The sequence below is a fragment of the Anopheles marshallii genome, chromosome 2 (assembly GCF_943734725.1).
Source record: "Anopheles marshallii chromosome 2, idAnoMarsDA_429_01, whole genome shotgun sequence".
NCBI classification, from domain to species: Eukaryota; Metazoa; Arthropoda; class Insecta; order Diptera; family Culicidae; genus Anopheles; species Anopheles marshallii.
Window position 1 is genome coordinate 28919245 of NC_071326.1, and position 70553 is coordinate 28989797.

Below are 70553 nucleotides of genomic sequence, written 5' to 3' on the forward strand. Positions count from 1 at the left end.
AACCGGTTTGGGAGACGCTTTATCAACTATCTTCCGCTTTGGAAATGGAAATAGAATCACTCTCACTACTACGCTCACTACCCGTTGAATAGGCTGAAGCGCAATAAAAAACATGAAAAACTACATCGTCCGTCCGTGTCGGTTTACAACCTTGCCAAACAACGCCCGTGGTGGGTTGTGTGTGAGGCAAGCCGATGCGAAATAAAAACATTACTTCCACTAACGTTTCTGACGATTGGCAAAATGAAAAAAAAAACAGCTGATTTATTTCAGGCATGCCGGCAAAGTGGTACGGAAGCCTCCCGGTCGTTCGGCAAGCACATTATGTACTTGCTGATGAATGTATCAAATGCAATAAAATGTCCCTTTCGCTGCGAAACATTTCAATAGCAGCTAAAGAAGCGCTGATTTTGTACTACTCCTTTACACCATCCGGCCCGTGCGAATGAGCATCCAGGAACAGAGTGTGTAGCCGATAGTTGGTTAACCCCTTTTGCTTCGGTACAATTTTTTGTTCAGCTGCTACACCATTCATCCTTTTTCTTGTCTGCCTCTTTCCCTGCCTCTGGGTGCTTTCTGCCAACCAAATGCGTTACAAGGAGACCTTTTTGATGTGTTTGTATCCTTCTATTTTTTACCTCTCGAATCTAACGATATTGCACCAAACTGTTTTCACTGCGGAATTGGAAGGGTATAGCGAGCTGAGTCGTTCGCTACCGTTAACGAAGCAACAGCGAAAGGTGTTAAAATACCAACTCTACCCACCATGTATGCAACACTCCCAAACACAGGTGAAGGTTTTGCAAAAAAGCTTGTTAAAAGCAAAATATTATTTGCACGATTCGAGCACGCTAACATTCGCAGAAGAACGGCAGGCACTTGAAGCTGCTAAGGGAACTGATTGAAGATCACACTTAAGCACACTCAAAAATACAATATGGATCTCCAGGAGAAAAACTATCGATATAACTCCTTCGCACCAATATTCAACATGGCGTCGTCAATTGAAAATGCAATAAGAAAGTTTTAAATTTCGTCACTCATAGGAACTGCATAAAGAAAGCGCAGAAATCAGGGCAAGCGATGCTGTCATGGTCGAAAATAATTTATAAGTCGGCAAAGCAGCATGTGACAGATAGACGACTCTTTATTGAGTGTAGACAATAAACACCATATGATGCTCAGCCTCTGTTTTTAGGCCAGAAGTAACTATTAGCAAATATTTATGGCCTACTTATTGGGAGCAACGTCTATCCCGTCTTACTACTATATACATACGCTCACAGAATGACCGTAGTGGTAACCGTAACCATGGATCTAAGGACCCGCTATTTGCGGTTTTCAATGAAACTTGTCACCTTTTTGCCAACTGTGTTTTGTAGCAATTTTTTAAATCCCGCCTTCAAGCTCGACAATTGTTAGATTTAATATCCATAGAAAGCAATTTATAAATTAAATAAAAAAATAAATAAATGAACCCAAAAATACAACTAAGTAAGCTCCCCTTCAAACCATCAACAAAATAAAGCAACCTTCAAATATTCCCCATCCAACAAATACTTACTCATAAATCATGTTTTGTTCATGATCATGTTTGAATCATGTTTGCTTTACAACCTAATTAAAATGAAGAAGATATTTTAGCAACTCATTCCATTAAACATTAAAGCTCGATGAAACCATTTTCCCATCACGGAACAAGCCCAGTCAGGTGCGCTTCCTTGTACGGTACGGAAATCTATTATTATTACTTGACAACGCCACCACGACAGGGCTCCCGCGCTACGGCTGTCCCGTTGAAAAAAAAAACGTCCACCCATCATAAATCATCATCTACACTGACTGGTCCACACAAAAAGCATAACCACATAATAACAATCACCACGCGGCAATGCAACGCACGCTGTCCTTCGCCCCGGTTGCGGCGAAACCCGCGACCATTCGCGTGGATAGTCAGCCAGGATTAGGAATAATTATTAATTAGCTGTCATCGATTCATTTCCTGTCAGCGGGAGATGATCACTCACACGGCGACGGAGCGAGCGCACGCTACCCGGAAGATCTCACGCTCAGCGAAATCCGGGTTCCCTAAATCGTTGGGCGCATCCGGGGACACGCAAAACCCCTGGAAGCTACCAGCTGGACCCATAATAATGATGGTAGTAATAATAAGCCTCTTCCTGTCGCCGGTGGTTTCACTCCTCTCCACGCCACAATGGTTTGCGTGCGTGTGCGTACGCGTGTAAGATTCGCGCTTGCAAGACTATTAATTATCCTTCGGACAGCCGCTAGGCGTTGCGAAGTACGAGCTGACGAGTCGTCATCGGTACCGTTCGGTTTAAAATATCAATTAGCAGCGATGGATGGAAAATTAATTATGAAAATTGTACCAGCACACACCTTCATTCCCTTTTGCCGCAACAGTGCCCGGTTATAAACTCGAGTGGCTCAGCTGGGCTGTGACAATTTATCATCCGCGAAGGCTCAAGCGGCAGGTGAGGTACCATTTGGTGGGTGGAAAAAAATATTCCACAAAAAACCTCCCCAAAACAATCACCTCACCTTCCCACGTGTAGGTGTATGGGTACAAACAAATGGTTCAGCATATTTACTAACGGCTTGTATACGCATTCTACCGGGCCTATCGTTTTACAGCAACCGATGGGTGAAGGTACCTTCAAAATCGCTTTGCTAACGATATTTAAATCTTTCTCACACGCCACCACGAAACACACGTACACCCACTGAACAGCAGACAATATTCCTGGCTCTTCATCTTATCAGCCCGTGTGCAGACTCGATGGCACATTGCTTCCGCGAAGGTTCTCTTACACCCACCGTAATCGTCACGTTCCTTCACACGATACGTGCGCCTGTAATGCTGTCGGGCGATGCGAGCGGTGCTTGAAATTCGATTACATTTTAATTAATATGAAAGTTAAATATTTAATTATCAGTTAATTAAGGTGAAATTATACTGCGCTTCCTGTGCCAGCCAGACCATCTCCGAGTGCGCACACACACGCGCACTCTGTGACGGATTCCTTACCAAATCTAAGCTCGTACCCAACCGCGAGTACCGCAATTATGTAAAATAATCCATCGGTTTCACTTGCATCGTGTCGTGTGTGTTGCTACCATCGGCACTGCACCTGAAGGTATGCCACGCAATGCATCGAACGCTTAAGAGAGCAACATGACAGCTTTCCTTCAGCATCCATTTTCACGCATAAACAGCTATCGTAAATCCAACGGTATGGTAAATCCGCATGGTTATTCCGTATAAAGTTTTGCCAAAGTGTGGAGGTGTTTCGTTGTACCGGTAATCAAACTTTCGCAATAACACTTGTTGGTGAGTAAACAGCAATTTCAGTTGTGATTTTCCAGTGATTTCCAGTACAAATACCGTTGTAACTTTAAGTGGCACTTTTCCTGCAAAGAAAGGCATACCTCAAAGGTGGTTATTTTTTCTGAATGGAGAGTTACTAATGAACCAAACGTTATGAAATTTGCAAATGAATTATTACCAGTGTTTATTTCTCTATTTACCAAACAACAAATGGCAAATAAATAACCACAAAATACGTTTGTTTGTACAAATTATGCAATTTTCATATTTTCTACCTTTTTAAAGCGTATCTAAAACGTATCCAAACGAGATAATGTGAAGCCTATAATTATGCAATTTGCATAACATAAGAAGATATCAATTGATTTGCTGACAGTTTTTAGTCTCTTGTGACAAAACGTCAAACATTCTATTGTTAATGTAATGCCATTAGTTTTCTTACAATAATTGTGTAGTTTTCACAGTATTAAAGTGTTTAATTCCGCTAAAAAAACCCGAAACATTTTGACTGAAACGCTTAATTGTATTCACAACAATGGTTAGGATTAAACAGCCGTCTGCCGTAGATAATACGTTACACCTTCAAACCTCTTCAAAAGTAAAGACTCATCATAAAAGTATTTAATTAAAATCCAACTATTCGACGTTGTTTATATAATAATAAACCCGCTTACCAACCTTCAAAACGATAATTCTAGTATTGAGCCTGAAGGTATGCAAACTGCATAGCAACCAAAATAAGGACTGGCATTATTACAGGTTTTTAATAAGCAGTTAAGGAATATTGACTGTTCTAGTATTAATAATACACTCCAGCAAGTATCAACAGCCAAAGCTATTGTAAAACGAATTCTTTAACAAAAATAGTGTAGCTTTCACAATAACAAACCTTTTTAATCCCTGTTTAAAGGGTAATTTTCAACCCGTTCAAAACAATGGGAAAACAATGATCATCCAGTGATTCGCCTCTGAACTTACCGAGAATCTTGCAATTCACACGCCATCGGAACCAGTCTTCACACCCTCACTCGCTCGTACACAACAGCAAGAAACAAGTTCTTCCGGCCACCAGCGCTGCAGCGAACGATCGCGAATGGTTCACGCCAATGTTGGAGAAAAAATGCAATTAAAATTGTACTGCAAAACCACCGGCCCCAAAACCAATGATCTCCATTACCTTCGCCGTTCTTATTCTAATGAAGTAAAATCCCTCCACATTTTCGCTCCGCAGGCCACAAATGTTTTCCCACCGAACGGGGCATCCTTTTTCACACGGGTGTCGGGCGCGTACGAGCGACGTTACGAGCACCACAAAATTCTTTCCACTGCCAGTATCGTTCGCAGTCATGAATGTGATTATGATATCAGCATTGAATATTTAAATTAATTAAATGAATTTCTTCCATTGCAGCATGGATTTCTACTTCGGTACGGTGCGGGTTCTGCTTTTGCCAGAGGCAACTGGATTTTTTTTTTCCTTTTCTTTGTTCTGGATATTTTTTTTCTTCTCTCTTTTAAGTTCTGCATATTTTCGTCTCATCCATTTGTTTCTTACTTTGGCCATTCGTTTGATCCGGCATTCTTTCTTTCCCATCCGAAACACTTCTTCCTTTCAGGCGAATGTCTTCATCATCGTCTCGCTGCCACTTACTTCAGTTCGGGGAATCGCACGAGGATGACATTTTTGTGCCAAGTGCTTTCGCTTCCAAAACCGACCCACCCATTCCTTCCCCATCTCCTCACTCTCTCTCTCTCTCACTCACTCACTCATCATTTCACATTACCACCCCTTTTGCCAATGGCTTGCTCATGAATATTGCAACTCGCTAAGCAGATCATCCGTTTCCCATCGTACCTTTGATTCCACAAGGCTCTCTTTTACCCGGGGTCACATTCCAAAACTTTGCCACCTTTCCCTCCGACACCGACTGTATTTGGTGCACTTTCTGCAACTTTGCATGGGAAATTTGGTTGCTCGCGCAATTTTTTTCACTGCGAACCAGGCACAAGTAGTTGTAAACTACATCGTATCGCTATTTCGATGCAGATCAACGGCCACGACGTTCATGCCGAGTAGTAATTAAATTCTAGGCTAGAAGTAGGACCCCCACAAACACAGCAACAATCGGGGAACATTCATTTGAATATCAATGGCAGTGGAATGCTGTGCAAAATTCGATCTGATTCAATCAAATCCGGTACCAACGGGGGGTTGTGCTTTTTAAGATTGCTTTTCCACAGAACATGCCACAAAACCGATCAAAAATGCAGCTGCTGTAAACAGATTGCTTCATTTTGGGGTGTGTTTCTCCTAACACATTATCCTAACACGCTGAAGGTTCTGGTTTTTTCGTTAGCACTTTACTGGATTACTCATGTCTTGCAACACTTAAATGCCGTACAGCAGCAAACATAGAAAAATAAAATACTATTTGGTTCAAGGATACTACCTGAGACGATGAAGTTCAAAGAGGGACATGATTAGAGTTCCCTAAAAGTATGCGATTTCCATTTATTAGAACTCATATCAATATTCAGCACGTCTTAGAAACGAATATTTCCAGCAGATTTCTTAGAAGTGGCAATCTAGCAACATGAGTTTACTTACTTTGTTATCCGACGCTACAACTACACAATCTTGCTCTGTTACAGTTGTCTTCTAAACCGCCCGCGGTCGAACAACGTCCTCAACCAATCCATTATACTGGTCGTTCATTTTAGCCTTCTGAAACTCCTTACTCCTGTAGAGTTCCAGCCCACCAGAACCTGACAAGTTACTAGTGAGTTTTCATAGTGAGTTCAACACACAACACGTAGAGCGGTTAAGATCATTTCGTCAGTTTTAGACAGCTTTTGGGAAGTATTTTTACTAGGTGGGTTCTACATAAACTTAGCATTGCTTCGTGACAGATGTTTTGAGTAGGGAGGTCTCCTCATTCTGTAGAATGATCAGTTGGTGGCCAACTCCATTAAGCGTAACACAACATTAATGTTGTTATCGGTGTAGATCTAATATAGGTATTATTTCTCAAGCCATCAGAATTGCCTTCAACTATCCACCCATAACCCTTGCGTTGATCGTAGGAAAAACTGCTGTTTACTAGGAAAAACTGTAAGGATGTTATCGGGCAGCCCGATAACGATGTTATCGGGCAGCCCGATAAGGATGTTATCGGGCAGCCCGATAAGGATGTGGGCGACCAGGACCTTCAATGCACCACTGTCTGGAGGGCATACATCATAAACGTAACAAAACAGATTCCCCAACCACTACTCATTTCTACACCTTAAACTCTAATTAAACTAAAAACAGACGGATGTCCTTCGGATCACAGTCTCCGAAGAGCAAGGAACAACAGAAAAGAATACCACTGAACACAGGCGAATCGGTCTTGCATGCATGCAAGTTCTGAAAATATCATCAATCAATAAAAAAGATTAATAACCCGGATGATGTCACCGAAATGCAAATGCTCCACTTGTCCACGTGGACATCTAATTGAACAGAAGTACCACATCTAACAACACCATCAAACGCTTTCTACCGTCCGCTTCCATCACCCAATTCTAATTATCTTACGGAATTTGATAAGTAACACTGGAACTACTTCATCTCCGCAATGCACTACCGCTAGTCCACGGCCAGCCAGCTCTATCAATTGTGTATTTACTAACTTTTCGCCCCGCAATCGAAACAACTTTCCAAATCGTGACACCACCACTAGCCAGCAAGGACAAGACAAATGGCTTTGCAGGCGAAAAGTTTGTCTGACTTCCGTTCCGCGTTCCGCACGACATTACGGCACCAGACGACGAAGATGAGGCGCGGATGGCGGTAAGTGGTGCTGCGCCCAGCAATGAGACAAACGCGTAAGCTTCGTTTGCCATAACCGAAAAGTGGTTCAGTGAATTTGATGTAGTGCTCAAGTTGTGTGTCACCATCCGGGGAGGAAAACAAATGCTCGCAGCGAGCGCAACAGCGCATCGGTCGCACCGATTCGCGCAAAAGCAAACCCTGGCACCCGAACTCCACTGGGACTCGGGTGGCGGGATTACCCACCTCCTCCCTCCCCACTCTCTCCTCCTTGCTCTCCCGCACTCAATCCTACTGCATATTTTATTCATAAATCATCCGAGTGATGAGAATTTTATTTGTTGAAAAAATTTATCCTCCAAACGTGATTCAATTTGCATAGCACGTGAGCGCGTATGCGACTCGGGCGGAACTCGGGCAGGAAATCTTCTACCTCCATACAATGGGGGGAAGAGGACGGTGGGGGGAAGATTTCTAGTACGAAAGTCACATCCCGTCTGTGTCGTCCGGTCCGGTCGACAGCCGTTGAAGGTCCCATGGTATGGCGTGTGGCACGTAAAAGATTTTCCCAGCACGCCCTATTACTCGTCCCGCTGTACTGTACAGTTGTTGGGCGACATGCTCAAGAAAGGTTCGCGAACCGCGCGAAGGTAAACGGATAAATAACCTCGGAACGGAAGCCATCCAGCATCAACCGAAAACCCGTTGCCATCGCGTAACCTCTTACCGTGCGAGGTGTGTGACTGCCACCTGCCCTTCGCTCGCAGTGACATTGACGGACTGGCTCCTATGGGGAGGAGTCACCGTCTGACGGTAGCCATCCGCACCGTCCTGGCTGTCGTTCGAAGTAAGCCCGAAAGACGAGAGACGAGACACCGCCCGGGCGGAAATGGGAAATGATAAACTTTTTCGATTTGCCAGTCATTTCTAGCGCTCGTTTCCGGCTTTAGACTGCTGCCTGATGTATGCTGCCGGAAGTGGGTGCTTCACCTGGTCCGCACTCCGTTCAGATGTTTAAAGTGGATTGGATTATTTTTTTTCTCAAACCCTTACTACTCCAATCAACTTCAATTGCTCAGGACAGTTTAGATAGGGATGCCGTCGATGTGCTTTGCCCAACATTGACCGGTTGCTCATGACGAATGAATTAGCTCACAACGACAATCTTAACCTGTTTGATTTAACCACATGCTCGAAACCTCATCACCGAAAGTCACGTAAAGCGTTACCAAACCTCAAACTGCATCCGAACACCCGATCGAAGCTTATTTCTTTGACACGGCAATACAAACCGGCGATGCTTTATCCGACCGAATGAACCAGAACCAAGCGTCAGAGCACCGGTACGGGGAACCCAACAGGTCCGGGAGCATTAGGGTAATGTTTGCCAGAGGATTCGAACAAATCAAAAGAAGCATGTGCACTAGACCGAACGTACCATTGATATCCACATTGTAAATAAACTAAAAGCTTCCTTCTGCTGCTGTTTTATTTCTCTGATCCCTGTTTGCATTACCAGACCCTCGCTAAAGTTTACTGAGTGAGCACAGAGAGTTCAGCTAGTTTGCTGCTGCTTTCCGTACGGAAGGGTTGATTGCCAATCGCACCTTCCGCACCCCGACGGAACTAACCGGCGTACCGGGTGGGGGGGTTGCAATGGGAAAACAAAAACCGACAAACAAATCTCCATATCAAATCTAAAGCAGAAAGTGCTCCATCCTGTAGCAACGGTACCTGCAAAAACCTTTCTCGATTGTAAGTTCAATGTGCCACAAATCCCATACCCTTCGGGGGAGAATCGGTCACACGGTACCGAACCGTACCGACAATGTTTTAATGATTACCCATGAGTAGTTTTCCCTCGTGCTCGTGCTGCCGTTGTTACTTGTTACCCCTACCGAGTGGCCCGAAATGGGACGTGCGAAGAATACGGGCCCAGGGATGGTCTGTTCCCAAGACACGCAAACACACACCGATGCCTGGACTCCCATAGGTTCCCCGCCACATGCGACATTCGCATCCATCACTAAGGCATAGCCGTGTTGGGGACAACAAGCGAAACCATGCATGGACGCTGGCGCGGGAACAGCTCAATCTGTCGAAGGAGTAACTCAATTGCCCAGACCGTACTGTGACGATGAGGGAATAACATATTCTATATTAAATCAAATATTTAGCAACAAACTCCCTAGCTCTGGCTATCTCCCCATCATGCGAAGTGCCTCTTGTACCCGGTCATCAACGCATGGCGATTTGGACGGAATCGGTGTCCTTTGGAAGAACGAAAGACCAGCCCATTTTTGCACTCGCTCAGCTTTCTACCGATTCAAACGACACCATTCACTTAACACCTGTAGAAGGGCTTTTCGAAGGCGCTTTACTACCCGTTCATATCCTTTCACTAGGACACATAGAGAGATACATCAATGCCTATCTGTCCAGCAAGGCTATCGGAAGGATCTCCACCATTAGTATGACAAATTGATAACACAACTTCATACAAGATGGATCCCACTTCTTTCCAGTCGGTTGTAAACAGCCGTCACAACATTCAGTGATGGGGAGGTCTGTTCCTGGTGTTAATTTCCATCAATAGCAATAACACTCCATTCCTGCTTTTCCACGCACTCAACCGCTCGGAGAGATTGTGTAATAAATTAGTAAGCAATTATGTTTTATTCCACACGAAAGACTGCAACAGATGGTTCTTTGCGCTGTTCTCGGGGGGCCACACAGGTCAAGCGAGGTTGACGAATACTTTAAGTAGTAGTACTGCAGACATAAATGCTACATTAAAATTCCACTCACACACAGACGCGCCCGAGTTCCAATCGTTGGTGTGAGAACGCACACAAACTTTACCAAATCGAACCCGCAAACTTATTAGCATTGCATGCAATGTCTGAATGACCGAAACCCAACGCCCAGTGAGCAAAATTTCAAGCAAACTCAAAGTTTGTGGATCTTGGGGAGGAATGCAACGAGTAGCAACGGTGGCTATGCATACAATTTTGCCAACTGAGATCCAAACGTTCACAGTTTCCATCGAGCAATGCTCAAAAGCTGAGCTTCAAAATATAGAAATAAATAATGGAATCCCTTGAGAGGATGATTATAGATCCGTGCTTCATACTGCACGTTATTCATCCAATGGCGTATCTAATGGTAGGAGACCGCCATGCCATGCGGGGACCTCAAAGCGAAAGTTGTTACCGATCGTCTACATGAGGCGCCTTTTGCAGCTCACACTTTTATTTTGACAGCTTATCGCACAATGGGAATGGTTCGTGATGGTTACTGGTTATAATTTATTTCGATATGAATGCCACAATATTGATAAAACCCTACGACAGAAAGCAATTAATTTCTAATAAGGGTTGAAAAAATCCGTATAAAGATTTGCCGCGGATACGGATAAAGATACGCAGATTCGGAGATACGCGGTTTCTGGAAATTTGACAGCTGAGTTAGTTTATAGCTCAAAATATAAGCAAAAAAGTAAAATTGGTCTAAAATAGCTTCCTTTGCCTTACAAAATATATGTTGTTAGTTTATTACACTGAAGAGAAGGATGTCAACTATCTAACTTTGAAGCATAAACGGTTTTACTCCCAGATTCGACATACGCGGGTCCGCTATAATAGCGTATCTCGGGGACTGCCTGTACCCCGTCGTGTAGACAATCGTTTAGAACACTGCAGAAGAGCTGCAAAAGCGTTGTAATACGAACTTATTTGGCATTTACTCAGTCCTTCTCAGGATAGTAATGGATCTTACCAACTCTATCATTACGTTTTGACATTCCTTTGGCGCCCTTTCCACTTAATAATCTCTCTATGCAAGCCCGTGTTAAAATTCTCCGATTTGCACGGGAACGCATTCAATTTTTCCCAAACTGGGTGATTCCTTCTTATTCGTCCTACGGCATGCGTGCTTTAAAAATACACACAAACACAGCTGCAGCTGATAACGAGCGGACCGGGTAAACGTTCGTTCCCTTCCCTGTTTTCTCTACTGCAAACCCACAAAACTCCGTTTCGATTTCGGCAGTACGAAATAAAGTATTCGCAGCCTGTTGCGAAAAGTTCTCATCAAGCAGAAAACGGGCGCGTAATCGTCATAAAAAACACAACAACATTGCGGTTCGACCGTGCCAAACGAGCTTGTGTTTTTATTGTTTAAACCCACCGCAAATGGAATTTTTTACTGGATTTTCGAAACGTTTTCCAACAAAGGAGTTTTATTTTTTTGTGTGTTCTTGTTTCCAAAACCATCGCTAGGTTAGCGAACCTTGCGCCATGTTTACAACACGCGTCCTTATGGCATTTCTGCGTTACCATGGGAACGCCATTCAAGATGGACACTGGCGGTGTGTGCTGGCAATGTAGCAAGCCTTCTTTTTCTTTGTTTGGTTGCGCTGTCAGCATCTGTTGAGTAGGGAGTGGTGTACGCGTAAAAACGAATCAAGCGTAAATCGTCTGCCACGTCTGAACCCAGAATGAATGTTTTAAGCGCTTGCTGTGTACTGCGGATTGCATACCTCGCTGCATGAGATATACAAGGGGAAAAAGGGAACTACGAGATAAAACCAGTCGTAAAACAAAAACTCCCCCGTAGGTTATATAAATACACAACACATCCAAATGCTCACATACACACAGAGACACCAACGTATTCATAGAGCCGAGCGTACCTGTGTGCAGTGTACCAACACTACTAACACGGTACATTTTTGTCGTTCCTTTGCCTCTGTAACGTTACTGCGTGTGGTTCGTCCTGCCGAGGAAAGATCGTGCCAGATCAGATTATTTGCCCTGGGCACTACAACTCACCACACTACACATCCCCGTACAGTGCACTACCAGCTACCCAATGCTACCGTTCCCTTACCCTTTCGTCCAACGGTGAACGTGACTGCTCCGACATCGATTAAACTGATCTTCCACCGGTTACAAAACCCCGGAAACATACGTTACCTCGAAGGCAAAGGAGCATATGAAAAACCCTAAAAAGAAGGAAACGACCAACCAACCGTACCTCCGTCGTACTTCATTAGTTTCTTTCGCTTGGTGGTCACACTATTTTTCCCCAGTGGCCATCCCATTTTGTACGTCCGTGAAACACGGCCGCAAATATGCCGTCAACAAACGGGAGTCAAAGTGCTCATAAAAGCATTAGCGTAATGGTGAAAATTATGCACGCTTTCTTTATCGCCGGTTTGGTCTGAAGGACGTTCCCATGAACATGGTGTGATGTGTGACGATATTTAATACCTCACAGCCTTTTTGGATCTCTGCCCGATGGTGGCACACTAGGACTTGTGAGGACACAGTTTTTTTCGCCCCCACTAGCGTACTTAAATGTTTCAGCTTCCTGAGCCTTCCAAGTACAAGTTACACCGGGCCAAAGGTGGATGTGAAACTGAAGGTTGCAACATACGCCGTCAATCCGTTCCGGTGAGCCTGTTTAATCTGACTAAAGCCAACCGAAACTGCTGACGGGAACAGGGACCGGTTTACGGTCTGGTGCAGAGTGCAAGACCATCGACACCGCACCCGTGTCGTATGTGTAATGAAGCGCAAACGGCCACGTCTCATGCCTGCTCACGTCCACGCAGGCCTTTTCGGTGAAGTAGGATCTTAACCTCCGCAGAAAGTACCGCAGTCAAAAGCCAAGCCCAAAGGTAAATAATGCAACGCTTTTTCCCCACTTCTCGCAGTGATGGTTGGGTGGTTTACGACCGTGAAGTTTAACACTGTTGATAGCACAATTTATCCGAAGTCTGATGAAGTCAGCGCACTTCGCGGAACAAGTAGTTTCCATGGGATGAAGAACCGCTCTAAGAAGTGAACTGTGGCTTCTAAATATAAATACTAAGAAATGCTAACATAATATCGATTAACCGGGTGTCTGATTATCCGTGCTACTCGGAAATGACAGTTGATGAATAATAATTACTTAATAATTGCAGCACGTAATCTGATAATTGTGCAAAAATTTTAAGAAAAACCACAATTTTGTGTTTGTTATGATAAACAACACAGTAAATATTATGCACTAACAAAAAAGCCCTGTAAGACATTATCCGTGTAATTAGATTATCAGGAAGCTGTTGATCTGCACAAAACTACTGAAGTTACAGATTTAAAAAAATTGACACACCGCGTATGTTGTATGTAGAATTCAATTTCATATTAGCAAAGTTCAAACACAGTGGAACGCCGATTATCCGGATGCCTTTTAACCGAGTGCTTGTTTATCCATTTATCCGCTAAAAAATGACAGTTCCCAAGCCAAATTTTACATATTCTCTACAACATCATTGACGGAAGAAGTAAAAGAACCAATTTTATAAGCTATTTCCAATGTGACTGGTTGTGTAGTGAACAGTGGTGCATTAAGCCCCTTGGCCATTAAGATCATTAAGGCATTAGGCGCCCACATCCTTATCGGGCTGCCCGATAACATCCTTAACGGGCAGCCCGATAGCATCCTAAACGGGCTACCCGAGAACATCCTTAACGGGCTGCCCGATAACATCCTTATCGGGCTGCCCGATAACATCCTTAACGGGCTGCCCGATAACATCCTTAACGGGCTGCCCGATAACATCCTTAACGGGCTGCCCGATAACATCCTTAACGGGCTGCCCGATAACATCCTTAACGGGCTGCCCGATAACATCCTTAACGGGCTGCCCGATAACATCCTTAACGGGCTACCCGATAACATCCTTAACGGGCAGCCCGATAGCATCCTTATCGGGCTGCCCGATAACATCCTTATCGGGCTGCCCGATAACATCATTATTAACATCCTTATTATTATGGTTTCGGAATGATTCTCGATCAGAAACTTACCTTAAATGATCGTACTGCTTTTGTGGCTGGATTTCAAAGATCAATCCGACCGTGATCATTGCTGGAATATGCCAGTAACATCTGGAGTCCGGAGGGTCGCTAGAGGATCTGCGTGACACGACCCAAGCCTTGTTTACCGGTAGATGTGGGTCTGTGGGTCCTAATCTCTCAGCGGAACTTTAATGTTTCCAAGTTTTAATTTGAAACAGTTGTTAAAGTGAAATATTAATAATAGAAATAAGGTACAACGTTTTCTTAAATACATTTGTCGAAAGAACCATAGCTAAGCAATTGCTCGTCGGATTGTAAACAATGCGTAACACGAAGCATCCTGTACCTATCCTATTTCCATTTACAATGATTGGCATAATAACCCAATCTCACCCTGTCTGCAAACTTCAACCTGCTTGGCACATTAAATTTGTCGACATATGCGTAGACAAAACTCGTTGATGCAAAGGTGTCCCAGGAAAAAAACCCCTCTAGCAGCGCGCTAATCAGTGGCGTAAATCCGTTGTCCTACAAACCTTCCACCAGGGGGTCCACTCAACAAACTTCACATGCCACACACGCGCGCGCTCGTTCACAATCATGACCCTTTCTGGCTCTGTTCTCTCAGAGCAGAATATTGCCAAAACCGCGAACCACAATGACGAGCCTTTTACTCCTAGTTTGCTTTTTTTTGTCGCTCCCACACGTAACACGTCCGCGATGTGGAGTCAATTAAAATGCAAATGAGAAACCGAATAAAATTCCTCGCAATCAGCGCAAAACTTCGCCGGACGGGTGAAGCAGCAGCAGCCACCGTGTGGAAAAATCCCTCCAGGGGACCAATCCTAATTCATTAAAGAACGCCAAACGCCGGCACGGAGTGTGCTTATATCCACCGGCGTACCTGCGAATGACCATTCATTAGCGAACGAAAGCTAGAATGGTTGGAATTGCTGCTTGTTGCGCACGGGATGATCAACATTCTTGCACGTGGTTTGGTAGCTTCAGTGATTTGAGCGCTGTTTTGATAACGTATAGTCTGCAGTTTATAATAAAATTGATGATTTGTCTTAGAATTTTGTTGCTATTAAGCTTATTTTTCGATTCAAATACGAGTTAGCCATAACAAACAGTTGAAAAATGGCGATTTCTTTCTGCTGAATGGCATCTGCTTGAGCTACTGCATACTTTTAGGCGCTTAAGCAATAGCGTTACTATGTGTGTTACACAAAACAAAGCGCTTGAAGTTATGCAATTCACATTACAATTTCACACAACGTGAATCTTTAGCGATTTTAAATCGACGCATCAAAGCACAAAGAAATTCAATCGAACCGCTGTAAAGGAAACATGTTTTAACGGATACCCACAGCTTCTTAAGCAATCCCACATAGTCTTCCATTCGCAACGTGCCTGGAGCTGCACGCAGAGTAGTGCACCAGAAGCAATTAACTAACAGTGCACTCCTAATGATGGCGCAGGAAAGAAATTCATTTTCCTTATGGACACGGCTATAAAACAATCACGAACACTCAATTAATTAGCATCAATTGCAAGAATGTTCCAGGCGCTACCCACCGAGCACTGCGATGCACTCCATTCCCACGGTAGCAAACCCGGACCGTAGATTGGCAATTCACTTTACCTTTCCGCGTTAGTACACAATGGTACTATGCAAACGATAAAATGGTTTTTGTTTTAATTAGCAAACGCTTAATGGAAATATCTTTCCGGTGCGGATTGTCATTTACCCTCCGTCATTTTGAACGGTGGAAAATCGTTTGGAAAACAGGAGCACTTGAACGCGACGAACAATACAAAATCAGTGCCGTTGAAACTTTAATGAAAATCCATCAAATTTCTTCCTTCTTCGGAGTAAGCTAACTGTGCCGAAAATCGATAGTTATTGGAAAAATGGGACAAAAAGTGCACTGCTGATATCGCAAACATCTTTGCGTTACTCGGTCTCTCATCTCCAATCGACCTGCACTTGCGAACTTTCATTTCTTCTTTATTAGTTCTGCTTTATTGAACCCGAGTACCAATCGTTATGACACAATTTGCTTTCGGACATCTGCCACCGTCCCGCCTGCTCCTTCCGGTCGATTTCTGTGTGAATGGATAAATCGTCAAGTGGTTATAGTTCAATTTTTCCGCGTTCAATTCTCCTAGTGATCGACCGGTGCACTTGCTCCGGAGGGCCGAGGATGGAGAAATATTTATTCAAAAAGTTACCACAAGAATCATCATCGAAACCGGTGTCGTCATGAACGTGAAGACGATCGCACACTTGGCGCACTTTTGCACTTAATCTTGAGGAGTTTACTTTCCGAAAAGGGTCGCACAAGAAGTCGCGTCCCGGTCCAGCCAACGGCCAACCGATACCGGAGCATTTCATTTCCAATGGTTCGCCCTGCTCACTCGATAAACTCAGTTAAGAAAACTTTGCCACACAAAGCACGATACACTCTGCGCATCGTGTCAGTTGGTTGCTAGTGGGGCACATTCTTGGTATGAAACAGTTTGATTGCAATTTGGTAACTTTCTGCTCAAACGGTTGTGAACCCAAAAAAAAACAATCACGACGGTAACTCAGTTTTATGGATAGCTCTGTTGAAATGCCATCGAAATAGTCAGCATGCTGTTAACATTTCAAGTTTTCAGACAGATTCCTTTTACGATTGTTTTTCAACCTACCAACGGACGATTTGTTGGTAAAAACTCGTACACCTACGTTTTAGAGGTATGAATTCCTAAAACATCATTCAAGTTATATCGGATAGTTGTAAAACCATACTGCAACGTGATTTTTTTTTTGTTTAAAACATTACTCTTATGATGAATCACTGTTTTTATTTGCCATCGCAAACGCCACGAACGGCTAATTCAAATTTGGAACAACAATCAAATGTCATAACGAGCCGGCACTTTTGACAGCCCATTGCTGACAGCATCCTGTGTTGATAACGAATTGTGTTTTCGTCGCGCTTTTTCCACACCGATTTTGCATTTACCAATTTCTTAACTGTGTTTCAATAATTACCTCTCTTTTACAATCACTTCGGTGCCTTTTACGCTACTCAAAGCAAAGCCACGATTCATATTCCAGTAAGTACACGCGCAACCGTACCAGCACTTCCACATCGATACCGATTGATAATTATTGTCCCTTCCCTTTATCCGTAGCCATGACGGTGATTTCGCTTATCTCATCTGCCAAATGCTTTGGTGGATTGCAAAAGATATACTCGCACCAATCAAAAGAACTGGCGTGCGAAATGAAATTTGCCGTGTTTCTTCCCCCATCTGTCGATCACCGGCGGCTGCCGGTGCTTTACTGGCTTTCGGGGCTAACCTGCAACGAGACGAACTTCATCCAAAAAGCCGGTGCGCAACGTTACGCGACCGAGCACAATCTAATCATCGTCTGTCCGGACACTTCACCGCGCAATGTTAACATTCCGGGTGAGGATGATTCGTGGGATTTCGGGTCCGGTGCCGGGTTCTACATCGATGCAACGAAGGATCCATGGAGCAACCACTATCGCATGTTCAGCTACGTCACGCAGGAACTGATCGATGTGGTTAACAACAACTTCCCAACGGTGGTGAACAAAATGAGCATCGCTGGTCACAGCATGGGTGGACACGGTGCGTTGATTTGTGCGCTCAAAAATCCGGGCCTGTACAAATCGGTGTCGGCATTTGCAGCTATCAGCAATCCTACCAAATGTCCGTGGGGTCAGAAAATTTTCAGCGGTTACCTTGGGGAGGAAAAAGAGGCGGAGTGGAAAAACTGGGACGCTACCGAGCTTGTGGCTAGCTACAATGGTCCACCGTTGGAGCTGTACCTAGATCAGGGTTCGGAGGATAGCTTCCTGAAGGATGGGCAGCTTAACCCCAATAATCTGGTCGATGCGTGCCGTGCAGCACAGGTACCGTGTGTACTCAACATGCGCGAAGGGTACGATCACAGCTACTTCTACGTTGCGTCCTTCATCGGTGACCATATCGCTTACCATGCGCGACACCTGCAATAGGAGGTGCGTTATAAGGGCCTTTTTTGTAAACACTTGTCTTCACGTGCGGCAAATCAATATGATTGATGAAGCAATAAATGTATGAATTTTATTCCTCTTCCGGTACATCGCTTTCGTCCAACGGCGTTCTTAAGGGTCATTTCTTCGGCGGTCCTCTCATCTCGTGCCAGTAACCGATAAAGTGTTCCCGCAGTGGCCACACATTCTGGTTCCCGATATAACACCAAAACAGACCGAACAATGCACCGCCCAGATGTGCCGCATGGTCGAAAATCTTCCAACCCAGCAAAACACCCGCTAAATCGATGCCCATAATTACTTTAATGGCCTATGGAAGAATATTATCTTGTTCAAAACTGGTGTTATGAAGAAGTTATGTCCAATAGCGAATACTTACAGCACCAGCTGAGAATGTGTACATTGGCAGGAACAATATACTAAGCTGCGTGTCCGGGTACTGAGAGCATACGTACGCCAGGATCCCCATGATTGCACCGGAAGCACCGAGCGAAAGCCCCGGCTGTCGTACCACCGTTTTGAAGACATGGCTAGCAAACGAAGCGATCACGCCAGCACTCAGATAAACGCCCAGGAACTGTTCCCGTCCCAGGGTGGCAACGGCTGCATGTGAAAAGCTGTGCAATACGTACATGTTCGCCATTATGTGAAACAATGAATAATGGCTAAAGGTAGACAAAAACATGGGCCAACAAACCGCTTCTGAAAAGTAAGCGAAGCGAAGTAATATTAGAAAATTGATCAAACATATCGCCACGGCATTGCTTACTTGCTGCTGGATTCGAGGCGAAATACTTCACCATCGTTGGTGCCAGGCTCGGTATCCGCCACAGACCGTAAACGATCACGTTTAGCGCACAAATCGGGGCAAATATCCGCTCTCCGGGGGACAGTTTGCTCCACCAACCGGTCAGATCTTTACGCCACTGTTCCATCTCCTGACGGTTGTGCTTCATCCGGTCCTTAAACCAATTGACGCTTAGTTTGCTTCGCAGCGCTTGCATTGCACGCGATCGTATCGTTTCGTACTCCCAGATAGAAACTCCAATGAAACTTCCTGTTGAGAACTGGAAGGTTGACAAGCACTGGTTAGAATTATGAATAACAGGTACAGGAAGATTAATTACCGCGGCAGTAAAAAGCAATGATCGCCATATTTTCGAAGGATCAATGTATCCCGATTCGATCGCAATCCCTTGCACTTCCGTCGGTACGATCGTTTGCCGTGGGGCAAATGATTCCGCCGACGTGTTTCTCGCATTTCTCGTGTATCGCAGTATCGTTAGCTGCCGATCACTGCCAATGTTGCTTAAAATTTTCCGTGGATGATGAAATACGGTGCTGTACCTGTGGCAATAGGGATACAAAAGGGGGCGTTTAGTTCAAGTGCGGTGTTTGAAAGTGATTGCATTGATTACCACTCACCGGAATACGGCTGGAATCTGCTGACAATTTAACACTAATCGTAGAGCCATGCTGATGTTTTCGCTTCAAATTCTACTCACTCAAGCCAACGGCATAACATTTTTACGAATTGCGATATTTGCATGTAAATCGAGGCGTTTCGTATTACACAAGTTTTCACTGTTATTGGGGTATGATTTGTTTTCGTTGCTGGCAGCGTAACAGCTGATTAAACCAGTTGTCAATCGCGGCGGCAATCGATGACAACTGGGTAACATTTTTGACAGCAAGGATCCCACTTTTGGTTTGGTAAATTTAACTATTTCTTTCATGTTGCAGAACATCTCACTTCAATACAATCCAGACATGTTCTTTATGTGTTTTCACATCCTAGGTAATGTATATTACTGACACCAGGTAAGAAAATACTTAAATCGATGTCTATTTTACTAGGAATAAAATTCGCTCAAGGGGTGCTTTTGCTCCACTTTCCTTTATATTTCTTTGTCGTTCGATATTTGACAGCCACATTCTCCAATTTATCCCACACCAGGCTAGACCATATTTAACAACACTTTGCCATGTTTGTCGAAATATTAGACAGCTATCAGAAATGAAATTAGCTAGCATTGTGTATTCCTGACCAAAACCTTAACTAATAAGAAGTATTCCAATCTAAATAACGTTGTTAAACCACAAGCAAAGTATTTCCAAGATTTTTTGGTGAATTTCACCAAAAATACATTACTCCTCCGGGTGCCTTATGTCAAACTGTTTCTATTATTGCTCCCAAACTCTCGTGACACAGCGCTCCGCACGTACCCGACCCGATCGACAGTTTCAACCTTTTGCAGCTGATCTTGCGAAGTTACTTCTCGTTTTTCGGATTCTGCCAGCAGAGTGCACGGTGCGAGAAAAAGTCGGAAATGTTTTGTTCCAGTGCCTTCTAGTGCGGGCCCATACGCTATCGCAACCTCTTTTCGATCGCTCTATCCTCCCAAAATCGGACCTGTGAGGGTCGCTGTATATCTGTGCGTTTCTTCCTTCGCAAGCTACAACCATTTTCTGCGTACATCGAGCAGCAACCCACCTCTCACGCATCACGGCCGAATGCAAATCGTGCACAGGAAATCTCGCAATTCCCAGTGGTGGTCCACGGCCGGCCGAAAGCTCTTCCGGAGACGCACCGTCTAAAGGCGTACCGCTTTGTTACTATCAATTTTTCGGGCCACCAACTTTCGGGGTTGTTGTTTTTTTTGCGTGCGTGTGCGTGAGTGCTTCCAACATAATTGGCAATTCGACTATCTCACACTGAAGCTATTGGGGGGAAGCAAACGGGCCACAAGCCAACATGTAATTGTCCAGTGAGATGTGGATGGATCCAGCTGATTCTACCAAGTACGGGGTGCAATACAAGTGCATACGTGCATCCTGTGTGAGCGTATACGTGTGATACCACTAGAGCAGTGATATGAAGAAGAAAAAATAGTTTTATTTCTCGCGTGTGGTTCTCCCGCATTCCCACATTACTACCAACCAGGAAAGAGCAAAAAGGAAAAAGTGTTGTCAAAGCATTTGGTGAAAAAGAAGTGCCTCTCTACTACGGGTTGGCGTTGGGCTTTAGTTCACCCCCTTTTGTCTCCCGTGAATTCAGTGTCTTTCCACATTCGCTAGAGCTTTGATTCGGATCAAGTTTTTTTGGTATCCCCAACCACCCTCCCACCCATAACAGTGGCCATTGTGTGTCCTACTTCGGTCAGTGAAGGTTAATAGTGAAACAAGTGTGCGGAGTGTGTTTCGTGCGTTCATATTTGTGTCTCCGTGTGTGTGTGTGTGCGTGTGTGTATGTGGCCATAAGTAAGAGTGGTCTGGTAGTCTTCCCTTGGGGGCCCAGCAAGCATACGCGTGAAGGTGCAGGCCACGGCAGGAAATGTCTCAGACCAATTCGTTCCAACCGTGGAAACAATCGCTCCCGGTCGGTTTGCCGTCGAACCTTGGCACCTCGGCTATCTTCGGTGGCACCACAGCTGTCAGTGCAGCAGCAGCAGGCTATGGAAAAGTACCAGCACTACTACCACCACAGCAACAACCCACCCCATCACCATCGTCGTCCTCATCGTCATCCACGTCGTCCCTGCACTCCGTTAGCTCGTCAACGCCGGTCTCATCGGGTGCACTAGGTACCGGCACATGCACTCCAATGCACACGTCACAGCTGACGGTCGCGTCACCCGGGACCGGTACCGTATCGTCATCGACTACTGCCGGTGGTGGCACCGATTTTCTCACTCAAATGGCCGTTAACAAGCTGAAGCTGGGCAAGCTCAATGCCAGCTATGAACTGACCGGTGGCACCACCGGTCCAGCATCCCACCCACCGGCTGGAAGTGGTACCGAGATGGATCTGGACCTGAGCGCGGAACACGATCCGAGCGTTGCAGCGATGAAGGCGATGTTGGCTAGTTCACGGTGTCACAATGCGAGCGCCCTTGGGGATCGTGATCGCGAACAGCAGATACAGCAAATATTTGAAAAATCCATCAGGTACCTATATCTCTCTTTACTAATGGAATTTCTTCTCAGTGAGATTATCCTGCGGTGCGCGGTTAAAGAACCCCGCTACCTAGTCCTTGCTTAGTTATTCCGTAGGTTTTCTAATTGGAACTTAGCAGGCCAATCTGTTTTCGCTGGTTCAAACCTGCATAAAGCAGCCAGACATGGCATGCGCACCAAACAGCATCAACTGATCGCACCAATGCACACTCGATGAAACTTTAGCTAGACGTGAAAAACATCAAAATGGCGGAGAGAATAACACTCACCAAAACACCGGAGAAACTCACCCATTATTCATTTTGTGGAAAGGCAGGGGAGTGGATGCCGCCGGTGGGGTATAGCGAGTCCCCATCATCCCCGAAGAAGAAAAACAAATCATCCCCGACACTGCTATTATCGTTATCTGGCCTCGCGTACCTTATCGTTTGATTTTGATTCCAACTTGAGCCTACACTCTGTTTTGGCTTGCCATTTTTGCCTTCTTTTGCTTCTTCTTCTTCTTTGTGTGTGTGTGTTTCGCTCCATTCGGGACGGGGATTATTTGTTTTATTGTTAATGTGGTTCCATGTTCGCCCACCTTTCTCCATCACGGTACTATCGTCTCTGGGGGGAATGCTCTATGCTGATGCGGTGAGAAACATATTTTGGAACGCGGCGTCGCGTGTTTATATCCTCGTTTATGGAGCTTTTGCAAAATTTCTAGATGATCAATAAACGTTTCGTCGCGCACAAAATTTGCGAAAAACAGATCAAACGCAATGTACTAATTGCTACCAATTCGCACCATTAGTGAACCTTTGAATGACTCTTTTATCTCACCCAAAAGCGCCTCCTTTGATTGATGTATCATCGCTAATTAGCAGGTTGCTTATTTTCATACCTTTCCGAAAACGATGAAGTCGCACGCAGGCCAAATTGGTTTTGATGATCTGATCTTCTTAAGTATGATCAGTATCCGTGGCCATAAAACCGAAGCAAAAAAAAAAGTTAAACGATATGGGCATGATGCCAAACTGGATATAGTCACCCCTGTCCGGTTGATGCTCCCCCGGGTCATATCGCACCGCTAATTAACCAATTCAAACGTCATCGATCATGTTTTGTTGTCTGATTTGAGCAAACACAATCAGCTGCTGGGTTGATATCTTTATTGCATTGTGTGTTTTGCAGTGACACCACGAAGAAACAGATTGTGGAAATATTGGAAAAAATATCGACCCTTCGGCCACCGGAGCGATTGCTGCTGTACCTTCGCATGCCTGGCGGTTATCCGGAAACAGGTCTGTTTGTGAATAACCCCCTGTTCCAACTTCATAACCCATTCCCACGTAATACAATTTCCTCCCATTTTCTTACCGTAGATCCTTTGCGCCAGTCACAGAACCCGCTCGGGACGCGGCTAGAGATTAATCACACGATCAACTGGGTCCGGTCGCATCTAGAGCACGACCCGAATGTGTCAATTCCGAAGCAGGAAGTGTACGAAGATTATGTGTAAGTGTGCCAATGTGCAGCAAGCTATCGTTACATACGCACGCAATCAATCACTAACTTAACTCACTAACGCCTCACCGAACAGAGCATACTGCGCCCGGATCAACATAAAGCCACTGTCCACGGCGGATTTCGGCAAGGTGATGAAGCAGGTTTTTCCCGGGATCCGGCCGAGGCGGCTTGGCACGAGAGGACATTCCAGATACTGTTACGCTGCGATGCGCAAGGCCACAAAACTTCCCATCCCGAAGCTTCCCGATCTCACCAGCGCAGCCGGCTCATTTGAGGTAAGATATGCTCTATTTTCTGCCTCAACCTTTCCATCTGTCGCAAGCTGTCAAATGTTTTCCGTCGTTCGCGTTACATACAGAAGCAGTCAAACGAGAGCCAAAGCTTCAGCGAGGAAGAATCCTGGAAGGTGGTAAAGGCGTGGGCCGAAGCGATGCTTCCGTCATGCTTCGGCACGATCAGCGAGCTGGCCAGCTTCATCGCGAAGAACAACCTGAACACACCGTCCGGCATTGGTAGCCGGCAGCAGCTGCACAAGAAGATTCTTCAACGAGAGATGAAGGAAAAGCGAAAGCTATCCGTAAGTACGAACGCTCTCACGAGATCTGACTATCAAGGGGAGATGCAATATATTCCATATTGGAAGCAGGCAGGGCATGAATTTCTGTGTGGCGAGGTTGGCCTTATCGGGCAAAGCACTCCCACTTCGTTTGCAAAGCGTGCGATGACAATCTTAAGCTTGGTGTGGTGTAGCCCTTACGGGCGCATCCAACTGTTGAGTCGCATGAACATTGGCAGCATTGGAGGCAGTTTGTGACAGCGACGTGGCAAACGCGAATCACGCGCACTGAAACGTGACTCCGTTTCAAGTGCGCACCATCCTCAGCTGTTACGGAAACCGAGCAAAAGAGACCGCAAAAGATAGAGGGAATTAGAAGGGCCTTAAGGGGAGATAAGCATTCAGAAACAGAAAAAAGGAAGTTTTAAGATTTTTAAATGAAAATTTCGTATTTTCCACGGATCAAAATGTTTCCATTTATATTATTTTGCTTATTCCAAAGAAGTCATTAAAAAATATACCATCACAGACATTTTACGGGAGTTTCTTTAGAGTGTCGTCGAAACATATTTGCCGCACCTGCTGATATTTCGCTATAGACAAACAAAACTTTAACAATAATTTGAACGTAGATACATGAATGCAGTATTTGTCTTCTCGGATGATCTATTTCGGACAAAATGTTGAACGTAAAGCTTCAAGTATAAAAAGCAATTTTTCAATCAAAATATGTCACAATTTTGCCTATAAATCAACTTTGAATTAATATAAAAATCATGTGATCGAAGTACTTGTGAATAGTGTGAAGCATGTCTGATAAAGATGTCAAGTCAATCGGATCTCATGCCTCCTAGAAATTATGGATACTGATTTGCAAATCGATCTCGCTTGAACGGTTTCAATGGTGTCTTTACCTTACTATACATATCTTATCGGGGCTACTCCTTCTTACTGTTTCTGCTTTTCCTGTGTTTCTTTTCCGTTTTTGTTTTTCTCCCCACGCCCAATCGATATGCAAACTGCTTCAGGCTGTAGCGATGAAGAAACGCCGCAAGAAGCGCAGGAAGACACTGTCAACAAGCATTTGCGATGGACCAGAGTCCCGAAATACCAGCACCCCGGACAGCAGCAAATCAAAGCCGATGGGAGCGTTCGGTGCGGTCGAAACTCAGCCGAGAACCGTAAGTACAAAACAAACACCGCCACAGCAACACCCCACAACGATGGTCGCTTCCTGTAACGGAGCTGCCCAGGGGGCGCCGACGAATCAGCTACTCCAGCACATGATTAAACGTGAGCAGCAGGATTATCTCGATGAGGACAACAACAATACCACCGTCATCGGGAGTGGCAAAATGATGCTACTGCAACGTCAGCAACAGCAGCAGCAGCAACAACAGCAGCATCAAAGTACAAATCTCAACTGTGATACTAGTAATGGTGTCTTGGAGTCGTTGAACAAAGACCTGATGATGGCAGTAGCGGCCAGCGGGTTTCTTCCACCGTCAGCGACCAGTATACCATCAGCAATCGCACACGGCACTCACCCACCGCAACATGTGCAGCAGCAACAACAGTTGATACAACAGCGTCTGCTAGAGGGTGGAATGCGCAGCCCGCAGGATCAACAGTTTCTTCAGAATGTGTACTGCAAAAAGGTACGCCAGGCGCAACAGCTGAAGGCCGTCCAACAACAGCAGCAAGCACAGCAGCAATTGCAGCTGCAGCAACATCAGCAACCATCCGGCGGCCATCCGCAGTCACCGCTGTTCTTTCCCAACCGGCCGACCAGTGTGCAGAAACGGCAGCTTGCGAACAGTGTCGCGTTCGCCGGTAGACAGAAGCGCCTAAAGCTGCTCCAGCAGCGCCAGCAGCGTTCGCTCGAAGCGCAAAACAACAGTGCGCCCCGGTACGACGAACAGGGCAATCTAATACTCATCGAAACGCAAGACCCGACGACCCAGGATGAGTTCATCATACCGCGCGAACGGGTCATCAGTATTTGCAACATGGACAAAAACGCACTCGACGGCTACCTGAACTGTGAGGAGGAAAACTCCCAGGACCAGGACCAAGAGCTGTTGAAGTACTTCCCGGAGGAGGATGGTGCCGGTGGGACAGCGCAACAGCAACTTAACGCTTCGGTCGATAACGATGGACCTTCTTCGGCCAGCTTCGGCACCGGTTTGTTCGATGACGATGAAAAGCTGTTCCAGATACGCATGATTCTCGAAAAGAACCAGAGCAACCAGAACAAACAGCAGCAGATGTTGCAGCAACAGCAACAACAGCAGCAGCAGCAGCAAATGCAGCAAGCACTTGAGTCGCATCTGGCGGCGTACGAGTCAACACCGGGTACGATGACCCAAAGCCACCAGTCGGGTGGAAATATGGGATTGCAGCCGGGATCGGCTGCTGCTTCTTTGGCCGCCCTATCTCAGCGCCATAACACCACCGCTGGTGATCATCCATCGACTACAACCTCCACGACCGTTCACGCACCGGATCAGCAGCAACGGCAGCAGCATAAACACTCCGCTGGAAGCAACACCCATGAGGGTGAAATGATTGCTCAAAATTATGGAACGAATCAAATGAACGGAACGGTCGCACTAAGCGGCACTCAAGCAGCGCAAACATTGCAAAGTCCAACGGCTCGGCGCAAGAACTTTAGCTTCGTACCAATCTCCGAGCAACCGCGTGTCGGTTCGGGCAGCAAACAGCTGGCGGGAGGGGGTAACATAAACCACACACCCACCGCCAGTCCGTTCGTAAGCCCAAGAAGTACACCGATCCACCGGAAAGCTCACAAACCATCGAACGGACTGACGTTGAACTTGGGAGATAACAAGTTCAACAATCAGCCCGGACACCACCAGCAACAGATGTCACTCACCGGCGGACCATACGGCCAGCACCATCAGTCGCAGCAACAGCATCCGCAACGATCTTACTTGAGCGGATATATAAAGAACGAACTGCCCGCATCGGCACCACCGAGTCCTTCGATGATGCAACCGTACCGGTTTGGTGCGATGAGTGGTATAAACTGTGGCATCTCGTCCATGCCGACTACTTTCCAACCGATCTGCAACCCACACGGCAGCCTGTCATCGACCACTTCCGGTGCGGGAGGTGGCCATAATGGGCCGGTATCATCACTCGAGTCTCGATCCAGCAGTGTACCCTTGATTCCAAACTACGACCCATACTGCAACTCCAACTATACGTCCGTCTCACAAACGCCCGTCCCGTCGGAGTACGATGATTTTACCGATACCGGTAACATTCTGGACATGCTGAACGAACAATCGAACCAGCTGACGGCGGCGGTGAAGATCGAAGAATCGGAACTAACCATGCCCGATTTGCTTCCGGAGCAGCTACAACAGCAACAGGAAGATGGAGGGTTTTTTACACGTTCCGCCAACTATAATATCGTATCGCGTTCCGTTCCTTCAACGCCACTGCCGCATCTCGGTGGGTTTAGGGCGAACAGCTCAACCGCCAATGCCGGTGGGTGCATCGGTCCGATGGGTTCCGGTGGTCTCGGTATGGTAGCGACCCGTTCCATGTTCGAGCTACCCAAATCGGTCCCCTCGACACCAATCGCGCTGAACGAGAGCAGCTGCCAGGGTGAATCGATGTTCCAGTACAGCCCGGAAACGTCACGCGATTTCCTCATCAATGGGAACTCCGTCGATCGCAGCAAATCATCTGCCGCTTCGTTCTACTCCCCGGTAAACGGTGCCGGTGGTTCCAGCAGCACAGCAGCCGGTGGAGTTCCCGGAGCGCTTGCAATGTCCACCAAAGCATCGGATACGATTGCCGGTGGTAATCCTGCCGGTGAGCTTGCTACATCGCATCGGACCGGTAGCGGTGGCGGTCCGTGCACGGTACATTCCACATCCGCTGCGACGGCGGACCCGATCGCACCACCGTCTGCCGATCTGGCCAGCGTGCTGTCCGACGGCATCGAGGGCCTTTCGAACGAGCTGGACAGCATGGCGGAATCGATGATCAATTCCGACATCTTGCGGAATCTGTAGAATCAAACAGCGGTAATGCGATTTTCCTCTCCACCCAGGAAGCAACATTGTAGCTACAATGTGGTTAGGTCGGACGGTTTTATTTGTTTGGTAATTTATTCACCACGTGCCGCCATCAACTGCTGGTCGAGATTGTTGTACCGCGTGTGTCTGTATATACGTCGTACATAGTAGCCGATCGTTCATTACCCTTCGATCGTGGATCCGAGGGAGGTGTCGATGGAGGAGGGGCAACAAGGAGGGCACGTAGCGGCATGTATATGGGTCTCGTCCCTTCCTTTTTTTCCTCGCTAATGTCGCGTCGGGTTCGAAGGGGGCTACCATTAATGCACTCAACCCATCAACCCACTCAATGAGTGCTATTTAGCTAGGGAGGTGGTGCATTTACTCGCAACTACGACAGTGTGCAGCATCATCGGAAGTGGTACGCGGGAGGGGGACGTCGTCGGTGGTTCGACGACGCAGGCACCGTACATTCTCCCAACCACACACACACACACGTGCCCGGATGCACATATCACGCCGTCGCCGTTGTGACATTGGCCTTGAAATAGTGCACAGGCACACTTTCCACACTTGCGCACCACATCATTGCGTGTGTGTGTGTGGGGTTCTGCCGGCCGGCGCTGTTACAATCTTTTCATGGCAAAGGGGTGGAAAATTGGAACGCCGGGATCAATGCGAAAGGGACAAGAACACTAATTCGGAGAACAAAGTAGGGTTTATCTTCAGTTTACAATAATTCTGTCTAGATAATGTGTTTCCCTTGCCATTTTCTTTGCAAAGCAAGAGAAATTGGGTAGGTGAACGGTGAATGCCGGAGGGGGTTTTTGGACATTGCACATTGCAGGATGTTATGGCGAGGGCCCCAATTGGTTTGTGCATGACGTGTACCGAGCAGCGAACGTAGAATCGGTACGGAAAACAATTATTTCTTGCCAAAAACCTTTTTCCGGTGCGCGCGTTTGTTAACTATTTTTAATCATTCTACACCGAATAACACACACACAAAAAAGCTGGTGAGCTTGTTTAACGTCAAACTATTTTCTTTGAATAGTCCAGGAATTGTAACGATTATATTTTGAAACATCTTTTGACGCTTATAAACCAAATCCAATGTAAAGTTGCACCAGCAAATAACATCCCGAAGGAATGCCAACAAGTGTATCCACGCCATTTATTGGCAATCGTCCATTGCTACAAAACATTCCAAACCAAACGAGACGCCGTTCCCTAACGCCGGTTGCAAGTGTGCGGTCACTTTGTATGTAAATTAGCGGTGGAAAAATCAATAATTCTCACCACCAATCTCTCTCGATCCCGTCCCGGCCGGCGTTGATTTACGTCGCGGACACTTGAATATGCCGTGGGTCCGTTACGGGTGCAACTCGTACACACGTGCCAGCTGCTAACAGCGCCGAAACGGTTCACAGTGTTGCGACTTGTGTGAAAACTGCAGAACTCAAACGAAACCCATTTTTGCGCAGTTTGATACGCGCGATCGGTTGTGATCGTATGGGAAAGGAGAGTTTCATTCGACCAGCGCTGCTTAATGTTCTGCGACGGCAACTTCCCACCTACGTACGACACTAGTGAGTCACCAGAAAAAGGAAAAGAGACACTTGATGAATACCCACACTCCAACCCACAATAAATAATCGCTATAAAAGCCAGAGCCATAAATGGTTTGCTATTTTGTTTGGCTGCAAGTTGGCAAAGGTCCCCAGGACGGGTCGCTTATCGTTCAGCCGTACATTGTAGCCGTTTGCAGCGTTGCTTCGATACAAGAGGAAGCGTGCAAACTACTGAATTGATAAGAAACTATTGCCAATTCAATGAATTCCCGTGTATTGCGTGAACCTGGCTAGACTTGTGGCGCGGCACAATCGCCAATATGTATGTGGCATGGAAAACTTTCGCACTCAATGTGGCAAGTGGTGCGCGATGTTGTTCAAGTAGTGCTTATCTCCTTTTTTTTTTTTGTTTAGACGCTCTTGCGGTAAGCGTAAGAAGCCCTTTTTTGTTGCTGGAATGTACACCAGACGCTTAGGAAGATTAAAGCAAACTTGTTCGTTTGGTTAGCTCACGTGCGTCAACATATGTGATGCGCCGGTGACGATAGTGCTGTGTACAGGCATTTTCCTTCCCTTACCTTCCCAGACACGATCCAAACCAAGTGATCAATGAATTGGGGTTGATATGCTATCATCAGCGGCTGTTAAGTGATAGCGTTACAGCTGGAACCTCCCCTGCACTAGTTTTTCATCTTCACAGTGGACAAACGCAAACACTCCCCGCATCACAATCCCAACATGGGTGCATTTTCGCCAGCGTCGATGGAAAGCGATGTGCATCCACTGGCGAGTGAGCAAACCCCGACAGCGGCATGATGCAACCGAGTGGGAGAGAAAAGGCCACCCTTGCCCTTGAACGGTATCGCAAGTTCATCGACTTTGCCGGTCGCACACACTGATGCACCAACCATAGTGCAGTGCCGGAGCGTGACAAGCGGGCGGGATCCCGCACCAGTTGTGTAACGAATCTCTAAATTGCGACCAAGCTAGTCCCGTGTATTGTGTACTGTGCGGGAGGGAGGGATATGTGATATATGCGAGCAAAACACTACCATCAACAATTCCGCCGGTATATCTGCTGCATTTCGATGGTATTTGTGTATGTGCATCGCGCGCGCGTCACACAGGAGGTGTGTGCAATTCATCATCTAATGCACAGGTGCTAGACATCGTACGATGTGTTTCATTTGTAACTATTACTATCGATTTCGCGATGGCGTCATGGACGGTGGTGTCCGCACGTCAATGTTGCGTTTGCCGGCCCAGCAAGATCAGAAACCAGAAGTACACCGCGTCTGGTGCAATCGGATGGAAAGGTGCATAATCCATCCCTGCTGCCCGTACCAAGGGAAGCTCCACTATCGGAAACGTTATGTAAATGCACTTGCCGGAGTGCAGTGCCGGTGTTGGAATAGAGGGGAGAGGGGAAGAGGGGTGTTTTGTCAGCGTACACTACCCGCCTGGTAACAGAACCAACGCGGAATAAGTTTGCATCCCTCCGGCGCGGAATGCCGGAACAGGGAACGGGTCCGGCACTATCTATTTTTTCCTCCTGACTCGCGGCCTGTCCAACCACACACTGTTACGTTATTAATTCATAATTTATAGTCAATTTCCAATGCGTGGCATTTGCCTACTTGCCTCATGTTGGTGTGAGTATTGTCCGACTTAAAGAACACGTACACCGTATTGATCGGTTGCGAAGTTTCCGTTCTCTTCCCAGTGCCAACCTCCAAAAAAATCCAGTGTGATAAAGATCGTGTAAACTATTGTAACACCACATCCCCCTTGTTTGTACTGTTCCATCGTAATCTCGGCGTATCCAGCAAGATAAAGCGGCGGGCACGTGGAAATCTATTGGCGTAAAGCTACGAGCGCTATATGGTCAGGTCAGGAGGGCGCAAACCGGTGGCAAATCTAGTGCAGAAGGAAAATCTGTCTGTAAGAATACTAACATACACACCAAACAAACACACACACACACGAAGCGAGCTTTTGGCGATATAGTTAGTGTGGTATAGGAGCGATAGAAGCAAGGAACCAGTTGCACAAATATGAATCAAAAGTAAAAAAAAAAACAACCAACAAACAAAACGATAGGTTTACACATCTCGGACCAAAATTATTTACAATGAATAGGCAAAATTTAACGAAAGTGAGGGAGGTCGAAAACGGTGAAACCAATTATAAACAAAAAAATCAAGTGCTAAAAACCAATTATGAAACAAAAATTAGGAAGAAAACTTTAGGATGAAAACGAAATTTAAACGTTGCTGTACGATTTAGGATGAAAAGAAAAACCCCCCTTTTCGGATGCGGTGCTTCTGGTAATGTTTATCTTTCTTTGTTAACACACACACACACGAACTGGTGCAAATGTTGCACATTAGTACATAGCGAAATGACACTGGAAGGTCGTAACCAGTATACCGATTAATCATGATGATTCAAAATCCCACCAGAGAGCGCGCGCAAGCGGTACACTACGAAATGTCCGGAACTCGGGTTGGAGAGAAGAAAAAAAAAACACAAAAGGATTTAAAATCCCACACCCACATGCTGTGTCGATTTACTAGGTACAATCGCACGTGTCCGCCCGCACGACATATTACTCTACAAATCGATGTGTGTGTGTGTATAAGTAGAAACCCTTAACGTTTGTAGTATGCCATTCACCGGCAAGAGAAAGTCACCCGAGGGGCCACTAAGAGCGGGTGAAAAACAAAAACAAAATCCGGCCGAACCGAAACAGTCGCACCTTCATTGTGCAAACGAAACTGGTTTCCGTTCTCCAGCCAGCCAGCAAAAGCGTACCGCAACAGGGTGATCCTTCGCCTATGCTTTAGTTTTATATTGTACCGAAGGGGCGAGGCGCGCGTGTCAGGTGCAAAAGTCTTGCCCATTACCTACTACTCCTCCCCAACGCGCCGTGCTGCACGCGCATGTTAGGATACGCAAGGGGTGAAAAAAAAGAAACACAGAAAGTGCAAATTAATTGTTAAGTGTTGAGTTGTTGCAGAAAATTAATCCCCGTTACATTTATGTTTGTTTGTTTTGTTTGTTTGCGTAAGGGCCCGAAAAGCAAGGGTGCAGAATGTTTGTATAAGGGAACCTCTCTCGGTACCATCCGTGAGAAAGTGAATCATAAACTGTTTTAGTTGAGGGAAGGAGAGAAGCGAGCAGGCAACGCTTGTCCGAGGGACGATCGATTATTACCAGCCAACTATAGGCATTAGAATTCATGAGCTACAAACTAATCTACTACGAATAACGTACCAACAATCCCTTGCAAAGGAATAGTGTTTTTTTAAAATGATTATTATTATTGATTAGTTATAAAATGTTTGTTAGTTTTGTTACTTTTAAAACGCCGAACAGAGGCGATTATTTTTTTTATTCAGAGTAAATCCAATGTTAATCATTGTACGACGCCGCCGTCTCCATTTGTTGGATTTTAACGAACGCGTCCCGCAGTTGTCACTGGGGCGTGTGTGGTTTTAGGGTACGCGTTTTTGTTATTTGTTTTGTCACAGCGTCGAACAACAACAACAACAAAACTTACAACAATATCAAAGAATCGAACAATTATTAAAGACAACACTGTACAGCGAAGGACCGTGCGCTGTGCGTGTAGCCACGCAACTGCACATTATGTTTAACCGTTCAACTTTGGAAACGGAAACAGCCGGTGCGGGTGGTAGCATAATTTGCATGGTAGTAGCGTAATAGTCCCGGATCGATTTGCAAATCGTTCGACAAACGTAACGTTCAGCTGTAGTTGAGTAATGATGAACAAATTATGGTGAAAAACGAAGAAAAATCACACACACACACACTTATATTCATATGATGGATGTGCCTAAAACAATATACGAACAAGCTACACACATATAGTGGAAACAGTTGTAACTGTGGTGTGTGTTTTTGTGTTTTTTTTTGTGTATGTGTAAGTCATCCGAAATCTTTACACGCACAATATTTGAACCAGCATCACAAGCAGTGGCGGATCTAACGGTGGGCGGATGAAGTCACCACCTACAGCCTCGCCCTGTTGGGGGATCCCGAAAATTCCACCTCTGACGGAAGGCCCTGTGTAAGATGCCTCAAGTTTCTCCATCTATCTACAATATCTTAAATTTTCTTATAGTTCTCCCGTTCCCTCGCCTTCTCAACCTTTTTAAATTAGTTTCCCAACTATGATACCGCCCAGGGCCTCCGAGGGGATTGATCCTCCACTGATCACAAGAAGAATGATCACTGATCACAGACTATTCGTTCTACATCCCGGAGAGGTCGTTGATACTGCGCTAGTGATGACCATTCAAGTCTCTAAGGTTGACAAGTTTGGACGCCAAACAAAAAGATAAAATTGATAAATTAAATCTGTTTAGTCAATGTTGACACTTTGGTAAAAGTTCTGATCGAGACTGGAAATCCTTGGGATATGCTGAGAAAACGTCAACCCTCAAAACATCGAAAATTGGACCAACTTGCAGTACTCAAATTAGTCTTCGAACCACGAACTCCGTAATGAAAATCTCTTAATCGCGTTCAAGAGAAAGTTGTTCAGTTCAGAAAGTTGTTGTCGTACGCCTGTTACCCGACCAGTAATTCCTTCGACGAACATTCGGACGATCGATTCAGAGAACTCCTGCAATAGACGAAGACGTCCGATCTGTGTACGTGTTTATATAGGTGACACACGCAATTTGCTATCAAGGATATCAAACTTCGTACTCGTCAGAGCTTTCCTCACATCCTTTTTTATTCAAAGACCTCGGCGCGCAGTTACGAAGTCCTTGGCATATCAATAAACAATCAATTTCGTTCCAGCGTCAAATACGTACCAGCTATAGCTATCACACCTATGCAGTTTAACACTCATGTTCCGGAAGAAGCAATCGATCAACACCATATCAGCTTGCGGAGGTATCCGACAGGATTCATCTTACGGATCTCTCCATACTGAAGACTACACTAGACGAAAGATGTCCAGCTGTATCACACAAGTTCCTTGTCCATAAATTTACATGATCACCGGTAAGTCTAGTCTATTTCACGTTTATGTTTGTGATTTGACCGACCTTCGCGACTGCTAGCTAGTATAGTCGATTATTGTGTGACTCTTGACTTCACGCAGACTTGAATTGTGCAATCGCGAGTTTACTACGGGACCGACCACCTGTTGGAGGAAATTCTCGTCCAATGCAAGCTGATATTCTTCACAAGGTGCATTTCTTCAGAATTCTTCAGAATAAAAGGTGTTATTCTTTACACGCAACAGTACACTGAGATAAAAAAAAATCATCATCTATAAGCAGAGTTTTATTTACCTTCTATATCACTTACTTCGAGCTTATGGAATAAGTTAATCATTTCACGGGAGTGCTCCCATTGGCCTTCTGGTTCAATAAATAAACGACACTACAGTGCAACGCACCTACGAACCGTCATCCGCTAACTTTAGCCGTTTTGCTATCCTTGAGATTTCATTGTCCAACGACTTGTCCTTCAGTTCGCACACGTAGCTATACTGTGCCGAGCAGTCCTCACCACGATACCCGTACGTGTACAGCGCCGAATTGTAACTCAACCGAAGACAACGTCCATTGCCGGTGATCTCCAATGTCGGTTGTTTGTTTGCCGCATTGTTAACAATCTTCGTATTTCCGGCGGCATCTGTACCGTTGCCTACGGTAGTCGGCTTCGGTGGTGCCGTTCCTTTCCCCGGCTTCGATGCGGTGGTGATCGTGCTAAGGTTCGTGTTCGGATTAACCGGTTTGGCCGAGTTTGCCCAAATCCACAGCAGCCCGGGGTTGAGCCCACCGAGCCAAAAGTCTTTGCCACGGTTGACCGGGTTGTTTAGGATGTACGCAACGACGTCCTGAAATTCGGCCACCGTTTCAAACTCGGCCAGATGTGCACCGTACGATTTGCACATCGTGCTGGCGGACTTCCAGTTTAGGCCACGCTCTATGTCGAAGTGATAGCAGCGATCGTGCACCTGCGTGAAGTTCTGCGGGCAGGGTTCTGTGAAGAGAAAGGGCATCCAAAGGTTTGAGGTATTAGCAACCTACACCAACAAACCAATGCAGTAATCACTCCGTTACCCTGTTTCTGGCTGTTGCCCGCCATCAGGAAGTAAATGATCTGTTCTGCCCGCCGCAACCGATTCTCCATGTAATCCACCCTGTACACCAGCTTCTCGATCGCCCCCAGCAGGTACAGATCCGTCTCGGACACCTCGCGCGGCGAGGCCAGCAGTTCGGTCGGACTAGCGCCACCGAACGTTTGGCGCATCGGTGTGAACGTTGCACCGTGATTCGAGGCACCGTTCAGCTGGTTGTCACCGTACAGCCCACCAGCACCGGTGCTGGCAATGACTTTCCCCACCGGCGGTGCCGGCACACGGTGCGTGTGATGCTGTGGGTCGTGCTCGAGCGCCTCACCGATGCGTTTGTTGATGTAGAAACTGGAGGTGGGAATGTACTTTGGGGCCGGTGCCGCCACGACGGTTGCTTGCATTACCCGACTTTCCCTCGGTGCGCTCGGGGAGCTGTGGTTCAATCTGCCGGATAAATGGGGAAGGGGAAAAGGCACACAAAAGTATGATCAAACGGGGGTACGCACGCATCCACATCGGTACACCGATCGATGATCGCGGTTGCAATCGGCGATCGTGCGCATTGCTTTCTACTGCTGTGGAGATTGCTTCTCCTTGCCTTGTTTTTACGATTGCAGATGAGGGTGATGCCTCCTTGTCAACGCGAAACTATAATTAGTGATGGGTTGACTAATGTGCCTAGTTCAAGGATTTACGCAGTTAAAAAACCTATAATTTCCTTTAAACATTTAAGTACACCAAAGTTTCTAAATGATATTTTAAAAGTCCCATTATTTATGATATCTATTTGTTGGTCTTACGATTAGTAGAGGCATATGTTTTTAGTACGTATAGCCTGTAAACAGTTGTTAGTTTTTGCTGTTTCTATTAAACACAAAAGCAAACATAAATATTATTAAATTGGACACTGAGCTACGTTCTGGACGGTCTTTTATTACTACATCCCCAGGAGGCCCGTCAATCAATTCCGAGAGTAACGCTGTGTTCGATTCGATGTTTACCAAACAGATAAGCGATAATTACTCGTTTATTAGACTTTTAAATAGCCAACTAAAAACACGACATTGAAACCAATTCACACAGTCCATTGCACCCACCGGGCATGAACGCACTTCCCACTGCCCACGGTCGTGTGTATATATTTGGCTGAGCTCAATTTTCATCCGGCTACAGTTCCATTTTGCTGCTGCTGCACAGCGCGCACGATCACTTCCGGCTCATTGCGGGGTGAAATGGGCGCACGTTCGGCGTGCGTTAGCTCGTAATTGTGCTCACCCGACGGTATACTCCTCCAGCAGGCACGACCACAGCCCATCGGACTCCGCACCATCCGTCCAGTGGTGTGCCCCCAGCCGGACGAACGATTTCTTGCCGCCGCTCTCCACCACATAGATGCCGGCGATGCCACTAACCGTCACACCCGCTGCCACCAGCAGAATAATGCCGTAGTACCTCATCGTCACTATCGGATCGCTTGCAGACACTCGCGCACAACGCCCAACTTTTGGCTTCCAACACCCCGGAAGGGTGTTTGTTCTTGCTTTCGCCGATGGCACACACCGATCACCGACGCAAACGCGCGCCACAACCACAACACGTACGCGTTGCGTCACGGTTTCCGTTTTCTTCAAATCAGTTTCACTTTCAACCACTTCATCACCGGGTGCGGACCGTCTCAGACATGGAGGCGACGCGTAAATGGCATTATCTAACGCGTAGATTGCGGAATGTACGCTGGCATAATGTGCTTTCGGACACCGAACCGGAACAGCAGCCGTGCGGCGTGCGAGAATCGATCACAGCACGATCAAGACAAGTGGTTCTGCCGCTTTTTGGATCGACAGGATCGACACCTTTCCAATATGGCGTGTAGTATCACTGCTAAACGGGTCCGATCGACGATCGCGATCATTCAATTGCGCTACAGGGTGTAGCAAGAAACAAAAATCAATATCCCGAACTATCGGTGGCGAGATCGCGATCCGCACGCTTCTGCGGTCGTTTACACAATGTCAGCCACGGTCGAATCATGCCGTACCATGGCAAAGAGCAATCCGCAACCACCAGCAAAACCCAGCACCCAGGGTTCGGGGACGGGGACCTCAGTGGTACCCGCGTGTGTGTGTTTGTTTTTTTTTATCATCCAAAGCTTTTTGGATGCAGTGACGCTATACAGGGAGGGGGTGGGGGGATGACTTTCTACATCCGTTTCGCATTCGATCAAGTGTGAGGCAACAAGGAGCGTCAGCCTCGTAGCAGGCGGGTACCCCACGGGCACGGGTGGGAAGAGATCGTTCGTGTCAACAGCATGGCGGGATGGCGGGGATAGTGGATTTCCCATACCCGCGGCCACAAGAGCCCTGCGGACCGGTGGTAGGGCGTTTAATTTTTCGCGCTCTTCGGGATGATTGTGTGCTGGGGGACACACCCGAGAGACCGTTACACAGTGGGGCCGGTTTCTGTTCGAAGATGGACAAAAGATGAATTTGTTGATTGCTATTTAAATCATTTCATCACTTATCGGAGTCATTGGCGGATCTGATCTGTTCAGAGTACATGCAGGATGAATTGTTACTTCTTTGATGGGGAAGCGTAACACGTTCAATGATCTTTGATGTTTTTAAAGTGTTGTTGGTAATGCATTCTTGGCAACAAAAACGCACGTAGATCCGTAAGACGTTTATGTGTCGAAATTCGGTACATTAAACAGTAGAACTTGTATCGACTTTCATCTGGTTAGTGTGTCGTCGCACCTTTAAAGTGTAATCCAAGATTTTACTTATCTAGAAGTCAAACTCTAGGTGTCAAAGATTGACATGGCGTGGACATGACCAGCAGAATGCTCATTTATTCGATTTTCAGACGAAGACCCTTAACCATGTTAACCACGACGAAGACACGTTTAGAACTCTTGAACTGGTTGAGTCAATGGATTCACAAGTTTCTCAATTTTTAATGCTTTTCTGAAACTTATTCATCTGCCAACAGTGCTCAGAAGAATGTTCGACCTTCATATGCAAGGAAGGAGATTGTAGGAAACTAAGAGGAAAAATTTATTCACGTAATCGAGATCGTCAGAAACGACTTATTATTCAATTGGCTGATGACGCCGCTTAACCATTTAAAGGATCTTAAGACACTTTCGCTACTACGGACAGATGCTTTCAGAACTTTCATCTGAAATTATTCAATTCACTCAATTATTCGATTGTGTGACAAAGTCCCTTTATCCATTAGACATGTTTATCACTTCAGTGGAAGCACTGGACAAGATATTTGCGGAGTTTTCATTAAACTTGATACAGCACTGTAATTGATGCGTCAAAATGCATGACCAACAAATCTGAGTAAAGATTTGTTTTATTTAAAATCATATTTTGAAACTCCTTCATCTGGCAACAGGGATCAGAAAAAGAGCTTGTTATGTAAGTATGGACATTATAGGAACCTAAGAATACGATGAGCTTGATCAGCATAGACAAGCAGAATTTAACGATACAGAAGTTATCGTCAGGAATACCCGATTATTCAACGACAGATGAAGACTCTTTACCAAATAGACGAGTGTATGACTCTCCTGCATCTACTACAGGATATTTGCAGATCTATCCTTGGAAACACGGTCGATTTGCAGGCAAAGCCCTTTAACCAACTGGACGCATTTAGGACTCTAGTATGCAGAATGCGATATTTGCAGGACAAGATATTTGCTGAGATATAAGGAAATTTTAATTGTAAACCGTAATTGATGTGCTATAATTTAATTATTTGTTTAGTGAGCAACTTTAAAATTCAGTACCAAAGCCAAATCCCGCAAAGAGAAGTTACTGATGCAGCACTCGAAACCACTATCTTTTGCACAGTGAAAGTTTATTTTTAGAAAGAAGATTCTTTTAACTGATAATCTAATCGATAGCAGCGTACAACTTCCAACAAGTCTTAAAATGTTGTAAAATTCTAGCGCTTATCACACAAACGCTGATAAGAGGCACCGTTCATGGAATCGTACGATCATAATCTTGAGGTCATCGAAACTTCTAGTTTAAGTTCTTTGCTATTTTTTTTGTTTGTTATACTACAGAGTACGCTTAACGTAAAAACCTCACCTATTACCGTACCGATCAATAATCGGTGGCCGGTAATCTTAACGATCGTTCGGCACGGTTGCAACGGTCGCCAAGATTACAGTTTTGCTTCCGATGATATTTATATACATATATATTTGCTCTCAACATTATAAACTTTCCATTTATTCCATTTGAGGTCTTTCAATTTGAGACCCCGTGACCTATATCAGATTTTAGGGTTTTATGACCCTTGAACCACTTTTCGAGGTAAACCATAAAGCTAACCTTCCGTGGTTCCCGGCGGTGTACAAAATTGACCACCCGCATCCAATGTCACGTTCCCACCGTGCGCCCAATGCCGGTGGTTTCCCATTTATGTGTATGTGCTGTTTGTTTTTTTTTTCTTCTTTGCTTTCGAAAGTAGCAGCGAAATGAGCCACAAGCGCGAACTCGGCTAGGCACCGGATTTACCGGAACGGACAGACAAGAAAGGCGATACGAAAATTTGCATCACGATCGCCAATATCGCCGCAGCCGTTCCGATCGCCGAAGGTGTGTGTGCGCCTCCATATATATTGCGTATCGCCATTTTTGCGTCTCCCGTTTCGTCTTCTCTTCGATCAATGGTGCAAAATCGCATTTATGGCGGGCGTGAAGGTTACCCGAACATTTCTTTGACGCCAGCAAGCAAGCGGTTGTTTTTTTTTTTGCACGCTTTATTCTCATTCAACTTTTACATCATATTTGCATTTCTCTTTGTGTGTGCGCGATGCTGTACGGGCATTACTTTTGCTGACCGCGAAGCTTTTGCGACCTGTGATCATGGTTTTGTTTAGTTTTTTCCACCGGTTGATCACATGTTTTGTTGTACACTTTCGCTCCCAAGGACACCCTCAAAACGATCGGAATAACCCGGATTTTTTTTTATCTAATTTTACTAAAAAAAGCTTATGAATTTTTAAGTAAAAACCAAACCGGCTTGAATGTAGTTGATCCGGTTCGGGGACACGTGTTAAAGTGGGTCAAGCGATCGATGGGTAGGCTAATATTGATTGCCCGTCGTAAAAATAAATGCCCAGCGCTTCCCGAAACAGTCGCCCATCGGTGGCGGTGTACATTAATTTTCCGTTCCCCTTTTTCATGCGCGATCAAAAGTGCAAAATGGCACCTTCATAATTTTATTATTCAAAGATTCTTAAAACTGTTGCATATTAATAAACTACGAGCTATACTACAGCGTAAAATTATTGATTGTATCCTTTTTTGTACACCTTCTCATTTGTAAAATGTTTAAAAACTATTAAAGTATGTTTGGCACACATGGTGATCATACGGATTGTGAGCTGCTTCTTCTCTTAAAATGTTTTAAAATAATACATTCGCTACACCTAGGAACTACGATTCAAGACATATCACACCCCACACTCTCACTTTCTGATTCTTCCCTTACTCGTCAGTAAGCACTAAGCTCAGCACGGACATGAGCGTAAATCCTAACGCGACAGCAATGAACTGTATCGGTCCGATACCTCTCGTGTGTCGAAAACGTTTCGCCCGTTCCCGAGGTAGAACTTCACTTACGGTCACGTACAGCAGTGTTCCACCGGCCAGCCCCTGCAGAATGGGCATGATCAGGTTGGTAAGCGTTTCGTTCAGCCCATCCAACCCCATGCCAACGCCGATACCGGCCACCGAGCCGAGGGAAAACGTTAACACCTGCAGCACGTGGGAGCAGCGTTGCCGCGCATTGTAAGTGCACAGCTCCACGCCAAGAGCGAAGCCCACCACGAACTTGTGCGCACTGACCGCACCGAGCAGCAGCAGTACTTTGGGGCCTGAATTTTGTACCCCGATTGCCAGCCCTTCGAGCAGCGAGTGCATACAGAGGGCTAGCAATAGCCCAAACACACCGGTAAGCTGCATTTCGGCCGCATTCGTGGTCTGTCTCTGCAGTGGCTGACCGCTGATGGATGACCGGCGCGATAGATTACCGGCAAAACCAACCGCACTCTCCAACGATCGGTGGGTAAGAATGTTTTCCGGATCATTTCTGCAATAGATTAAATGACAAATTGCATTACAGCCAAGCAATGGTTCGAACCTTCAACTTACTCTTGCTGTCCGAGGAGTGATTTGGTTTCTTCGTTTGCACCGTACCGACGCTCTCTGCGACTGGAAGTGCTTGCCGCATCGGAATCGTCACCCACGCTACAGGCTCGTTGCCGGTGCTCGGATGCTCCTGCCCCTTCACCGTGATCGTGTGCACCAATTCCGCAGAACACCATCAACTCGTCAATGGCGTACATGAAGAAAAACCCGCCACAGAACACAATCTCGGCAAACTCACCGAGCGCACCACGTATTTCCGGCAGCATATGAACGATGGCCGTAGCCAGCAGAACGCCCGCTCCGAAACACAACAGAAACGACAGTGTGCACGGGTACCGTTCGCGGTTACGCTGGGAAATGTAGATCGGCAGCAAACCGCACAAAAAGCTACCAAATCCAAGGACTACGATCGCCAGCAGCTTTGCCTCATTTTGGGTTATTTTGTCCACCGGCACGGTTGCATTCCTGCCAACCGTTGCCAGACTTTCGGCGGATTCCATATTGGGAGCGTTCTCGGATTGATGCGGGACAGTTTGGAGCTTCCTCTTTCGCACACCGGTGTTGTACGTTGTCTGATCAGTAAGCGACACGGTTGTGTTTAGGCCCTGTTCGTTCTTATCTTCCCTCGCAGCGCATTTCGGTTTGCAAATACGTTAAGACGCTGCGTTTCTGCTGCTGGAACGTAGAAAAGAGATAGTTTAGTACGGCAAATAGTTAGTTATCTTCAATTCGCCCGGTCGCCGGTCGTGCCCTAAGTGCAGCGGCAAAGGAGGTCAATGTTTATGAACATTACATAAGGTAATAAAATATTTCCTGCGCACAACACGCGGGCACAGAGAGATTAACGCACGCTTCAACCAGCATGATATGATAAGATTCACGGAATAATTATGCGAGTTTCGGTGATTATTTCATGAACAAAACGGTTGACGTTCTTAGCATCATCAAACTTTTTTTTAATGTTTCGTATTTACTGCGGCACGTAAATTCAATTTTTTCGTGTAATTCAAGTAAATTTTCGTGTCCTTCTATCCACGATAACAAGTTTCTTCGAACGTTATCCATTCGCACACGTTTTGCAGTGGAGCAAACAATTCAAAAAGCACAGCATACGGGTCACTGTTTACACAACTGTTTAGCGCCCGTGAGCCGAACAACAACACTGAACACTGATTCACTGTTCGCGGATGGAGAACTACTTTCGGTTAAATTAGCGACCCACGACCACGGCCCGGAACGCTTTTTATCAGCCAAGTGCGTTTTTGCACGCTTAGTTTTTTGTGGTGTAATTCGAAATGTGCCTCAAGTAAATTACTCATTCACAAACGATCACTGCGATGTAATCGTTTGCAGCTTGCAATGAGTCACCCTGTGCTGTTGCGATACGTCAAACCCACACGCACACTACTGCAATGGCCAATCATATGGGCTTTGTTTATTATGCCCTTGTGGGGTAAAAATTCACTCATTTTCGGTTTGCTTCAGTTTTAACTAACTTTCATTTCGTAAAATTTGTAACGAAACACTTCAAAAAGGTTTAGATGAAAAACGTATTCCAACTGGCACATATTGGTAACTCCAAAATTCTAATACTTATAACGTTTTACGAACACTTTTCTGTTTTTATACCCGTATCGTTTTACGCAAGATTTTAATGCTTACTCTTCCTTCCAGGAAGACCTTCTGCAAGGTCCGGTAGCTGCGACAGGTATGGCTAGGTTTTACCTGATTACTTGCTAAGAAGCGCTCCCTACGATGTCCAACCAGAACAACCGCGAAAACGGCACGTTTGGACGCGAGACAAACAACAACAAAAGCTACACGCAGCAGCAGCAGTGCGTAGCAGCTCAACCGACACGCCTGCACTAACACCATCACAATCACCGCCTGGACGCACCTAAAGCTCGGTTCCGACACACGATTATGTGTCACACAGGCGGAAAGTAATGGCTTGCTTGCTTTTTTGAAACATTTCAACTTCCTGACAGTATGGTATCAACAGAAATGAACTCCCTCGTTTTATCGCGATTCGAACCCCTTTTTGATTAAAAACAATGAACCTTCTTTCCATGAAAAGCGGTATATTTGCAGTCATGTTTGATTGATTTATGCCTGCCTGTTGGGTAAATAGTTCTTTACCCTTTCTTTCCAATGTTTGCCCACTTCTGACTGATGGAATCAATCCATAAAGTTGAAATACTATCGGTGCCATTCGCAACGCCGTACTACCCCACCGGCTGCACTACAATTGCCAATTATTAACCCGTCAACACGTTGTACAGAATTAAATACTTTTTTGGGCTACAGTAAACATTTCCCCCTGTTCTTACAGTTCTTGTTGCAAAACGGCCCACCTGTCTGCGATAACTGGCCAGTCAGCCTGAAATGGTCTGGCGTTGTTTTTGAATGTTGTATTATTTCGATGTTACTATAACAACTTTTCTTTGCGGGTATCAACTAACTAACGCCAGCGTAATTGTTACGCTGGCAAAGGAGCTTGGAGATTGGTTGGCATACAGAAAGCAGTTTTCCTATGTCATGGTCGTGTCTATGTTAAAACCTTGGTATACTTCCTGGCAAGCTATGCTGAATACGCCAATAACGGCTCATCAATCTGATTGAATAAAAAAATTGCAATAACTCGTTTAATTCACGCGCAAAGACTTTCCTACCACGGTTCCACTCGAGGAAAGGAATTCCTTTTCTGTTGCCACCGTTGCCATCTTTATCTAATTAAGCACTTTAATTGACCCATCGTTTCGATATCGTACGCGTGCATCATCAACCGTCGCAAATTGTACATCAAAACAAACCTCCGACCTAACTGGAACACAACAATCTGAGTTAATGGGTCCGTTTAGCGGGTTCAACCTTTCCTGGCACATGGTAAAAATGGTGTAACATGCAACACGTTACATTCGTGCCAGAGCGAACAAAAGAAAAAACGCTGGAAACCAATCGAAAAACAACCGTGGCAGGATTCCATTACAACTGGTATCATAGTTTACCTTAGCCACGACGGAGCCACACAGCAATTCTTCATTCGCAGCTTTATCGCGTCGTACAATCGCCATTTCACCGGGACCTTTCGCTTACGTTCTTTGTTAATTCTCGATAATAGAATGATGAACGATGGTTACTATTTCATGCTTTCGTTTCGATTCGAATGCAAAGAATGAAGACACGAGTGCCCCGAAGCAGGTCAGTAAAACTCAAATATATGACCAAATTAGTGTATGCACGGTGGAGGCAATGTCGTGACTAACGATGATTCATAAACTTCCACCTGATTCGTACAAAACATAAAATGATCCTTTTTAGATTTGTAGAAAAATATTTAAACTACAATGTGTAGTAAATTCGTACATGCGCCGACATTTTACACACAAAAACACGCAAAACTTGTCTTGTAGTCATCTGTATACTAAGATCCTCATCGGAGACCACCATATTCCAGTGCATACAGTCACAGCGACCCATACGAGGCCAACCCGAGAATAGAAGGATATTTTTGGCCGCACGACATCTTCGTGTGGTGAACTTTTTGATAGCCTAACTTTTCGAAACTGTTCCGTACGTGCGACCGACCCCAAAAAAATGGCCAATTTATTATCAGTTTTCTGTGGGGTTAAAGGCATCAAAGGAAAACCCCGAAACATGCTTTACTATACGATTCGATTTGTTGCAAAGTAGTGCTGTGGGGAACTCGGTTGATCCATTTGGCTACCACACTTCCTAAAGGTGGTCCCGATCTTGAAGACCTTAATGTCGTAATCAAAAAACGAATGATTCGTTTGTGACTGTGGGGCAGTAATGTTTTTTTTTACTATTAACAATTCCAGCTGGGACAGTTCGGTGGCAGCAGGTGCTGCCTACCGGAACTGGAACGCTACCTAGTACGTACCCAACAGTGGCGTAACGAAAGCCCGTTCCACACCCGGCCCGTGACATCGTTGGTTTGGTTTTACTTCGCGCAAAAAAAGGGCAGCAGACAGTGCCCAAAAGTTCTGAAGTTATGCCTCTTTCCACACCGTGATATGGAGAGAACTTTACGCGAAAAACTTTTTCCCGCGCAATCGTGTACACGGTGGTATCCATTGGTGAAAGAGACGACGTCACCCGAGTCGGCGAAACGTTGTTGAACAACGGTACACTGAATGAGCGGAAGCACAAGGGTGCCGCTTTCGCAAACTCTAGCCCTACTGCCGGTACTATAGGTAGAGCGAACCACCGACTGACAGGAGCGGGCCCCCAAACAACTAGCGGGCGAAGACTGCAAACGACGGAGTAGGGATGTTCGTCCTTTCGGTGACGAGCCCACTAACGGTGGCTTCGCCCATCGGTGCCTGCTATTTTTAGTATCCTACCGAGCGACGGTACGGCTCAGTCACCTCCGAACGACGATCCTGCACGGACATGGATCGCGCACCAAACCGCGCTTAATCGTTTCAGCTGCCACTACACCAACACACTATCACCGCTACCTGTCACACGACAAGATTCAGCAAAGTGCAGCATGTGCAGGCACACAAAACACACACACACCGGCCTACTGTGTTCATTAGTTTAACCTACTTCGATTGCATTTGAACGTGGTGCGCGGGATTTCGAAGGTGTGCAAATGGTGTACACAAATGTTCGGCAAACGGCAGCACGTTAGCAGTGTTAGGCATTTCTGGTTAGGCCGATTGTTCTTTTGGTGAAAAAGGCTAGTGCATAGCCACGGTTCGAAACAAAAAACCAGCCGGGAGAAAGAAGGTGGTGCTGCTGTTGGGGCGAAACAAACACAAAAAAACACACACACCGAGAGAGCGCGCGCGGAAGCGATTCGCCTCCGTCGAGGTAGTATTTTTTCTAGGCCAGCTTAGATGTCACACCAGGCTCGGGGGGCGCTGTGTGGTTCCGCACATTTAACCGTGTTTCTCCGGGTGTTTTGCAGGTGCGAATAGGCTGTGCATCGCTGGGGCGCGCAAACGCGCACCCATTAAAATCCGGTAAGGTAAAAGGTTGTTTGCCGCGAACTATCCCTCTTGGAGCAATGATCAACCGCAACTACGGCACCAAACCGAAACCGATCGTGCAGCGAAAAGGTACGAGCAATGAGGAAAGTGACGAGTCGAACGAGGACACGTCGTCCGGTACGGCGGAATCCGGTACCAGCTCGGATACGGAATCGGAGATGGACACGACCGAGACGTCCTTCTCGTCCAAGAGCGCTACCGAGTGCGGTGCGGGTGCTAGCAACGGCAGTGCACCGTGCAAGCAACTCCAGAACCAGCAAGGATTGCTGCGTGTGAACAATCGCAACTATGCGGTGTACTGTGGTGGCGATGCGGATACGAAAAACTCGAAACATTTCTGCCATCACCACCATCACCATCACCATCATCACCACCATGGCGATGAGGAGAGCAAGAAGGATGTGAGGTGAGTATGAATGACCGTGCACCGTGAATGGCTTGCTTGGATACGTGTATCCCGTGTACCGTAAGGGACTATTATCCGCCGTAGGGTTTGCTGCTGATAGTGTGTACAACAGTAAACTGCTGTTCTAACGACTTTGCTTGGAATACACAAACCAACTGCTGTGTGCTGGTTGTAGAATGCCTGGTTTGACGTGTAAAGGGGAGGGAGTGTTACGGGAAAAAACCGTAACAGCTCCGCTTTCTTAAAAGGAGGCCACCGTGCTAATCCCACGAGCAGGACGTGGGTGTACTCCGACAGAAGTTCCGGGCGACGTAAAGTTTGTTCCAGTTTTTTTTATTGCGAAAACCCATTTGAAAATGAATGAGCTTGAATATCTGCGACTCGCCTGCAGAAGAGCTGCGAGAAGGTGTACATAGTCGCTAGCTGGTACTAAACCCACCCCCGGTGTGCGGCTTAGTTAGACGCGGAACTCAATAGCCAATGTTTAGCCAACATTTTCCTTTTTTTGAGGCATCTCGAGTACCTCCTGGTCTCATCACTTGGGCTGGCATCGTCTAGCCGGTTTGCCCCATTTGCGAGGGAAGCTCTCTCGTTGGAGAGTCTTCAATCTCTTCCTTCCTCCTCCCCCTGGGCCACTTGGGTATAGTGTGGCGATAAAAATGGCGTTGCATTGCCGACTGTGAGCAAATTCAGGCGCTGGCAAAGAAAGCTCAGCTAACAAACTAGATTGCATAAATCGATAGACGGTTGGTGTGTTGGCTCTGTCGGCGTATCCGCAACTACTACCGCTACTATTCCCTCCCTCCCACAACGAGGCGCCTATGGCAACTCAAACCCCGTCGAACTTCCCCGTTGCGGACGGTTGCGAACGGGTTGGTTTGTTGATTATTTGTTGCTTCGGAACAGCCGCAGTCACCAGCACACCGCGGGATCCCCAGCGGAAGACAGCCACGGTGAGAATGAAAAATCGCTCCCTGCTACAAGCGGCAACTGTTTCTTTAGGGTACGCGAAGTTCACCGAGGTACAAAAAAAAAGCTACAGACCCCAAAAAGCCTACTACTACCAGCGGTACTACTATTAATATCGAAGCGTGGTTTATTTTTGGAGCCACGCTGGAGAGCATCCCGGAGCAGCAGTTGCGCTTGCTTTGATTACCTTTAAAAATAAGGACTCTCGCGCCGCGTCGTGAGTTCGTGCGGGTGAATCATTACGTTCGGAGCAAGTGAATCGACGGTATGAAAGTTTGTTTTTTTTTTTTGGGAGGTTTTGGGGTTTCTCCCGTTCCCGTTTTGCGTTCTTGGCATTGTTCGGAATTTGCAGCACTCTAATTCGGTTGTTTGGCCCGACAACAAATTAGTTGTCCTCCTGTCCTGTTTGAAATGGTCCCCGAAGGGGCGCTGGGAGCTTGGCTGTGCTATGGAAAGTGGCAACTATTTTTAGACTTGCCATTCATAGTTTCCCTCGGAGGGATGAGGGGGGGGGGGGGGGGGGGGTCTTTTGTTGCGGCTGGGGGTACAAATGCTGCATTGCGGCATCTACTTTGGGGTGATTAAATCAGTAAAATGATCTATAATTATTGATCTGCTATCATTTATGAAGATACTGAGGGAGGGGGTGTTGTAGTAGCTACAGTAGTTTGTGCACTTTCCTTTTCCACCATACATAATTGCATGTCTGCACATGTTTCATTGGGTTTTATGCATGGGTATATGCACCACGAATGTTACTATTTATGGCACCAGACATCCACAACAGGGCTGCATCACTTGTTCGGCCACACTTGTTTATAAATAGTTCTCCCTATTTATAGTAATATTACTCCGCTCAACAACTCACCGTTGGATGTGAAGTGACGTTTTGAGACGTATCAAATTTAGCGCCTAATAGTCCGCAAATTCTAAACAAGCGAACTAAACACTACGTGATTGCATACTTGCAGGTGTTAGATATATTATCCGCATGCCAATAGTATTGCCGATACTCGTTTTTACTATCCGTTAATCACGCCTGCCGATGGAGGGCAATTTATAACGTTCGCTCACGTACCTCAAGTTGTCGCTTTAACTAAGTAACACACTTACCTTAAACTTCCTTCTGTACGTGTCCGTTGTTATTGTTGTGTGTGTGTGTGTGTATACAACTGTGTGTTTTTTCCCCTCTTTTTCTCTTCCCGTTAATTTGCTGTCTTTTCGCAGCTGTTGTAGAAGTGCTCTCGACCAAAATACGCGCCTTGTACATAGACTCAAGAAATCGAAGAAAACGTAAGCGTCCTTATACTATTGCAACCTATTCGAAACTCATCCAGTGTTCATATGCCGCTGCCCTACATTCCGATACGACACCTACCTTCGCAACAAAACCCACAAAAATAAACACTTTTCATACACTAAGCTCTATCACACTAATAGACAAACACGCGCAGGAGATGGCCAACCGTGACCAACCGTCCCGAAACGAATGTACTAGCGATAGTTGTCCTTAGTACACTGGCTCTGTGCAGAATCTCATCACTTATATACGACCCATTCCGTCATGTACACTTGTTCATGTGGCTCGTGCGATCGGGCAAGCTATAATACCCGCTTTCATTCAACGCTCCCTTCCGCTTATCCTTTGGCCAACAGACTACCGATCAGTATTTGCATACTAAACTGCCGCTACGACATCATCACGCGCGTCTGCAAGCGACTTGGCTATCGGCTAGTGAATGAGTCCGATCTGTGGAACGTGTGCTGGACGGATTCGTTCGTCGGTGTCGACTTCTGTCGCGATATGCGCCGCTTCCAGAAGGTGAACCATTTCCCGGGTATGTTCGAGATCTGCCGTAAGGATCTGTTGGCCCGCAACCTGAACCGTATGCTAAAGCTGTTTCCATTGGATTATCAAATTTTCCCCAAAACGTGGTGCTTTCCGGCTGAGTAAGTGAGAGACATCCAGGAGTGGGAGGTGAACCTTTGTTGTCAATTGATCTTGGGTCTAATGTCTGCTTTCAGCTTGGGTGACGCGATAGCCTACAGCCGTACGCACCGTAGCAAAACGTTCATCCTGAAACCGGACCAGGGTTCGCAGGGGAAAGGTATCTTCTTGACGAAAAACCTCAAGGAAATTAATCCGAAAGATCGTATGATCTGCCAGGTGTACATTACCAAACCGCTGCTGATCGATGGGTACAAGTTCGATTTGCGCGTGTACACGTTGATCACCTCGACCGACCCTTTGCGCATCTTTGTGTACAACGAGGGTTTGGCTAGGTAAGTGTTCCAAACCATTAGGAATCGGGGTTGCTTTTTCCCACCTCCTCTTTTCTTTTTCTTGCCGTAGGTTTGCCACCAACAAGTACAAGGAACCGTGCGTTACGAACGCTTCCAACACCTTCATGCATCTGACCAACTATTCCGTCAACAAGTACAGCAGAACCTTCTCGAACGATGATGAGGCCGGTTCGAAACGGCGCTTCTCCACGCTGAATCGTATACTGACGGCCGAGGGTTACGATATTGCCGAGCTGTGGAGCAACATCGACGATGTGATAGTGAAAACGGTGATGAGTGCCTGGCCGATGCTAAAGCACACGTACACGGCCAGCTTTCCGACGCACGACATCATTCAGGCGTGCTTTGAAGTGCTCGGGTTTGACATACTGATCGATCACAAGCTCAAACCGTACGTGCTGGAGGTGAACCATTCGCCGTCGTTTCACACCGACGAAGCGATCGACAAGGAGATCAAGGAGGCGCTCATCGCGGACACATTCGTGATGTTGAATCTAAACGGTGAGGTAAAAAAGCGTGTGCTGGAGGAGGACAAACGACGGATACAGAACCGACTGTTGCAACGGCTGCGCGATTATTCGAAGCAAACGGGTGGTAGCAAGGAGCAGCAACACAATCAGCAGCAGCAACAACAGCAACAGCAGCAGGGACGCGACGGAAACGATCAGGATGAAGATCCGTACGGCGAGGATGGTATGGGCCCGTGGGCCGAACAGATCAACTGGGAGGAAACGCATCTCGGTGGCTATCGGCGCATACTTCCAGCGCCCGGCGATCCCAACCGGTACCTGCAGTTCTTCATCGCCCAAAGCCAAGCGTCGGTGTACAACGAGACTGCGGCCAGCAAGCGACGGGAAGAGTGCGCCAAACAGCAACGGATCGAGCTGGAGGAGCGTTTCCGACTGAACCAAGCTATCCTGCATAAGCACAATCCAAAGCTCCAGAAGGGTGGTGGGATGGGAGGGGGGGAAGATGGTGCGGGTGCTAACGGGACTGGTGGGGCTGGATCGTTGGCGGCCAAGAAGAAGATACGCAAGCGCAAGGTATCGAAGGTGACGAAGAAGCACGACGAGTTTACGCCGGACCAGATCGCGGACTATGAGGAACGGGAACGCATGGCGTTGCTTGGGCAGCGTGACTTCCTAATACGTACATGTGGGTTAGTGCAGAATGTAAGTATTGTAGCATGTGTATATCTGACGAGAAGAGTCATTCTTATGCAATTCTCAAAGCATTCGCGAATCTCTGAAGATCTATTGAAGCAATCGGTTTAGGTTCATTCAACTTCACAATCCGATTCATCCAACACTAGAATTTTAAAGAAGTAAACAGGTTTTTTGTATTCTTGCAGATATACATCAACTTCCATCGGAACAAGCTACTTACCGATTCTGACCGTCGCAAGTACAAGGAAACGTACGCCAAGCTGATCACCAACGATCATCTGCAGCAGTCCGAGGCGTCTCCACTGTCGAACCATACGTTCTCCACCATCCACAGTACCAGCACCGTGGCAGGTTCCACATCAACCGGCGGGTATGGTTACGGTTCAAACGCCAACACGACCTGTCTGCCAAGTCTCCAGAATGGCGCCGGCATTGGTCCACATTCGGCGGCCCAACAGCAACAGCAACATTCCACGAATCAGCTGCAGAAGCTGCAAATCAAAAGCTTGGTCGCCATCAACGACGTTACCTCGTGGATGCAGTGCACGGAGGTACCGGTGCAGAGCCGTCCACCGCTGCCGTATCTGCTCGCAACCCAACCGACCAACTACCGCAGCACCAAATCGACCATGGCCCGGCAGGTGACGAACGTGGTCAAACGACACAGTATGGAATCGCGCCAATACTACACCTCGGACAAGCTCATCTAGTATTGACTCCGGCACGGCATAAAGGGGCCGTGCGGTAGCATCACCAGCAACACTGCCGATCCAATCCACTTTCTCATCGGACTGCAAATGGGTGGGGTATTTGCCATTGCATTCAAGGCTCAGGTGCGATTTCGATGGTGAAACGTGCAAAATTTTATGTAATACAAAAATTCATAACGACTCATACAGCAGACAGCAAGTGGGTTTCATTTACTTCCGGATGTTTACGCGAGTGTTGGTTTTTTTTTATCCGCTCACCTTTTTTTTCTCCCAAACGGCGCCACAGCGCGTCAGCCATTGTGAGATGATGGGCAAACAGAAGGTGCAGAACCATTTTTGCTAAGAAACCGTTTGATTAAAAATTTAATGTTTATTAATAATAAAGGAATAACAAATAATAATCATTAGCATCTATATGTACACGGTAAATTGAACAATCTTTTGTTTTACTTTTCGGTTTGTTCTGTGTTATGCGATGTTTTTAAACGTGTGTCTGTTTTTGTATGTGAGTTCTGTTCCATCTCTACTTTCAATCTTTCTCTCTGCTCTCTTGCTTTGTATAGCCTGGTTTCTGTTTTGCAGTGTTGATTAAATGAAAGTGGCAATTAAATAGAATTGTTTCCAAAAACATCTCTCAAGGACCGACTCACCCACTATTTCCATACCCATCTCCTCATATCCTAACGATGAGTCCTATAAGGGAACTATGAATGTACCTACAGGGTACGTCATGGTGGCAGGGTTTTCCAATTTCAATAGTCACAATTGATCATGGCCATCCGCACCCACTGAGGATAGTAATGACTTGAATTACCCGTAGCATGGATGGGTTACGGGCACGGCAGGGAGTTAGTTGCGGTCTATTTGATTTTTTTGTTACTAAATGTTATGACTGACCTTCGTCACATTTGTCAACTAAAAAATTTTATACCAGTGACAGGATATTTGCAACTGCGATTGGCTTGGCAACTAAGAACGACGAATAACATAAGAAGCACCAGGTTGTAGCACCGAACAGTTACGCACCGAACACTGAATCGTAACTGTCATCCGGACATACGACGACTTAATCTCAGATACGCCGCAAAAAAAGCAAAATGAAATTATCTTAATCACCTGCTGGCTATTTAGGTGTCAAGCATACATAGCAAGCAGAGTTCACTGTTTTATGCGGAAAATTGAGGATCTGACGATTAACGGAAATGAGCATCGACGGAAACTTTCAATCCTAGTAATGCTTAACGTCCATTTTCTCTCTCACTCTACTATCACATGCATTTGCCTTCCTTTTCCGCAAAATCAAAGCCTACTAATAATCCGATAGCTACCGATCGTACTGCCCATTTACGTTGACGTCAGTTCATAAGTTATCTTCTGTGTTGGGTGTGTGTCATTTTGTCCCTTTTCCTATTGAAGTCTGCCATTGGAATTAAGATTTGGATTACAATTCCCAAGAGTGAGAGAAAGAAATGGTAAGTTTGCTACTACTTTTTGCTACTGAACTCCATCATTTCCAATGTACAAACTGATCCGTAACGCAGAGTAACGTCGTCTCGCTGTGTGTGTGAGTGTATTTGTTGTGTGTCAAACATAACCAGCACAAATGTACTCGAGGTTCAATTTACATACCCTTAGCTACGCTCGTGTTCCTTTCCTACCATTCTCCTTGCAACCGGAACTGTCTTATCGTACAACGAGAGCTCCATTACACACCCGTGCTGCATTGAGTCGAAAGAAGTATTTAAAGTTCACATTCATTCGTAATTTCTTGACCCGGTCACTTTCATCCACCACGTGCCCTAACACACACCCATTCATTCCATTCGGTCATCCTCATTTGTTTGCTGCTTATGTGTGTGTGTTTTTGTTTTGCTAGAGCGCACAGTATGTTTGCATTTAAATAATTTAAATATTTTTTACTTAAACTTATATGTTAAAACGTGTTTTGCTTTTAATTTTAGTTCGTTTTTTCACACTCAGCCGAGGCGTATCTGTGGAGCATCTCTTCTCCGGAGCTCCACTGTAGACCCTCCTAACCTACCATACTGTGTGAAGGTGTGTGGGGGGGGGGGAGTTCCTGTTTGTCAGGAATATCCACACCGGCGAACGCTAGCTACCAAATGCAACACTACTAACGCTGCATTACCTCTTTCCCCGCACCTGTGTTCTTGCCTACACACCCTCAGCCCACATTTCCGGGTGGGGGCGCGTTTAACTATCTTATCTCTGTGTGTGTTCGTATTTTCCCTCTTTCTCCCTCTTGCTACTTTGTCTCTTTATCTTATCTCATTCCCTACAGCTGCTACAATTAAATTATATGTATTTATGTATAATCATTATATAATATTTGCAATATATTTGAGAAGGCCATTTTTGATTTCATTTATTACTTCTTTTACACACAAGCACGCATTCCTTTTTATGCTCTCTTTCTCTTTCTTTACTACGTAAATCTCTTGGCTAGCGGTTTTTGTTTGTTTGTTTGTTTCAACTAAAGCCGGAGGGAGGTCTCCCCACCCGATTTATATACCTAGTCCAATTTTCTTCATCTGTACACTTCCCAGGGTAACACAACACTATCTGAAATGCACGCCAAATTGGGAGCAACGGGGGGCTCTATCGTTGTGGGTCGATTCGTGTTTGTGTCGCCTCATTCATATCCCTTGTCTGTTCAATGTGTTTTTTGTTGTTGTCTGTACAATTGTCAATCTCACTCAAAAGCTATAAAGGAGCTATAACGCGACCTAACGGTTACAACATCGATTGAGAGGATGTGTGGGTGTGTGTGTGTGCATCCTTTCAGCCATCTGTAGGAGGATATGGCCATGCGTTTAGCGCTAAAGGAGGGTCTCAGTCCAGAAGAACAGAAATCTCAAACCTCAATACCGCACCATATGACTCAGTCAAACGAATAAGAACGAAACCAAAAGCACCGGCCAACAAAAACAAAACCAACGATCATTCGTTACAGCTCGTTACCTTGCCATTCAATTTAAATCCTCACCATGAGCATGATCGATTATCATCATCATGGTCGTCGTCAACTTAATAAAAACGAAAAACCTCTTCTAAAATTATCTACAAGAAATCTCACAGAAACATATAAACCGGCAATTGAAACACAGACTCTGCTGGCGCGCTCCTATATCCGAGAGATTGTGTTCCTCTTTCCCTAGTCATCTATAACGCCTTTTAGGTCCAGTCTTTAAAAATCAGCACACACTAACGACGCCCGCGAGACGCACACATCCTCATTCCAATCCAATCCACCCTTCCCGGATCCCCATCGCATATTCCACTCACATTCACGCATGTACGCTCCACCAGTAGTGGATCAATTGGAGAGCGACAAAGGGGAGGGAAGTGGTTGTATGGTGAAGCAGTAGTTGACGTGGCTCAGGCCCTCTGCTGACTGGTGCAGCGTCCGGTCGAGCTACGGGCTCGCTTCTACTACGGTTTGAACTTAACCAGCGGTATGTTTTTGGAGTTGAGACACTTGTCGCAGCACCATTCGGCGTACACTTCCGCGTGTATTAGGTTGAAGGCCGCCTCCGTCAGTCCGCTGCACGTCCTGCAAAAAACAGCCAATGCGACAGATATTAGTCGAAACGTACGTACATTAGGAAGGGGGAAAGATGCTACGACGCAGTTCAACTTACCGATGAAACCAAAAATTACATCCCGATTCACAAAGGATACCCTGGTCATTGTCGTGCACTTCTTTATGGCATCCTCCACAGGGATAGATTGGCGGGGCGTTCGGATTCTGAGGGTTGAATACCTTCGACTGGTCGGGCGGGTACAGCTTCCCGGACGTCACTGGCATGGGCTTCGGTCCGAACATACCCATGTGGTGGTGATGGTTCGGCCCGTTAGGACCGTTTCCCGGAGGCCCTAGCCCACCCATCGGCCCGCCCATCGGTCCACCACCCATGGGTCCACCGCCCATCGGACCACCCGGTCCACCGGCACCCATCATGTGCGGGGATTGCATCGGACTGCCACCAACCATTCCACCACCGCCCATTCCTCCTCCTCCACCCATATGGGCAGCCATCGGTCCTGCCATTGGCGGTCCAATCATCATGCTACCCGGGCCCATACCGCCCGGTCCACTGCCACCACCCATTCCACCGCCGTGCATTGGTGGCCTGTGTCCGCCACCTGGTTGCATATTTGCGTGTGGTGGCATTATACCGCCTCCACCACCTCCTCCTCCTCCACCTCCACCCGCTCCGCCCATATGATGGTGCATGTTGTTCGCACCCATGCCCGAGCCCATATGGGGATTGCCGCCCGCCTGTTGATGATTGCCCGCGTGATGATGATGGTGGTGCGGGTGATGATTCATGCCACCCATCGAGTTCGCCGGACCACCGGGACCGCCGGGACCCATCATTCCTCCGCCACCACCACCCATTGGTCCACCCATACTGTTACCCATCGGTGGCACACCACCCGGGCCAACCATTTGGTTCATCTGCTGCTGTCCAGGACCAGGACCGGGGCCTCCACTGCCCGGTCCGCCCGGATTATGTTGAGCATGAGGTGACTGTTGGGGTAGTGGCAGTTGCTGGTGCTGGCCGTGTGGCGGCGGATGAGGCTGTAGTGGTTGTGACTGTTGTGATGACTGACTGCCCGGTGGGCCGCCCTGAGACGAGGGTCCCTGGTTGCCACCGGGTTGATTGCTAGGGCCTTGACTACTGTTCTGCTGCGGACCACCGCCCTGTGGACCTACGCCCTGCTGCTGCTGCTGCTGATTCGCACCCATGGGTCCGAGTTGATGAGGTAATTGATTTAAGTTCCCTGATTGCTGATTTGTCATTGCACCATTCGGTAAGTTCATCCTACTATTACTACTGTTCATGCCGACCGCATTGCCACCACCCGGTCCACCACTCATCACCACGTTCGGCGATGTCTGACCACCGACCGTTACGTTCGCAGCGGACACCGGTTGTGGCGTTTGACTGTGACCGGCCGAGTTTGGTCCGAGTGGCACATGATTCGGTGGGCCGTTTCCGAGCGGGCTGTTCATTGGTGGACCCATTGGACCATTGTTCATGTGGCCACCGCTCGTGTTCATCGGACTGCCCAACATACCACCCCCGCTGCCACCACCGGCCGCGTGCGGTGACCCCATACCGGGCACGGAGTTCATTGGACTCCCAATGTTACCGGCACTCAGTGGACTTCCTACGGATTTGCTGTTCATCTGCTGCTGTTGTTGCTGTTGCTGCTGCTGGCTCATCGGCGACATACCTCCCATCGGACCCATCGGCGACATGCTCTGGTTCATGGCACCACCCATCGGACTAAGGCCACCCATCTGCGCTCCTGGACCCATGTTTGGCCCCATGGGGCTCATACCACCGCGCTGCATCCCGTGCGGCATTCCGCCCATCTGCCCCATGCCGGAGTTCATGTGCATGCCGGGATGATGGTGACCCATCGGGCTACCCATACCCATCGGGCTCATGCCCCTCATCGGTGGTCCCTGTGGGCCACCCTGTCCGGGTCCACCCATACCGGGCGGTCCGTGCGGAGGTCCTCCCGGACCCATGCCCGGATGTGGCGAACCATGACCCGGTCCGTGTGGTCCCATACCATGTGGTCCCATACCGTGCGGACCCATACCACCACCGTGCGGTCCACCCGGGCCACCCATCGGTCCACCGTGCGGAGGCCCATGCGGATGACCTCCCATCGGTCCTGGTCCCATATGGTGTGCCCCTCCATGCATCGGTCCCATATGATTCATCGGACCCATTGGGCCACCGTGTCCCATCGCTCCGCCACCCAGGTGACTCATCATGCCCGGTCCCGGCCCATGGCCACTGCCATGCGGATGACCCATATGGCCCATGTGCGAGGCAGGTGTTGGCGGGGGCGTATCATCGAACGGATTCGAGGCCACTATCGTGTCGCCGTAACCGGTCGGTGGCGGTGGTAGCAGGTCCTGAGGCGATGGTGTCGGCGTTGGTTGTGACGTGACCGCGTTCGAGTTCACCACGTTGGACGTTTTCCTTCGCTTCTTCGGATTGCTCGGTGCGGATATTGGCAGCTGGGGCGATTCCGAGGGTGATTTGAAATCTGGTGGACATAGTCCGGGTCCTGGTAGCCGATACGACGCCATGCCCAGATTGTGTGTCATACTACTACTAGTACTAGTACTAAACAGCTAAACAGGTCCCACGTGCGGCGCCGCCTCCTTTCCGTGTGGCGCCTTTTGGTGAAAAGAATGTATCCCCCACGGTTTCTTTTCACGGATGCGTTGGATCGCTTATGTGCGTGTGTCTATGTCTTCTCACTTTGTCAACACACTTTTGCTTGCGGATAAGCTGGCTTTAAGCACCACAAACGCACCGTAACAGGAGACTATATATCACACGCTGCTCCATCGCTCTAACACATACCCGCACACGTCTTTTCGATCGATATTTTAACAACGGTACACACTTAATCGTTCAATATACACATCACACTTAGCAAAAATCCGGCATTTTGTGCGTTGCTTTCCATCGCTTCCCTCTTACTCTTGGAAGTTTTCTTGCCAGATACCCGGGTGGTTGACTAATCAACGCTACGTCACAAAACACTCCGGTCTAATGCTAATAATACGTTACACACGTTACGTTATTATCTAAAATATTGCTCATAGTTTGCTTCCGATGTTTGGCGCACGAACTTCACATCTTCCTTTCAACCGTGTTGCCGATTTTTCAATCCCGTTCCCGGATGATACCGGGCAGTGTGATTGTATGCCGAGAAGAAGCAGTATCCATCGAGAATGTAGCTTGGTTCCTTCGACCAACGTCCAATCATGTTCTCTGCTTAATATTTCGCTGTACTTAGCGTTCGTCGCTTGGGCTATCAGTCCAGGTCAACATCACGTGCTGCATCGATCATTTCATATATTCTGTATCGATCTCCAACCACTGTACGGTGGCACTCGGGCGAAAAACTGAAACATAAAAAGGGAAATCAATTAGTTATTTCGAAAAAAAGAGAGCTACATCTAATCATAACCGTTGCCATAGCCACAATCCCAGTTTACTTAAACCTTGCAGTTACTCGTCCAAAAACACTCCATACGGAACCCAACTCATGCTAAAACAATCAAAAGTGCCTACTTTGCAACATTCTGCACCAAGATGCAAAGATGACAGATTACTGCAGGAAACCGGGCATGTTTTTTACCATGCGGCAGAAATAATCGTTCTGTGACTCAGACACACACCCGGAGCAGCTTGCCTATCAGGCAAACCTTATCGAGGCCAATAAATATACCGATTCAGCCACTTTACGCTTTTTTTACAATCAACCGAGGTGCTGCTAGGTAGTTAGTGAAATATAATTCAAACAAATCAAAGAGAAATCGCCTATACCGCATTATTGCCGGTGAGGCGCCCTACTATTGCTTTTGCTCTTATAGAGAGCTGCTAATAGTCGGACGTTTGAAAACAAACTTACGGTCACATGCACTGATGCAACTATTTTGTTTTCTCCCCGGGAGCAAAGTATTGTTTCGCAGTTTTGGCCCACAAAGTACACACGCGGGCAAGAAACGGCTCAACACGAATCAACAACACAACACATACAGGCGCGCGCTTCACCAAAAAAACTCTTCTGTCAAATGAAGACGTGTGACATTCGATCGGACGCGCGTGTGTGTGGCTGTGTGAATGTGTACCGTGAGGAAACCCCGTACGATGAAACACTTCCTGATATCACACACGCAAAATGGTACGCGCTATCCTTGAACAACACACTTTTTTGTTGTTGTTTTGCTGTGTTCTACTCAGGGTCCTAAATACCGCCGAGCTTGGGCGCTGATATTTTGTCACAAGTTCCAATGTCCGCACACCGATTCCAATTGCAATAATTCAATTGATTTTGGATCGTTCCATCACCAACACAACACACCACACTATCATCATCCCCGCAAACTGCCATCCACACATCGTTCCCATCTCACCTTAATGAGGGTTACTCTTTACGTTGATGAAATTCCCTGTGAATTTCGCGCGGTAACGTTGTGGGCAGATGAACTTGTGACAAAAATTCACACACAAAATCAAGCAAGGTGCTTGTTGGCTAGATGATTCTTTTCGGAAATGTCAAAAGCTAACCTAACATTTCGTTTCGCTGCTTCTGTCTCTCTATACCTCCAAAAACAGAACGCGTAGATAGAGCGCGACTCGTCCGCTCTCCGTCACGCACAAAGCCGTTCATCTTGCCTGCTCGCACGAACACACGACCCGTCTCGATGTGGCGAAAGCGAGACAACCGCCTGCCACGCTGTGACGCTACTATCTCACTCACTGCTATGGCTAGGCAGCGGAGAAAAACGGAACGCGACGACGACGACGACGACGACGGTGTGAAGGAAATTATTATTGGCCATTTGTTACTGCTGGCCGCCGTCGCAGCACACTTTCGGTATTTTCTTTACCCTTTGTCCCTTTACACCAGCAGCAGCTGCCTCTTTTTACAATCAACCCCAAACAAAAAAAAAGCGATATAGCCCCCTGTGTTATTTTTCATTACTCTCTGTCACATACACATACACACTTACAGCTGCATCCTTCGATTATTCGGCCGACGGCCGCGAAAGATTGCCGGATTTTCCGGGATCTTTTTTTTTACGTCTTATGATTTCGGCCTCGAAGTGTTGCGGGCGAGAACAAATGATGCGCGTTTGACAAATCCTACACACTGCTTCTTCGCATCATACACACACACACATACATATATATATACGCACGGTGGTCACTTCTTCGGCGCGGTGGCCATATCACACACGGCAGAAGGAAAAAAGGTTCCAGTTTTTCTTTTCTGGTTGGGAATTTTCATTAATTTTTGTTTTACAAAACAATCCCAACTGTGAGTTGCTAACGCGCCACAATAAACTCTCAATGTATTCTATCGCGGCTATCGAACTGGACGCAATTTGTCGCTCGATTTCCTTCCATCAAAACAATTACCGACGACGGCGATTGTTTGTGGACGACGCCGGCGAGGAAGGGAGGCTGGGTAAGAATGTTGACGGAACGCGTTTCCTTATCCCCTAGGTGTATGTGTGTGTGTACCGTTGGTGTGTCCACTCACAGGCACTCTGTTGCGTTCGTTTTGGGGCAGGAATAGCCGTTTTACCAGGCCGCCAAAAAAGGATCACTCGCGCTCTCAGTACTGGAAACAGTGAAACCCAATATTCGTCACAATAATTGTCCAGATGCAACGTTATTTTCGCTTCTTTTTTTCTGATTCTATTTTCGATTGCTTTTTATCGAATAATCATCACTTTCTGCTTCTTTGCAACGAAGCACACACGACGTTGCGAGAGTCGTCGTTTACGTTATGTTTTCTTCTTCGCGCTTCCTCTCTATACGGCTACCATGCTACACCACTACACGCAAGTGAATAGCCCGTGTTCACACACACGCACACCGAATAAGCCGACTCCGAATGAATGGAAACTCGTCGTGCACAAGAAGATGCCATGCACTATCGCACGCACGCACGGAACAAATTGGAACTCATCTGTCTAACGCTTATCAGGGCGTACGCCACACAACCCAAACTTCCCCGCACCTACGCACCGTTATTTACACAAACCGGCGCAGGCCTGTTCATTTTTTCTTCCCTTCGGTACGCACTTTGCTAGAGAAATCGTGATTTGCTGCACGACGAACTTTTTTGCTTTCGCTTTTTTGGACCTTTCTGCTTGCACGGACACACACCACCAACACACCAGAGCCTACCTTTTCTTGTTCACTTCTTTCGCACACAATCACTGCTGCTTCTTGCTTTCCTGCAACCAGGCACGGTCTCGCTCACACATCCGCACTCCGCGCACCGTACGCCATTCGTTCTCGTTCGACTGAACTATGCCTAATATCTTTGCCGCAACACGAGATAATCACCAAAACATTATGCGCGCAAAAGGAGTTCAGACTTTACATCGCTTATTCTGCGGTCGATTTGCCCTTTTGAGATGGTTCAGCATACGAGTATTTTGATCCCTCAGGAAAAAATCCCTCCTGCTCGAACAACGCGAGTACGTTTTCGCTTGGCTCTAACATCAGAATGTCTCTTTCTTGCTTTTGTTTTCTTGTGTGCGTGTGAGCCCGATTGCTGAATCCCTGTTACGAACACCAATCTGACACATCGTACTATGCGTGTTTTCTATGGTGATGTTTCCCGGCAATGCAAAGCATGTCAGCTACATATTCAGACAGCATATTTTTTTATTATATGCTAAACTACACATTAGATAGTTTCTACTGTACTTTCGGTCCAAATCAATCGAAACTTGTATTTGATGATGATTCGATAACTAAACATCCTTTTTGGTCATGTTTTTCTTCTGGGAGTAAAGGAATCATGCATAGGGAATTTTAAATCCTTGTTTCGATAGTTCCGAATCGAAAATTGTGCTCAAATTACCAGGTTTCATCTTTTGAATCGGTACAAATCGTACAATTGTAATCGTTTTATGAACTTTTGTATGAAACATATTTTACCTGGCGCGACCTGATTTGTTTTGAAAAACCGTCACATTGATTTTGACAATTCTCATGACAGCTGCTGTTTACACTCGCTGGGCCAACACTGTGGATTGCATCGATACAGGGTGGTCAAAAGAAAACAAAAAAATAATTATGTTTAAATTGTAATTACAATGAAAAAAGGTGCATTCACTACAGAACATAAATGTATCCTATAAAGTCTCTGAAACAGGAAAGCTCAAGAAACACTTTTGACCTTAAACAATGACGAGATCATATAGCTGCATTCGATAGGAAGTTTCCTTCTCGTCAGGGTTGTGTAAGATGCTCCATTTTTAAAATTACCTTCACTGATCATTGAAAAAAAATAACAACATTTCGTTTTACTGTTTCTAGTGGCATAATAACCACCGTTAATGTTTTCTTTTTCAGTTTTATTAAACATCATCTACAGTAAACAAGTACAAAGCTTAACGGGGCGCTTTTAAAACTGACCGAAATTAATACTACACATCGATGAGATGAACGATTCACACAACACGTGAATATCGTACAAACATTAAATATACCGAATAGTTCCTTCCTCCTGTTTCAATAAACATGCATAATAGAACTAGGAACGAACTTAACAAAACATTTGCTACACCACGCACCACGACTTGCACCACGTGTCACCACCATCTCTGTACAAGAGTCCCTCCTCATGTTCTCCTACAACGTCTGCTCAATGATTCCGTTCCGTTCTTTATACTTTTCCGTTTCGTTCGCTGTAAACGTCCATTCTTTAATAGGTCCTGCGTGAAGTTTTCTGAAATGATAGATACAGCCCAGATAGTGTGTGTTGAGATGAATATTGTGCTCACTTTACCGGTACTTACTCATTGTCCGCCTTCAACGAAAATTCGTTTTGTCGCACCTCCTCCGGTAGCAACCAGTGGACCAGTGGGGATATTAGCTTCGGTCGGAAGTTGCGCATATCCTGCGAACCGGTAAAGTAACTAACAGGAATGCCGACCAGAAACACCATAAACGTGCCCACGGTCGAGTACCAGACGAAGGACATTTTGTAGATGGAAAATTCGGCATCGTCCTGTGGTGCCACAAGCGTGGGGAAATCGTTTGCCGTTACGTTGAACCCGTACTCGTAGCACCCTTCGACGCTGGTGGTCTTGGGCGGGTAGATCAGTGCCTTGTTACTGATCGCTATCTGTGCCCCCGCAATGATCCAAGACATCACGATCACGCTTGAAGCGGAACCCCACAGAGCGCCATGTTTGTTGGCCCACGGCCAGAGCATACCAAGGCAGAATATACCCATAACGGCACCCTGCGTAACGCTGGCGATCGTAACGACCATCTGCAGGATGTGGCCGAACTGTTCCACGATCAATCCCATCGCAATGCAGTAAACACCGCTGACGAAGATCAGCAGCTTCATGGTCCTGTTTGCCGAGGCGTCGGTATGTTTGAATAGCTTAAACGGGCGTATGTAATCCTCGTAGATCAAACCCGCCAGAGAGTTGAGGTTCGCCGACATCGTGCTGGAATTTCAATGGAGTGGCATCAATTCTGTTTGCTAAAGCTAGAACAAATAGTCTGCTTACTCACCTTAATCCTGCACTAAACACACACGAGATAAACACGCCCGGCATACCCTTCAAGTTACCGACGACATCCTGTACGAAGAAGGGCAGCAACTTGTCAGCCTTCTGCACCAGCCCAACCTTTATCGGATCACAGTCGAAGTATTTGGCGAAGATGACAATGCCGGTAAAGCAGTTGAGCGTCATGATGATGATGAAACCGACACAAAAGATCCACAAGGCTGCCCGTGCATGCCGCATACTCGGCACCGACACGATACGTTGCACGCAGCTCTGGCTTAACCCCAAGTAACCGGTCCACAGGAAGAGGTTACCCACGCTGGCGGTCCAAAAAGTTTGGCGCGTTGTCGTGTCCAGTGTCATGCTGCAGTAGCAAACGATACATCACGCGTTAGCGAGAATTAGAATTCCAGCGTCTGCGACGCACGTGTACACTTACTCGAAAAGTTCTAGCCTATCACCGGCGGCAGCACGATCAAGCACCTCGGACAGTCCACCGATCTTTGCCACACCAATAACCACCACCAGAAAGCAGGACACAAACATAATCATCCCCTGCACCACATCCGTCCACACGACCGCCTTAATGCCGCCGAGCATTGTGTAGAAGATGCAAACGCCGCACACGATCCCGTTGATCAGGTGGATGTTGATGCCGGTGACTTGCGAAAAGGCCAGCGCCGGGATGAAGATGAAGATGGGCAGTATCAGGTAGATGTTCAGGACGTACGTAAACGTGACGAACTTTTTCACCGCCGGACTGAACCGATCCTCCAGATATTGGTAGCAGTTGGTGATGTGATTGTTGTAGAACACTGGCACGAAGATGTAGTTGATGATCATCGTGATCAGTATCATCGTCGGTGCGATGATCCAGTACTGTGCACCGTACGAGTACATTTCCGCCGGCACCGACATTATCGATACGCCCGACAGCTGGCTGCAATAGATAGGGAATGCATTGTATGAACGACCGGAAAGATTCCCGAGACACCGAAAGGGTGATAGGTTCGGACATTGGGCAGGAAATTACCCCGGTGAGATGTCGTAAACTTGTCCATTAAAGTTTTATGGCTCTAATTGTTGAACTTAAACAAAACAAAAACAAAAAATACACCAAAGACACACATGTCACTAGCATGATTTTCGGAAGTAACAGTGACCTTTTTGAAGTTCAATTAAGGAACTCATTTTAATGAACAACAAAAAACCAAGCGTACAACCATTTCTAAAGCAATGTCGCATTCCAAATTAAACAACTATCACAAAATGTGCGGAACATTTGAAATGAGCTAAGTACCAACAAAAAAAAAAACAAATCATGCGACACGCTTCAAATAATTCTATTCACCAAGCAAAAAGCCACTCATCACTATCATCCCCATGCCGTAATCATCTTGAATGGCGATATGCCGGATTAGAGTAAAATAAAAACAGCCTCTCGATTCTTGCAGATGGGTTCACACCCTCTAGTACTAGCTATCCCGACTATCAACAGGGGCAGAGGATGAATCGCAACAGTTTAAGCGGGAATTTTAATTATACAGGGTTTCGCATCATTTAATGAAACATTTCTACTGGTTTTATTCGTGAACGGTTTAGAGAAAGTTCCAATCATACAGGAGAATTTTGCAAAAAACCTTCGAGAAAGCAATCTGTCAATTGCCAACATTCGATTTCGGTTGTATTGTTTTTTGTTTAGGAGAACACTTTTTAGTTAAATAATTTGTTAGTCACATAATGGCTTCATGAGCACATCCACATGTTCATGCGCTGCCATCTGCGCTCATCTGTGGGGCAAATACAAAACGGATTAATTTTGTCATATTGCAAGCAAAAAAAAACAACCTTCGTTGCGCGAAAGTTGCGATTTTGATGCCGATAATTGAAACAAACCGAAGATTAACGAACCGATTAACGACTGCAAATATCCTTTCATGATTTGCAAAATTCCCCTACACGGTTTAAAAATTTCCCCCGACTGGTTGAAATGTTTCATTACATGAATCGAAACCCTGTACTTTTGGGCGGAAATTTTAATCATGCCAATCACCCCCCAAAAAAAAAGAACTACCCCCCGATTAGTAATAACACTCTTCACTACGCGGTCGTTGCAGTGCAACGTGCTTAAACCACTAATTTCACTGCAAATCCCTGCAACCCAACCACCGGCAAGCCCGCTAGCTACTTACCTGGCAATCAGGGATATCGCAATCGGGAACGTTTTCATCTTTCGCCCACCGAGCAGATACTCTTCCGTGGTTTGATTGTTCTTCTTCTGGAAAAACCCAAAGTACACACCGATCGCGGTCGAGATGCCAAGCATGATCGTAAACACCGTGTAGTCCTCGACCGAGAACTGGCCCTGCGGGTTGGCGGTTATTGATTTCGTCATCGTACGCGGTTGCAAGTTTGCTGGTGGTCCGTTCTCTGCTCCGATCCGTATTGTTCGCCGGAACAATCAAGACTGATCGTCTTGCCCGATATAACTGTCACCCCCAACGGTACGGAATGCGACCGTCAAAATGATACAGTGACCGGTGCCCGGGAGACTCTTCGTCGAATTTGCCGATAAGGATTTGATTTGTTGCACGCGTTGTTTTTTTTTTTTGCTGCTGCAGCTTAGCCTTGGGTGGTGGTACGACGGCCCTTGATATTTGTCATTCTCACTCGGTCCGAATGCACCCGCCCGGTTTGGGTTACAAATTCTTGCCGCCGTAATACACAATCGCTCTGTGCGGGCTTTACCCGTCGATGATAGTGCCGGTGATAGTGAGAGCCCACTGTTGGTCTTCTCTTCTAGTGGCACTGTACGGTCGTTTACGATCTTACCCGGGTAATCCTTCTCTAATCACCCGTCCTAGGTAGCAGGTGCTTCACACGTACGGTTCAATCGACGGAAATTCCTGTGCGCACACCGACACCGAGAGGCTTGTCGACCGACTGTTTACGACCAAGCCCTGCGCACCGCCACTGAAGAACTGAATCAATCGGGATGGTCTGCCCAGAAGATGACTCACAGCTTGTGGAGCGGCGGATCTTTAACAAATGGCACGATCCTGTGTTCCTGCTTCGCGCAAAACCGTACGCTTTGCTGATAATGTGCCAGTTTATCTGTGCACGGAGTGGCCAAGATGTTGCGTGTCTTTAAACAGACACAGACACGCTCGGTGAGATAGCAATCTGGTTCTAGCAATCACTTTGCCGGATCAATCATCCGTTTGACTAATCGGTTGGCGATTGCAGCCCCAACTGCTTAAAGCTACCGACAATTGATCTCAATTAAAGAGCACTTTGTGTGTGTATGTGTGTGTCGGATGCAAATACTCCAGCGCCATCCGATGTGGAACGGGGTTTCGATTTACGCTGAATTACAAATCCGCTTCGATCCGATTCGCAGGTGCCTGCTTGCAATCTAAAGCTATTTCTGCGGTCACGCCCGAGATGCGCAGAGACACAGTCGGCTACTGCAATCACTCCACATCCATCGGATGCAAAACCAAGTTGGCCGTGTGTGAGTGTGTGCCCCAGTTCCACACACGGACGCAGGATAAAGCGTAGTCGGTTGGGTTGCGGTTACCGCTACTACCACAGATTCTGCGGCGATCAATACACCTGACAGATCACTCCTTGATGATCGGGTGTAGGTGTGGTGTGTAAAGCTTACCGTGTTTTACAACAGGCACACGGTCTCGTCTCGCTATCGGAACCAGTACAGCACGTGGTGACAATCGGACCACTACTGGCGGGATAGCAGTGCCCGTGCAAGTATTCTTGGACCGGCGGTGGCGTCACACATCGAAACCTCTATAGCTGCGAGTGATTTAGTGTAAATGGTCCTCAAACGATGCCTTCCCCCAGGGAAAAAAGTGTTTAATTGGGCCTTCGAGGTAGATTGGCTGGACATTGGTGTTCTCAAGCCCTTTATTTTAGCTCTCGATAATTTATGACGATTAGGGTGTTGTGCACGTTCTGATCGATGGGGGGCTTTTTTTCCAGGCAAATAATTATTATGGATAAGTGCAGTGGAGTTCGTGGAATTGTATCGTAGGCCTGCTGGTTGAGAAAAAGATTCTTAGAAGATATTTAAATTATAACCTCTTTCGTGGCGGGGTACACATTTCAGGCATTCAATGCACACCGGATTCAACTAGCTTTAACCCGGTTGTAATGGATATCAGTCAAAACGGGCAATAACCCGACAGACCCAGGCACAGCAAACCACAACCCCGTACACGAACGCTTCGAAGGTATCTTCTCCCGTACCAACTGCAGGTGTATGGCTTCGAGTTCTAACGTTCACCCGAGTTGTCCGGTTGTCCCGCATGTCAATCCATTACCGCACTCTTTGCACATCCATCCAGCCCAACGGTAGGTTATTGGGTTTGTGTCCTTTCTGAGGTACGAGCGGGCGCCCCACCGTAACACCATTCGGAGACAGTAACGTGCGGCGCGCATTGTGACAGTGCCAAATCCATACATAGCACCGGCCACAGATCACATTCTCTTGCCGGGTGAAATTGATAATACAATACAGCACGCTATCGCAACGATTGTTCGATGGTGGTCGATTGTTTTGGTTTTGTTTTCGGTTTTTTTGTTGTTGTACGATTTTACTGCGTTTTATGGGAAACAGACAGGATTTAAACCCCCCCCCCCACCCCCTCTCCCCCTGCAAAGCATCAATCATACGTGCACAAGATGCCAGTCGGCAGGCGCCATGGGGTTTGTTTATTTCCCACCGATCTTCGTCTTGGCCGTGGTTTGCAATACCAGTACCGTCCAGAGAGTGTCAATCTGCATCCGGCATACTTGACACGTTTGGCGATTGTGTTTTGTTCAATGTTGGGGGGTTCGTATTTTTGATCATCCCACACTGCGGATGCTCTCCGCATTGCTTCAGGTTGATAAGCGCGCATGTACATTTCATGCAACGCTACACACATTGCAGCTGCTTGCCGCGAAGCGTAACGTTTCAACGTTGTGCATTGTGAATCATGATTTTTTGGGGGAGAAAGAGAACATCACTCACAGTTTTAAACACGGCAATTTTAAGATGCAAATCCTTACACATTTGACGTGAATTCAGAGGCGGTTAATCAAAGCCAACGTTATTATGATTTGTAATGATGCCCGCAAACGTCAGTTCCGGTTACGGATCGGAATACGGATTACGGTGTACGTTATCAAGTTTCTTCACTCATTTATTCACTACAGACTCGCCTTAAACCGAACTCATTAATGACGCTTTGGAACTTCCTCAACGTCAACTTTTTTGTCATAGGTCGCCCTAAATCGGTTGGCGGCTTGGAGGAAATTGGCATTGATCGTTAATTTGCGCTGCAGATTACGAGGTTCATGGGAACTAACTTCTTCTGAACGTGTCTTATCAATGGTCGCAGCAGCATTAGGAGTCTGATCTTGAGTCGTTGAGTCTTTAATGTATACTTTATTGGTATTTCCTTACTATTGTAGGCTTTTTTTGGCAATATTCGGAGACTGCATTTGTTCGTGAATGTTTGTGGATTTGGAAAATTCTTGAATGTCTGTGTTTAGGCGATTCTTGGGTGGGAGAGATTTATTTTGCTCATAATTGATGTCCAGGGGTTTGCATTCGTCACTACAAACAAGCGAAGTTAATGGCAATGAAGACACATATGAAGACAAATCGACATAATGGAAAGACAATCTCGGTGACTAATGTGCTCTGGAATCATAAAGTATATTCCAATTCCAGTGTACCCACCCGATAGCACTGTGAGGATCATGTTGGAAATCCACAATTCATCTTGAAAATTAGTTCTCCTTGCGCTTTTGTACTGTGTTCTAATAAGACGAATCCCTC

General features: G+C 46.5%; 8 protein-coding genes across 8 annotated transcripts; 3 read left to right on the forward strand and 5 right to left on the reverse strand.

The window, feature by feature from the left end:
* The first annotated feature begins 17202 nt into the window (after window positions 1-17202).
* Window positions 17203-18054, forward strand: LOC128710060 (S-formylglutathione hydrolase). Its single transcript, XM_053805099.1, has one exon. It carries the CDS (start codon window positions 17203-17205, stop codon window positions 18052-18054), a length of 852 nt encoding a protein of 283 aa, XP_053661074.1.
* Window positions 18055-18190: 136 nt separating this feature from the next.
* Window positions 18191-19547, reverse strand: LOC128706740 (presenilins-associated rhomboid-like protein, mitochondrial). The gene is made up of 5 exons (XM_053801682.1): window positions 19498-19547; window positions 19200-19419; window positions 18842-19139; window positions 18452-18774; window positions 18191-18382 (listed from the first exon to the last, which is right to left on the reverse strand). Exons 1-5 carry the CDS (start codon window positions 19545-19547, stop codon window positions 18191-18193), a joined length of 1083 nt encoding a protein of 360 aa, XP_053657657.1.
* A 1859-nt stretch (window positions 19548-21406) lies between these two features.
* Window positions 21407-28143, forward strand: LOC128707373 (uncharacterized). The gene is made up of 6 exons (XM_053802326.1): window positions 21407-22020; window positions 23203-23312; window positions 23394-23526; window positions 23612-23813; window positions 23897-24115; window positions 25123-28143. Exons 1-6 carry the CDS (start codon window positions 21407-21409, stop codon window positions 28141-28143), a joined length of 4299 nt encoding a protein of 1432 aa, XP_053658301.1.
* A 7014-nt stretch (window positions 28144-35157) lies between these two features.
* LOC128707863 (uncharacterized) lies at window positions 35158-37298 on the reverse strand. Its single transcript, XM_053802821.1, has 3 exons — window positions 37117-37298; window positions 35828-36285; window positions 35158-35747 (listed from the first exon to the last, which is right to left on the reverse strand). The coding sequence occupies exons 1-3, from the start codon at window positions 37296-37298 to the stop codon at window positions 35158-35160; spliced, it is 1230 nt and encodes a 409-aa protein (XP_053658796.1).
* Window positions 37299-41354: 4056 nt separating this feature from the next.
* On the reverse strand, window positions 41355-42517 carry LOC128707414 (zinc transporter ZIP3). The gene is made up of 2 exons (XM_053802366.1): window positions 42021-42517; window positions 41355-41958 (listed from the first exon to the last, which is right to left on the reverse strand). Exons 1-2 carry the CDS (start codon window positions 42515-42517, stop codon window positions 41355-41357), a joined length of 1101 nt encoding a protein of 366 aa, XP_053658341.1.
* A 4538-nt stretch (window positions 42518-47055) lies between these two features.
* On the forward strand, window positions 47056-52593 carry LOC128707477 (tubulin polyglutamylase TTLL13-like). The gene is made up of 6 exons (XM_053802429.1): window positions 47056-47444; window positions 49641-49706; window positions 50070-50363; window positions 50439-50696; window positions 50767-51889; window positions 52069-52593. Exons 1-6 carry the CDS (start codon window positions 47056-47058, stop codon window positions 52591-52593), a joined length of 2655 nt encoding a protein of 884 aa, XP_053658404.1.
* A 3390-nt stretch (window positions 52594-55983) lies between these two features.
* Window positions 55984-58747, reverse strand: LOC128707510 (protein pygopus-like). The gene is made up of 2 exons (XM_053802466.1): window positions 56253-58747; window positions 55984-56164 (listed from the first exon to the last, which is right to left on the reverse strand). The coding sequence occupies exons 1-2, from the start codon at window positions 58745-58747 to the stop codon at window positions 56044-56046; spliced, it is 2616 nt and encodes an 871-aa protein (XP_053658441.1). The 3' UTR covers window positions 55984-56043.
* A 5068-nt stretch (window positions 58748-63815) lies between these two features.
* Window positions 63816-67103, reverse strand: LOC128719431 (sodium-coupled monocarboxylate transporter 2-like). The gene is made up of 5 exons (XM_053813055.1): window positions 66901-67103; window positions 65148-65648; window positions 64713-65072; window positions 63983-64645; window positions 63816-63912 (listed from the first exon to the last, which is right to left on the reverse strand). Exons 1-5 carry the CDS (start codon window positions 67101-67103, stop codon window positions 63816-63818), a joined length of 1824 nt encoding a protein of 607 aa, XP_053669030.1.
* Between the last annotated feature and the right edge of the window lie 3450 nt (window positions 67104-70553).

Bases quoted from the DNA above. Each gene is read 5' to 3' on its own strand.
- LOC128710060 (XM_053805099.1), top strand. From the start codon at position 17,203: ATGACGGTGATTTCGCTTATCTCATCTGCCAAATGCTTTGGTGGATTG.
- LOC128706740 (XM_053801682.1), bottom strand. From the start codon at position 19,547: ATGGCTCTACGATTAGTGTTAAATTGTCAGCAGATTCCAGCCGTATTC. The intron at 19,420-19,497 runs GTGAGTGGTAAT...CTATTGCCACAG, and splicing joins CAGATTCCAGCCGTATTCCG to GTACAGCACCGTATTTCATC. The intron at 18,775-18,841 runs GTAAGCAATGCC...CTTACTTTTCAG, and splicing joins CGCCTCGAATCCAGCAGCAA to AAGCGGTTTGTTGGCCCATG.
- LOC128707373 (XM_053802326.1), top strand. From the start codon at position 21,407: ATGTCTCAGACCAATTCGTTCCAACCGTGGAAACAATCGCTCCCGGTC. The intron at 23,313-23,393 runs GTCTGTTTGTGA...TTCTTACCGTAG, and splicing joins TGGCGGTTATCCGGAAACAG to ATCCTTTGCGCCAGTCACAG. The intron at 24,116-25,122 runs GTAAGTACGAAC...AAACTGCTTCAG, and splicing joins AGGAAAAGCGAAAGCTATCC to GCTGTAGCGATGAAGAAACG.
- LOC128707863 (XM_053802821.1), bottom strand. From the start codon at position 37,298: ATGAGGTACTACGGCATTATTCTGCTGGTGGCAGCGGGTGTGACGGTT. The intron at 36,286-37,116 runs GTGAGCACAATT...TTTATCCGGCAG, and splicing joins CTGGAGGAGTATACCGTCGG to ATTGAACCACAGCTCCCCGA. The intron at 35,748-35,827 runs GTAACGGAGTGA...TTCTCTTCACAG, and splicing joins GGGCAACAGCCAGAAACAGG to AACCCTGCCCGCAGAACTTC.
- LOC128707414 (XM_053802366.1), bottom strand. From the start codon at position 42,517: ATGGAATCCGCCGAAAGTCTGGCAACGGTTGGCAGGAATGCAACCGTG. The intron at 41,959-42,020 runs GTAAGTTGAAGG...AATCTATTGCAG, and splicing joins TCACTCCTCGGACAGCAAGA to AAATGATCCGGAAAACATTC.
- LOC128707477 (XM_053802429.1), top strand. From the start codon at position 47,056: ATGATCAACCGCAACTACGGCACCAAACCGAAACCGATCGTGCAGCGA. The intron at 47,445-49,640 runs GTGAGTATGAAT...GTCTTTTCGCAG, and splicing joins GAGAGCAAGAAGGATGTGAG to CTGTTGTAGAAGTGCTCTCG. The intron at 50,697-50,766 runs GTAAGTGTTCCA...TTCTTGCCGTAG, and splicing joins TACAACGAGGGTTTGGCTAG to GTTTGCCACCAACAAGTACA.
- LOC128707510 (XM_053802466.1), bottom strand. From the start codon at position 58,747: ATGACACACAATCTGGGCATGGCGTCGTATCGGCTACCAGGACCCGGA. The intron at 56,165-56,252 runs GTAAGTTGAACT...TGTTTTTTGCAG, and splicing joins TGTAATTTTTGGTTTCATCG to GACGTGCAGCGGACTGACGG.
- LOC128719431 (XM_053813055.1), bottom strand. From the start codon at position 67,103: ATGACGAAATCAATAACCGCCAACCCGCAGGGCCAGTTCTCGGTCGAG. The intron at 65,073-65,147 runs GTAAGTGTACAC...TTGCTACTGCAG, and splicing joins GATAGGCTAGAACTTTTCGA to CATGACACTGGACACGACAA. The intron at 64,646-64,712 runs GTGAGTAAGCAG...TTGAAATTCCAG, and splicing joins GTGTTTAGTGCAGGATTAAG to CACGATGTCGGCGAACCTCA.